Genomic DNA, 71,405 nt, shown 5'->3' with positions numbered 1-71,405 from the left:
ACCTCATGGTTCCTTGTCGGATTTGTTTCCACAGAGCCATCACGTGAATTCCAATCTATACATTTTTAATTTAAAGCATCATTTAAAAACTTTTACTTCCAGCCACAATGGAGTCATGGAAACTGGATGTGCTCTTCCACAATTAACAATTAGAAAATTGAACTAAACGTGTGAAACAACTCTTTCCATACATTAGACAAGAGGCATCAAAGAACTGATCCCTGAGAGAAGGGAAACCAAACAAGTGTGTCGTTTGAACCCCTGACTTTCTGCCTGGAAGCACAGGCAGATCTACTGAGGAGAAGAGCATCGGGGTTCAAGAAGACTGAAGCAGCTGGAATTTGCAAGACAAAAAACAAGAGAGGTAGGACATGCACAGAGAAAGAGCCTCAGAAATCTACTTAGCATTCCCTTAAGTCTACCGGTGAACCCCAAGCCATGGCTGAATAGGGTGAAACTTATTCCAGGTAAAGAATGAATAGATATTGGGACCTGGAAGCTGAACAACTTCCAGCGCTCACATAGGGCTAGGAGAAATTTTAACTATGACCAGTCAGAGAAAAATCCAAATAAATGTTGTCTAGGAAACAAACTACTTTAAGGAGTTCCCACCGTGGCTCGGTGGTTAACGGATCTGACTAGGAACCATGAGGTTGCAGGTTCGATCCCTGGCCTCGCTCAGTGGGTTAAGGATCCGGCGTTGCCGTGAGCTGTGTTGTAGGTCACAGATGTGCCTCAGATCTGGTGTTGCTGTGGCTGTGGTGTAGGCCAGCAGCTGTAGCTCCGATTCAGCCCCTAGCTGGGAACTTCCATATGCTGCAGGTGCGGACCTAAAAAAGAAGAAGAAAGAAGAAGAAAGAGAAGAAGGAGAAGAAGGAGGAGAAGGAGGAGAAAAAGGAGGAGGAGGAGGAGGAGAAGGAGGAGGAGGAGGAGGAGAAGGAGGAGGAGGAGGAGGAGAAGGAGGAGGAGGAGGAGGAGAAGGAGAAGAAGAAGAAGAAGAAGAAGAATTGTGGGGTTTTTTTGTTTTTTTTTTTATAATTTTTTTTATTTTCGCACTGTACAGCAAGGGGGTCAGGTTATCCTTACATGTATACATTACAATTACATTTTTTCCCCCAACCTTTCTTCTGTTGCAACATGAGTATCTAGACATAGTTCTCAATGCTATTCAGCAGGATCTCCTTGTAGATCTATTCTAAGATAAGCCCAAGCTCCCGATCCCTCCCACTCCCTCCCCCTCCCATCAGGTAGCCACAAGTCTCTTCTCCAAGTCCATGATTTTCTTTTCTGAGGAGATGTTCATTTGTGCTAGATATTAGATTCCAGTTATAAGTGATATCATATGGTATTTGCCTATGTCTTTCTGGCTCATTTCACTCAGTATGAGATTCTCTAGTTCCATCCATGTTGCTGCAAATGGCATTATGTCATTCTTTTTTATGGCTGAGTAGTATTCCATTGTGTATATATACCACATCTTCCGAATCCAATCATCTGTCGATGGACATTTGGGTTGTTTCCATGTCCTGGCTATTGTGAATAGTTCTGCAATGAACATGTGGGTGCACGTGTCTCTTTTAAGTAGTTTTGTCCGGATAGATGCCCAAGAGTGGGATTGCGGGGTCATATGGAAGTTCTATGTATAGATTTCTAAGGTATCTCCAAACTGTTCTCCATAGTGGCTGTACCAGTTGACATTCCCACCAACAGTGCAGGAGGGTTCCCTTTTCTCCACAGCCCCTCCACACTTGTTATTTGTGGATTTATTAATGATGGCCATTCTGACTGGTGTGAGGTGGTATCTCATGGTAGTTTTGATTTGCATTTCTCTTATAATCAACGATGTTAAGCATTTTTTCATGTGTTTGTTGGCCATCTGTATATCTTCTTTGGAGAAATGTCTATTCAGGTCTTTTACCCATTTTTCCATTGATTGATTGGCTTTTTTGCTGTTGGGTTGTATAAGTTGTTTATATATTCTAGAGATTAAGCCCTTGTCGGTTGCATCATTTGAAACTATTTTCTCGGAGTTCCCAGCGTGGTGCAGTGGTTAACGAATCCGACTAGGAACCATGAGGTTGCGGGTTCGGTCCCTGCCCTTGCTCAGTGGGTTAAGGATCCGGCGTTGCCGTGAGCTGTGGTGTAGGTTGCAGACGCGGCTCGGATCCTGCGTTGCCGTGGCTCTGGCGTAGGCCAGTGGCTACAGCTCCGATTCGACCCCTAGCCTGGGAACCTCCATATGCCGCGGGAGCGGCCCAAAGAAATAGCAAAAAGACAAAAAAAAAAAAAAAAAAAAAAAAAAAAAAAGAAACTATTTTCTCCCATTCTGAAAGTTGTCTTTTTGTTTTCTTTTGGGTTTCCTTTGCTGTGCAAAAGCTTTTCAGTTTGATGAGGTCCCATGGGTTTATTTTTGCTCTAATTTCTATTGCTTTGGGAGACTGCCCTGAGAAAATATTCATGATGTTGATGTCAGAGAGTGTTTTGCCTATGTTTTCTTCTAGGAGTTTGATGTTGTCCTATCATATATTTAAGTCTTTCAGCCATTTGGAGTTTATTTTTGTGCATGGTGTGAGGGTGTGTTCTAATTTCATTGCTTTGCATGCAGCTGTCCAGGTTTCCCAGCAATGCTTGCTGAATAGACTTTCTTTTTCCCATTTTATGTTCTTGCCTCCCTTGTCAAAGATTAATTGACCATAGGTGTCAGGGTTTATTTCCGGATTCTCTATTCTGTTCCATTGGTCTGTCTATCTGTTTTGATACCAGTACCACACTGTTTTGATGACTGTGGCTTTGTAGTATTTCTTGGAGTCTGGGAGAGTTATGCCTCCTGCTTGGTTTTTGTTTCTCAGGATTGCTTTGGTGATTCTGGGTCTTTTGTTGTTCCATATAAATGTTTGGATTGTTTGTTCTAGTTCTGTGAAAAATGTCATGGGTAATTTGATAGGGATTGCATTGAATCTGTAGATTGCTTTGGGTAGTATGGCCATTTTTACAATGTTGATTTTTCCAACCCAGGAACATGGAATATCTTTCCATTTCTTTACATCTTCTTTGATTTCTTTGATTAAATTTTTATAGTTCTCAGCATATAGGTCCTTTACCTCCTTGGTCAGGTGTATTCCGAGGTATTTGATTTTGTGAGGTGCAATCTTAAAAGGTATCATATTTTTGTATTCCTTTTCTAATATTTCATTGCTGGTAAAGAAGAATTGTAAAGGTAAACAAACCATATCAAAATTTGTGGGATGCAGATAAAGCGGTACTTGGAGGGAAACACAGCTTTGAGAGCTTACATTAGAAAATAAAGTCCTGGGGAGTTCCCATCGGGCGCAGTATGGTTAACAAATCCGACTAGGAACCATGAGGTTTCAGGTTTGATCCCTGGCCTTGCTCAGTGGGTTAAGGATCTGGCATTGCTGTGAGCTGTGGTGTAGGTTGCAGATGCAGCTCGGATCCCGCATTACTGTAGCCGCTGGCCTACGTTCTGATTAGACTCCTAGCCTGGGAACCTCCATATGCCATGGGAGTGGCCCTAGAAAAGGCAAAAAAAAAAAAGGAAAGAAAGTCCTGGAGTTTCCTGATGGTGAAGGGGGTTAAGGTTCCAGCATTCTCACTGCTGTGGCACAGTTTCAGTCCCTGGCCCAGGAATTTCCACATGCCACAGATATGGGGGGGAATAAAGGTCTAACATTAATTATAAAAGCTGCCACTCTAAGTTAGATAAAGAATAGAATATTTAACCGAAAACAAGTAGAAAAGGAAAAAATAAAGATTAAAAGAGAAATAAATGAAGTAGAAAACATAGCAATAGATTAAAATTAATGAAACTAGTCTTTTTCTTTGAAAAGATGAAAACTTTGATAAACTGTTAGACTAATCCAAAAAAAAAAAAGAAAAGAAAAGATGTAAGTGACCGATATTAGAAATGAAAGATAAGCCATCACTACAGATCCTACAGACATTAAAAGGATAAAGGATTGTCTTGAATAATGTCATTCCAATGAATTTGTCAACTTAGTTGAACTAGCTCATTCCCTAAAAGACACAAATTACCAAAAATGATTCAAGAAGACATAGAAAATCTGAAGGTCCCATCTTGGTGCAGCAGAAACGAATCCAACTAGGAATCATGAGGCAGTGGTTTTGATCCCTGGCCTTGCTCAGTGGGTTAAGAATCTGGTGTTGGCATGAGCTGTGGCATAAGTCAAAGATGCGGCTCGGATCTGGCATTGCTGTGGCTCTGGCATAGGCTGGCAGCAACAGCTTTGATTAGACCTCTAGCCTGTGAACCTCCGTATGCTACGGGTGTGACCCTAAAATGACAAACAGACAAAAAAAAAAAAAAAGACATAGAAAATCTGAATAACACTATATCTATTTTTAAATCTGAATTTGAATTAAAATCCAAAGAAAATTTTAGCTTCAGATAGCTACTGTAGTGAGTTCTATGGAACATTAATAAAAAATTATGGGTCAATCCTATAGAAATTCTTTCCAAAAATAAAATAGGAAGCTACACTTCCCAAGTCAGTTTATGAGGCCAATATTGCAAGACAATATTACAAGGAAATACACACACACACACAACACATTAAACTAGTATCCTTCCTGAACATAGGTGTAAAAACCCGTAAAAAATGTTAGTAAATCAAATCTAGAAATATATAAAAGTAGGTTTTATCTTAGGAATTATAGATTTGTTTAAATGGAAGAAAATCAGTGGGTCATTATTATAATCAAATAAAAGAGAAATGCCACATAATCACCTCAATGGAAGAAAAAAATTTTTGAAAAATTCAATGCAGGGAGTTCCCTGGTGGTCTAGTGGCTAAGACTTGGTGTTATCACTGCTATGGCCCTGGTTCAATCCCTGGTCTGGGAACTGAGATCAAGCTATTGCGTGCTGCGGCAAAAAAAGAGAAAGGAATGAAGGAAGGAAGAGACGAGAAAAGAAAAATTCGATACATATTTCTAATATAAAAAGAAAACAAACTTAACAAACAGGAATAGAAAGGAACTTCCTTAATATGATAAAAGGATCTTTGAAAAGCCTATGTCTAAAATCATTTTTTAAATGACCGCACTGGAGAGACATATGGAAGTTCCCTGGCCAAAGACTGAATCCAAGACACAGCTGTGACCTATTACAGCTGCAGCAATGCTCAATCTTTCAACCCACTGTGCTAGGCTGGGGATCAAACCTACCTCTGCAGCCACCTAAGCTGCTGCAGCTGGATTCTTAAACCACTGCACCATAGCAGGAACTCCTCTAACATCATCCTAGTGGGAAAAGAATGCATGCTTTCCTCCTAAGATCAGGAAGAAAGTAGAGACGTTCCCTCTCACTGCTCAGATTCCACACTGCACTGGGCATCCAGATAGGGAAAGAAATAAATAGCATACAGATTGGAAAGGAAGACTGAAAAGTACAGAAGACATGATTATTTATCTAGAAAACTCCTAAGAATACGCACACAAAAAATAGAGCCTGTAATTTTATAATCAAATAATTTTATAATCATTTAAATTTAAACATTTTCCCTTTTTTTTTCTTTTTAGAGCTGCATCTGGGCATATGCAAGTTCCCAGGCTAGGGGTTGAATTGGAGCTACATCTGCTGGCCTAGGCCACAGCCACAGCAACTCCAGATGCAAGCCACATCTGTGACTTATGCCACAGCTCATGCAACACTGGATCCTTAACCCACTGAGCAAGGCCAGACATCGAACTCGTTTCTTCATGGATACTGGTTAGGTTTGTAACCCGCTGAGCTACAACTGGAACTCCCTTAAATTTTTAACTTTTTAAATCATTTAGAATGGCATTTAAAAGTGAAATACTTAGGGGTGGATTTAACAAAATATGTTTAAAGTTTGTATGCTTAAATATATAAAATGTTATTGAAAGAAATTTTAAAAGCCCTAAATAGGAGGTCCCATTGTGGTTCATCAGGTTAAGGACCCACGTTGTCTCTGTGAGGATGCGGGTCTGATCCCTGACCTCACTCAGGGGGTTAAGGATCTGGCATAGGTCTCAGATGTGACTGGGATCTAGTGTTGCTGTGGCTGTAGCATAGGCCTGCAGCTACAGCTCCAATTTGACCCCTAGTCTGGAACTTCATATGACACAGGTGCAGCCATAAAAAGAAAAGACCTATGTAAATGGAGAGATACAGCATGTTCATGGACTGGAAGACGTAACACTATTAGGATAGCAGTTCTTTCAAAATTGATCTATAGATTCAATGCAATCCAAATCTACATCTCAACAGGCTTTTGGGGGTTAGTAAATGGCAATCTGATTTTAAAATTTATAAAGAAATGCGAAAGACTTAAAATGGCAAGAGCAATTAAAAATAAAAGAGAAACAAATTTGGAAAATTTTCACTCTTGATTTCAAGACTTATTATAAGGCTATACTGTTCAAGATAGTACGGTATTGGTATATAGATAGATGTATAATGTTAATAGAACAGAGTAGAGTCCAGAAATAAATCCACAAGCCAGTTTTCTTTTGACAAATATACCAAGGTGATTCCATGGGAAAAGAAGAGTCTCTTCAACAAATGATATTAAAACAACAGGAGATCCAGATAGGAAAAACAAAAAAACAAAAAAACAAAAAACAAACAAAAAACAAACCCAAGCCTTGATTCTTATGGTATGTCACACATAATTAAATCAAAATAGTTGGTAGACCTAAAGATAAAAACTACAAAACCATTAGAAGAAAATATAGGAGTTCCTGTTTGTGCCGGCCACTACAGCTCCAATTAGACCCCTAGGCTGGGAACCTCCATATGCTGTGGGTGGGACCCTAAAAAGCAAAGAAAGAAGAAAGAAAAAGAAAAAGAAAAAGAAAAAGAAAAGAAAAGAAAAGAAAAGAAAGAAAGAAAGAAGGAAGGAAGGAAGGAAGGAAGGAAGGAAGGAAGGGAGGAAGGAAGAAAAAAAGAAAAATTCTGTAGTAATGGAAAGTTTCTACATCTTGATTGTCATAGTGGTGACACTGATGAGCCTCTTTTAAAAAAACCTTACTTGAAATGCGTGCATCTTGTTGGAAATTATACCTCAGTACATTTGATTTTAAAACATACAAATATTATTGTAATTTTTTAAGTACATAGACTTGAAAATGAAGAGAGAAAATTGACAACCTAAGAGCCCATTCTTGGGTAAATCAAATCAATTTTCTGCACATGTATAGAGCTCCAAGCAACAGTTAGTTAAAGCGAACTGAAAGTGCACCTTCACGTAAAGAAGGGAGGTCCTTGTAACCATGGCTCTTCTTCGGGACTGGCTACAAAGGAGGCAGAAAGATGGGGCTGAGACTTGAGAGGGATGTGACTTGAGAGGGATGTGGAGTTGAGCTACAAGCTGAGCTCAAAGAGCATTTCAAGGCTTCTGGGCTTAGGTACTGTCCAGAGCCATGGGCGTTTGCAATCCCAACAGGAACCAGGATTGTCATTGGCTTGGTATCAAGAAGGCTCACACGTGTTTGCCAAAGGCTGCCCTAAATAAGCAGCCAAATAAATGTTCCAGACCCACTTCACACTCACTTGCTGACTCCTCTGGGCTTCAGTTTCCCTATTTGTGACATGAAGAGGTTGGATTAAGTCAAGGATTCCTGCAGCTGTGACAATGAACATTTCCAGGGCATGTCTGCCCCTTCACTGGCACATGCCACCACCGCCCACCCCAGACCAAGCCCCTCTGGGATTCTGTGTCCCATTTTTGTAAATGGCCCGCTGTCCCTGTCCTGCAGTACCCGTCCCACCTGGGCTGTTGCAATAATTCCAAATCCTAGAGAAACCTCATAATTAGGTAGGGCATATCATATCACAGCCAAAATGTTCTCCCCACAGACTTGTGGTTGCCAAGGGGGAAAGGGGTAGGAGAGGTAAGGATTGGGAGTTTGGGATCAGCAGAGGCTCTTATATATATATAGGATGAATAAATGACAACGTCCTAGAGTTCCTGCTGTGGCACAACAGGATCCAAGGTGTCTTGGGCCAATTGGGACACAGGTTTGATCCCCGGCCTGGCACAAAGGATTAGGCATCCAGCGTTGCTGCAGCTGAGGCTTAGGTTACATATCTGACCCCTATCCCGGGAACTCCATATGCCTCCATGCAGCCAAAGAAGAAAAAAACCAAAACCAAAAAACCAACCAGCGGAGTTCCCATCGTGGCTCAGTGGTTTAGCGAATCTGACTAGGAACCATGAGGTTTCGGGTTCGATCCCTGGACTTGCTCAGCGGGTTAAGGATCCAGTGTTGCCTTGAGCTGTGGTGTAGTTCACAGATGTGGCTCGGATCCCACGTGGCTGTGGCTCTGGTGTAGGCTGGTGGCTATAGCTCCGATTCGACCCCTAGCCTGGGAACGTCCATATGCCACAGGAGCGGCCCTAGAAATGGCAGAAAGACAAACAAAACAAAACAAAACAAAAACAAAACCAACCAGCTCCTACAATATAGCACAGGGAACTATATCATTATCCTGTGATAAAACACAATGGAAAAGAATATGAACAAGAATGTGTATATATGTATAACGGAATCACTTTACTGTACAATAGAAATTAGCACAACATTGTAAATCATTCTGTTTCAATAAATTTAAAAAAAAATGTTCTCCCCAAACTACATGCATTGTGGAATTTATTGCAGAAGTATTTTTTAAAAGCACTAACCTATAAACAACCAAATGACCATCAACTGAGAATGGAATATACAGCCTATAATAACTACATAATAACACCAGAAAAGTTCATGGTATAACGTAACTTTAAAAATATATGACATTAGGAGCTCCCCTCTGTGGCTCATTGGGTTACGAACCCAACTAGCATCCATGACGGTGAGGATTCTACCCCTGGCCTCTCGTAGTGGGTTAAGGATCCAGGGTTGCTGTGAGCTGTGGTGTAGGACAGCAGCTGCAGCTCTGATTCGACTCCTAGCCTGGGAACTTCCATATGCCGCAGGTGTGGTACCAAAAATAAAAGAAAGCAAAACATATATATACACACACATATATATATATACATACACACATATATAATATTATACGCACCCTATGATTACAACTTAGTGAATATGCTTGGAAAGATAGAATAAAATGCTCCAGGAGTCTTGACTCTTGGCCGTACCTTAAATGGGTTGAAGCGTAAGACAGAATGAAATGACTACTGCTTATGAGAGCTGTAGATCAAGGGGCTCTCATTATGTTACCAGAAGTCCATCTCCTTCTGGACTGTTTTCCCAGTAAGGGCTTTCCCCCCACCAACCCCACCCTTGGGAGAAAAAGATGGCAGGCAGCAGCTCCAGGTGTTTTTTTTGTATTTTGTAGGGCCGCTCCCATGCATATGGAGGTTCCCAGGCTAGGGGTCTAATCAGAGCTGTTGACACCGGCCTACACCAGAGCCACAGCAATGCGGGATCCGACCCACGTCTGCAACCTCCACCACAGCTCACAGCAACGCCGGATTCTTAACCCACTGAGCAAGGCCAGGGATCAAACCCGCAACCTCATGATTCCTAGTCGGACTCGTTAACCACTGAGCCACGACGGGAACTCCGATCCAGGTTTATCTCTTACTGATCTCGCCATCTCAGGAGGAAGTGAGAGCCTCTCTCTGGCCAAAGTCTTGCATCTCATTGGCAAAGCCCGAGTCATGCACCCACCCAGGGCTGGGTTCAGGGGTGCAGCCACACAGGGCCCTGGGCTTGGGTTAAGGCCACAGTCTGAGAATAGGAGGATTGGTTACCGAGTGGAAAATAGGACACTGCTACTGGGAAGGGGGGAGGCTAAATAGAGAAACAGCAGACATCCACCACAGATGCTAACAACAGTTGGGAGAGGGTAGTGCTGATTATTACTATTATTATCGATATTAGTATTTTGCAGTATGGCTCTTTTTCTCATTTAAATGCAAAATAATTTAACATTAAGTGAGGGAAATGCAGTTCTCTCCCTTTGAAGTAAGACCTGTCAGAGCTGTGGACTAGGGTGCAGCACTAACCTCCCACAGGGGGCAGAGCAATATCCAAAATAGGGCAGGTTCCAACTTCATGCCTGAGGCCGGGAGGGGCTCAGATGGAAATAATCTGGAACTGATGGATGATCCCATTTGCCACACACCGAACACACACACACACACATATTCCCTTTTATTATCTTCTATCATAGTCTATCCAAGAGACTGGATATAGTTCCCTGTGCTGTACAGTAGGCCCTCATTTCTTATCCACTCTTTTTTGGGGGGGGTCTTTTTGCCTTTTCTAGGGTTGCTCCTGCGGGATATGGAGGTTCCCAGACTAGGGGTCCAATCAGAGCTGTAGCCACTGGCCTATGCCACAGCCACAGCCACGCAGAATCCGAGCCGCGTCTGCAACCTACACCACAGCTCATGGCAATGCTGGATCCTTAACCCACTGAGCAAGGCCAGGGCTCGAACCTGCAACCTCACGGTTCCTAGTTGGATTCGTTAATCACTGAGCCACGACGGGAACTCCATTGCTTATCCATTCTAAATGTAATAGTTTGCACCTATTAACCCCAACCGCCCAGGCCATCCCAAGCCCTCCCTGCCGAGGTTCCCCCGGGCAACCACAAGTCTGTTCTCTAGGGCTGTGTTGCTCTCAGTTTTATCCATCAGTTTCCACCTTCCTCCCTAGAGGCCAAGAGCTGGGAAATCCTGGTACTCCAGGAATGTCCCTGTCATTATCTTCATTTACCAAAAATCGCTTGTCCAGTTCCCTTATCAGGGAGACCTATAATGCTGCTGGCCTAAGCAGACTGGAGTGCCTTTCCCATGGGCCTCTAGAGGAAGTTTCTCTAGGTCCACATCCAAGAGTGGAATTGCTGTGTCCAAAGATATGAAGGCTGGGACTAGAGGGAGGCAGTGAGCACCCAGAGTGTGCGTGCAAGGAGGCTGTGCAAGTGGAAGGTGGGCCCTGATGCCCAAGGGCCTCAATTCCCTCACCCCAGTCTGCAGGCACATGCATATTTCATTTCGCTGCACCTGTCACACGCCCTCCCATCTATCCATGCCAGCATTTAATGCCACATGACTTGCAGAGTTCCTGTTGGCTCATCAGTTAGCAAACCCGACTAGCATCCATGAGGACGCAGGTTCAATCCCTGGCCTTGCTCAGTGCATTAAGGATCTGGTGTTGCTGTATTGTGGTTTAGGCTGCAGACTGGCTTGGATCCAGCATTGCTGTGGCTGTGGCTGTGGCGTAGGCTGGCAGCTTCAGCTCTGATTAGACCCCTAGCCTGGGAACCTCCATATGCCACAGGTGCAGCCCTAAACAAAAACAAAAACAAACAAAAAAATACCATGGGACTTGCTAAGATGTGTCACTTGGTTGGGATAACGTGGCACCTCTTTCCTTTACCTTGCTTTTACCTGACGGTGAGGATGAGCCTCTTTTGTATATTTTAGCCATTCTGATTTCTCCTGGGAGGGACCTGAACATAATTTTCCCCTTTTTTTAAACAATTAGGCTTCTTTTTTTTTGGACTGATTTTTAGGAGTTCCTTGATTATTTAAGTTGTAGCCTAGAAAAAAATATATATGTTGGTTTAAGACATGAAGAATATCTTCCCCTAGCTTATTACCCATATGTTGATTTTCTATAGTGAAGCAATATTTTCCATTTTGGTGTCATCAAATCCACCATTTTCCTCCTCATGGATTAAGCTTCGGAGGTCATGATAAATCCTTTCCTATCACAGAGATTTTGCCCAAGGTTCTAATTATATTTTTACCTTTAACAATTAGATATTTCATCTATTTAGAGTTTATGTATAAGGCCTGAGGTAGGGATCTGATTTTATTTTTTCCTTCATTATAGAAAAATCTACATTCCCAGTGTTATTTATTAAATTGTATAGATTTTTCTAATTATTTGTAATTTTTTCTCTATCACATACCAAGTTACCATATATAAATGAATTTATTCTGGGCTCTCCAAACTATTCATCTATTTGTTTTTGTACAGTATCACAATATTTTAAGTGCTATGGTCTTGTAATCTGCTTTAATGCCCGTAGAGCAGGACCTTCCCTTTGTTCTTTTTCAAAATTGTTTTAGCATGTCACAGACTTTTATTCCTCCATATGCATTATAGCATCAGTTTCCCAAGTTCCAGTACAATCAGGCTGGAACTTTTATTAGAATTGCGTTTAATACATAGATCATTTGCTGGGGGATTTACATTCTTTCAAAGTTAAGACATTATCCCATTATTTTGTGTATTCAAGTCTTTTTAAAAAATGGACATATTTGAGTTTTAGATTTAGCCCCCTAAAGGAGTTCCCATCGTGGTGCAGTGGTTAACGAATCCGACTAGGAACCATGAGGTTGTGGGTTCGATCCCTGGCCTTGCTCAGTGGTTTAAGGATCTGGCGCTGCCGTGAGCTGTGGTGTGGGTCACAGACGCAGCTCAGGTCCCTTGTTGCTGTGGCTCTGGCGCAGGCCGGTGGCTACAGCTCTGATTAGACCACTAGGCTGGGAATCTCCATATGCTGCGGGAGCGGCCCTGGAAAAGGCAAAAAGACAAAAAAAAAAAAAAAAAAAAAAGATTTAGCCCCCTAAAGATCTTGTGCATTTTTCGTTGGGTGAATTTCTAGATACTTCAGTATTGCACAGGATATTTTTGTTACATTTTCAAGAAATAAATTATTATTGCCAAGGCACCCATTATTGACTTTACATTCTGATCTTATAAAGTTACCTTTTTTCAATTCTCTCATTAGGCTAATTACCCTGCTGATTCTCTTGTTTTCTATGTTGGTGGTTATTTGATAGCATGGATGGACCTTGAGGACATTAGGCTAAGTGAAGTAAGAAAGACAGAGGATGATAAATGCCATGTGATATCCTTATATGTGAAATCTGAATAAAACAAGAAGGAAAAACCAACCTCGAGCCCTGTTTGGTGGCTGGGGGAACGGTGACGTCATTCACTGAGGAGATCTGGGGAGAAACAGATTTAGGGAAAGATGGGTTCCACTTCAGACGTGTTTGCTCAGAGGGGTCCATCGGGTATCTGGATAGAAGGACATGGAGCTGAGGGCAGTGGTCTGGCCTGGGAGACAAAGATTTAGGTGTAACGTGTCCAAGTGGTATTAGCGAATGTTCACCAAAGCACTTAGAGAAGTGCCCAGCACATGCGGGTTAACTACTGGTAGAACTATCAAGATTAACCGCACAGACGTGAGAGTTAAAACCAGGGAGTGGACAAAATCTCCTATGGTCAGCCTAGAAGCCAAGGTTCTGAGGCCAGAGCCCTGGGAAACACCAACACGGGAGGGGCGGGACAGCAGAAAGGGCGGCTGAGGAAGTCAAGAGGACAAAACCAAGGAGGAGGGAGGGGCTCTGCTGAGAGGAATCCGGGACTGAAAGCGAAAAACTGAGCTTTATCGGGTTCTGTCTCTCGCCGTAACAGGGTCTAGCAGACCGCGACACGCACGTGGACCCTCCAGCAGTTCAAGGACAACTCCAAGCAGCAGCAGGGGAAACGATGGTTCCGCCCCCCAGGCCAGGCACGCCCATGGGCCCGACCGGGCAGAGCGCCTGCGCAGGAAGGGCCCACCCACAACCCTACCCCCCGCCCCCTGCCTCCCAGGCCCCGCCCCTTCCGCGGGGCGCCCTCTACAGTGCCCCCCCCGCGCGCCCACGGGCCCGCCTCCAGCCTCTTTGGCCCCGCCCCTTCCGCGGGGCGCATCCTGCAGAGCCCCGGCTCGGGACTGGACCCCGGGTCTCGCTCCTGCAGCGCGGACCCAGCGCAGCGCCCGCGCCCACCCTGTCTGAAGAGTGAGTGGCCTGCTCAGTCTACAGGGGAGGCTTCGGGGCGCCCCCAGGTCGCGCTTTAGGCCCCCAGCTCCGAGCAGCAGCCACCGCCAGCTTTCAGACAGGATCCAGCGGCCAGAGGAGAGGCGGGGCGAGGCGGGGCGGGGCGGGGCGGGAGCGAGGCCCTGTGGACAGTGGGCGGGGCTGCATCACGTGGGTAAACACGCCGCACGTGGAGCGCAGCCTGAGCGCAGAGGGCGGTGTCCGCTGGCTGCTAGCGTAAGGACGCCAGCCGGCTGCGGCGCGCGGCTGGCCTGCTGAGAGTCAGTGGTCAGGCCTGTGTCCGCGTGCGCTCGTCTGAGACTTACTGTCCTTGTTCAGCTAAAGCCCTTGCTAGCAAGGGCAGACACTGAGGTCGGCTCAGCTGTGTCAGACCCTGGCCTAAGGGGCCTAATAAACCTTTGGTAACCCGGTGAGTCGGGCACTATCCCATTTCACAGATGGGGAAAGCGGAGCCCGCTGCCGCTAAGAAACGTTTCCACAGTCATGTGTCCAGAAAGTGTTGCACCTGAGGCCCCACCGCAGCCTGGCTCTGTTGTGCATGGGCCGGGATCCTGCTCCTGGCGTCCTGCTCCCACCCCTTGGGGTTGGGCCTGGCCTGGGACAGTCGGCGAAGCCTAAGATTCCCTGTTTGTACAATGAGGCAGCAGTGGTGCCCGCCTCCTGATGAGGCTCAGAGGCGGCGCTCTGCAAATCGTCATGACGGCTTCCGCCCAGGAGTGCGGGGGATGGAGCTGGCTGGGACCTCTCGGCCTCCTCTCGGGCGCACCCGTCTCTTTCTGGAGCGGGGGTCGTCAGCGCCCCCTGGAGCGGCGCGCAGGGCACTGGGCACTACTTCTCGGAGCCGGCTTATATGCACGCCACTCTCCCTTCCCTCTCCTCCTTCCTCCTCCTCTTCCTCCTCCGCTTCCTCCTCCTGCGTCTGCGCCGCGTGACCTGGAGGCGCTGCACGCGGAGTCAGCGGCCGCCTGGGGCCGGGGTGGCGTGGGAGGGGCGAGCAGAGGGCTCAGGGTTCCCAGAAAAGCATGTCCCGGCGCAGGAGCTTGGCCACTCGGCCCCAAGAGGCTAAGGAGCACGCTTCCCAAGCCCGTGCGGCTGAGGCTGCCCAACGCCCACAGTTCTCAAGGGCAGATAACCTGGGCCCTGATCCTCAGTAAGGCTTGGGGGTTCAAATAAACTGGTTAATGGGATTCACCAGGCCTAGGTTTCTCATGCAGTGCCGCCACGGATCCTGAAACCAGCCCCTACCCGTCACCCCCACTTATGACCTTGGCCAAGTTAGTGAATCTCCCTGTGTCTTCCCTCTCCTGTGAAATGGGGCTGCGCGAGAATTAAATGATCAAACCAACGCCTTGACGACAGTGCCATGCGCACTGCTAGGAGCCCTGAGGCCAGCACCAAGAACTTTGTGGTCCTGTTGTCCGACTCTAAAGCCCAGCCCCTGATGCCAGTTCTTCCCTGAAAATCTCTTTTGTGGAAGTGTCTGTGGGTATGCCAGCAGACCAGGACTTGCCCTGAGATGGGTCAGGACAGTGACCCAAGCCTGTGTGAGGCCCAGGAAGCTGGAACCCTTCTATCTGCCTCCTCCCTGCTCACTTACCTACTGGCCAGCCTCGGCTTGGCACGTCTCTCCCTGATCATGCCACTTCCTTTGCACCACCCCATTCTAGGACCAGGGGCCACACATGTTTGGCCACATCTCTTCGGACAGAGCCTCCCCAAACTGCAGTGTGATGTTGGACTCAGACCCTTATTCTGCCAAAGAAGGCAAGTTTCTGTGGATTGGTCTTCTGGGAGTGGCAGTTAGAGGCTTCGTGTGTGAGAGGCCCCAGCTTAGGGGCTTGGGCTGGTGAGGACCCTCCTTTTCTCCAGGCCAGATGGGGGGGTCTCAGGTGCCAATCTGAGGAAGAGAAAGATGGAAGGAAACCACAGGGAGACCTAGCAGACAGCAGAGAGGCACATCGTGAAGTCTGAGGATAAGGCAGACTTCAGCGGTGGGCTGCTCCTACCCGGAGGCCAGGTGTTGGGGCAGGCTTCCCCGCAGGGGTGTCCAGAACCTTCCCTGCCTCTTGGGCCTGGCACAGAGGCCAGCACTGTGGAGTCAGGGAACAAATGACCATGGCCACACAGCTGCAGTAAGAAGAATCCTATTATTGGGAGCAAGATTTGTGCAGCTGTCTCAGAGCACACTCACATCTTTGTTACCAGCCATTGTTTGGGAGGGTTTTGTTGTTGTTTGTTTCTGTATTTGCTGCTTTGTCCAGGCAAGCATCCCTTCCTCATGTCTGGAACCACGTAGTTCAGACTGATTCCAACTTGGCTGGCTCCTGTCTGGCAAGTCAGACAGGACCTACACTGGACCAATGAGAATCATCCCCAGGACTTTGGCTAGAGATTGAGTGGGTGCTTGCCGGTAGGAATATCAGCTTGAAGATACTGGCACATGCCACGTGGAGGACGAGGTCAACACAGAGCAAAGTTGACCTAAGCAAGAGAGAGAGAGAGAGACAGATTCCTGAGGACAGCGTACAATCACCCAGATCCAGCCATGCCTGAAGCTGGATATGCCCCTGGGCTATCCAGACATCTGTATCCAAGAATTTCTTTTTTGTCCTGGCAGTTTGAATTGTGTTTCACTTGCCATGGAACATCCTCTGTCACATGACCCTCTGGTGGAGCCAACACTGCAGCCACCATTTCTGGGTGAGAAAGAAGCGTGGGTCGAATGGCTCTTCAGTGGTAGACCAGCCTACAGGTGTCTCTCACAGTGCCTCTGGCAAGGTCTCTTGCCTCCTCTGGTCTCCCTCCTGACCTCCTGCTCTGGCCTTTTTGACCAGTGGGTCTGTGGCCACTTAGCCTACAGATGACCTTGACCTCGTGTTCTCTGGGCTCATGCCCTCTAGGTTTGTATTGTCTGTAACTGTATCCCCAGGGCCCAGCATCGAGGCTCTCAGCAAACATTGGTGGAAAGAATTAATGGGTCATCAAAGCTCCTGTGGCCTGCGGGGATTTGGGGGGAGGGGTTCAGAAAATCAGGAGCCCCTAGAACTTCCCCTTCCCTGCCCTGCCACCTGCGCTTGCTCCAAACCCTCGTGGGTGACTATATGGCCAGTCTCAGTTAGTTGGGTGAGGGATGAGTTTTTACTCTAACTCCCCACCTTGGATGCCCCTGCCCCACTCCAAAGGCTCAGACACCCCAAAACACTTCCAAGAACACACCCCAAGGGGCCGTGGCTGCTCCCCACAGCACAGCAAAAGGGGTGAGGGAGAATGTGCAGGAGAAGCGAGCTTGCCACCCATGTGCGGGCTGCGCGCCTCCTGAAATGTGCAGCGGCACATCTGCCCAGAGAAAAAGGGAGGCCCAGAATTGCAAGCTTTGTTATTTTTACTTTTTTGGTGTGAGGGGCCATCTGTGCAGGTTTGAGCTTGTCTGGAGGAAACCAGGATTTGTCGATGAAATTCAAATGTAGGATAACTTTGCAGGCTGTCACGCTGAGACTTTCTCCAGGAGCTGGGGAGGCAGTGCTGGTATTTTTATAGCAGCAGTGTGTGCCAGAGTCCAGCAGCTGCTGGGAGAGTGAGCATGTGGGGCCCTCCAGCAGAATCAGCAACCCCTCAGCAAGGGCCTTCTCGGCCTTGGGCTCCACCAAGGGGGCCAGTAGGGACCTGATCACAAGCCGTGCACGTTGGCCCCCCCACTGCCTGGGAAGGAGGGCCCTGGAGGGTAGAAAGTCAGGTGCGGGGTGGAGGTTGGCCGTGCTGGTGAGTGGGCGCGGGAGAAGCTCTGCCCCCCTCCATTGTCACTATCACTTTCTCCCAAGCTACTCCATTCATTCATTCATTCACTCATTTTTCCTTTTTTGGCCGCCCTGCCAACATATGGACTTCCCAGGCCAAGGATCAGATCCGAGCCACAGCAGCTGTGGCAACGCCGGTTCCCTAACCCACTGTGCGGGGCTGGGAATCGTGCCAGCTGCCTCCCAGTGCTCTGGAGACACCTCTGATCCCATTGCACCACGGCGGGTACTCCCCTCCCAAGCCACTTCAGTAAACCAGCAAGTGCAGACCCATATCCTCACGGCCCGCACCTTCGGCTGCAGGGTACCCTCAAGACCCCTGCGTGGAAATTCTAGAACTGGCCCGTCCGAGGCACAGGTGGAAATGACGGATCACAAACGAGGGCAGCCTGGGGGGCGGGGGGGGCTCAGGCCAGTGTGGGGATGAGGGTGGGAGAATCATCCAAACCCCATTCTGAGAGCCCTTTCTGGAGTGTTCCAGGTGGGGGGCCCTGCGCAGCGCCCTCGCTCTAACTAACAGCTGTCTGCAGCCCGCACCCCACCCCATGCCTCCCGCGCTAATGAAGTTTATGTTCAGACAAAGCCAGAGGTGTCAGAGGTGTCCTTTTGCCTCCTTCCTCTGTAACAGGAAACATTGTTTATCGCCTGCGCACTTTCCCCGGGGCCTCTTTCTTGGGCCAGATGCACCATAGCCCATTACGGGGTGGCACGGGGACAGGAAGGAGAGAAGGACACTGAGGTCTCAACACTTGGCCAGGCCATTGCTGACACCTCGTCCCGGCTTCCGGGGTGAGAAGATGACAACAGACGTGGGAAAATAAATGATTCATGACTCTTTCTGTCACTGCCATGCCCCCAACACACGTGCCCTTTCTAACTTCTGCTAAACACCAAAATTTAGTAATAATAGACTGGGATCGTGGGAGGAAAGCAATCCATAACCTTTTTTTTTTTTTCTCTGTCTTCAAAAAGAACCCTTAGGAGTTCCCATCGTGGCTCAATGGTTAAGGAACCTGACTAGCATCCATGAGGATGCCAGTTCGATCCCTGCTCAGTGGGTTAAGGATCCAGCATTGCCGTGAGCTGTGGTGTAGATCGCAGATGAGGCTCGGATCCCACGTTGCTGTGGCTCTGGTGTAGGCCAGTGGCTACAGTGCCAATTTGACCCCTAGCCTGGGACCCTCCACATGCTGAGGCTGTGGCCCTGAAAAGATAAAAATAAAAAAAACCTTAGATGAGAAAGAGGGTTTGAGGTACACCAAGCAGGCTATGGCTCTGAAATACTGACACACAAACACACTCACACACCCTGCTCTGATTTCCACCCAGAAGACTCATTGTCCATGTCAGAGAGCCCACACGTGGGATTATGGCAAAGCAGAATGGAGGAGGGGGGGGTGCAGGGCCCAGCTGGGGACAGAGTGAATGGCCACTGCCAGGCGGGACTGCTATTGGCATTGCCAGGGGGAGCCAGGGTACACAAGTGACAGGGAGAGAGGCCCAGATGAGGGCTTTCAGGCCCTTGCAGGGCTCCAGGCTCACGCTGGGCCTGACTAGCTGGGCAGATCCTTTTTTTCTTTCTTTTCTTTCTTTTTTTTTTTTACCAGAAACAAAAGGATGAAATCATTAGCGTCAATTGGGCACATTCAGTGTAGATTACTGACATGCCATTGTTGTGAGGATAAAAGAAATATGATTAATAAAACCCACCCAGCCCGCCTTTTGTGCTTCCCATGAATTCTTCATTGGCTTCTGCATCTATCTCATAGATGGGCCATCTCTTTCCGCTGCCCCGGACGTCACTAAAATGAACAGAGCAGAAAATCACTCCTAGGATCTCGAAACTCATCTTTCTCACTTGCAATTTGTCTCTGGATTCCTCAGTTTTCCCCATCACAGAAGCAGATTTAGAGAGCGTTTTCCAGCACTGCAGAGCAAAGAAGAAGAACAAAGCCTGCCCCAAGGCTGAGACTTCTGGGGAGGCCCAAGTCCCTCCCACCCAGGACCATGTTCAGAGCCACCCGGCAGGGCCATTGATCTTTCAGGCACCAGCCTTCGTTTTTTGTTTTCTGTTTTGTTTTTGTTTGTTTTTTTTTTAATTTTTTTTCCATTGGTGTTCCCTCCGTGGCTCAGTGGTTAACGAACCCCCATTAGGATCCATGAGGTTTCGGGTTCCATCCCTGGCCTGGCTCAGTGGCCCAGTGGGTGAAGGATCCGGCATTGCCGTGAGCTGTGGTGTAGGTCGCAGACACGGCTCGGATCCCACATTGCTGTGGTTGTGGTGTAGGCCAGCCGCTGTAGCTCCAATTCAACCCCTAGCTTGAGAACGTCCATATGCCACAGGTGTGGCCCTAAAAAGCAAAAACAGAAAAAATAATAAACGAATTTTGTTATAGTTGATTTATGATGTTCTGTCAATTTCTGCTGTACAGCAAAGTGACCCGATCATACATATATACACACTCTTCTGATGTCATTCAGGCACCAACCTTGGAATCACACCTATCCTACTGTTGGCCTTGACATGTCCGAGCCAGGCTGTGAGTCCAAGGTCACCTTGAGGGTCACCAGGAGGCCCAGAGGCCCAGGGGGAGGTGAGACAGCTCTCAGCCCCCGGGAGGCCTCCAGCCACCTGCTTGCCAGCCCGACTTCTGCCCTATGCATTGTCACCCTTCCAGCAGCTAGAGAAATGAAACTCCTTTGCATGGCAGGAAGTGGGGGGGGGTTCCCTAAAGTGTGTTTGAAACCTGAAAACACCCCAACCCCGTCTTTTATCACCACCTGGAAGGCTAGAGTTTGAAGAGAAACAGAAAGCAATTCAACCCCTGAGAGGCACGTGCTGTGGCTGCACCACCCCATCGGGTGGCTGAGGACCGGGAGGCCCAGGGCAGGCTGGTGAGGAGCTGAGAGCCCCACAGGCCTTGGGGTGAGGGCTGAGACTCTCCCCCAAATCCAGGAGTCTGAAACTCAAGCACCTGGGGGGCCAGACCGGTAACGAACTTACCTTTGGACACCAAGACCCTTTGTCTTGAATGTGAAACACATGCAGATACTCTATGCTTCTAGGGAGAAATATGATATCCGCCACTTTTTTTTTTTTTTTTTTTTTTGGTCCACACCCATGGCACGCAGAAATTCCTGGGCCAATCCACCCACACCACAGCAGTAACCAGAGCTACAACAGTGAATGACAATGCTGGGTCCTTCACCCCCGAGCCACCAGGGAACTCCCTGCCCCACCCCCTCCCTGGCCACCTTTTGGGAAACATTCCACTTTCTTGATCTATATATATATTTTCTTTTTTTGGTATTTTTGCCATTTCTCAGGCCGCTTCTGCGGCATATGGAGGTTCCCAGGCTAGGGGTCCAATTGGAGCTGTAGCCGCCGGCCTACGCCACAGCCACAGCAACACAGGATTCGAGCTGAGTCTGCAACCTACACCGCTCACGGCAACGCTGGATCCCCAACCCACTGAGCAAGGCCAGGGATCGAACCTGCAACCCCATGGTTCCTAGTTGGATTCGTTAACCACTGAGCCACGATGGGAACTCCTTGATCTATAGTATTTTATTACTTTTGATAGAGTCACAGGCTGCCTGCCTGAAGATCAACAGCACTGGGCCCTGGGGGTGGCAGGGAGTGGCGTGTCTCCGGTCTCTGTAGATGGCAGGCCCTTTTAAATGACTTGGAGATGATTTAGTTGAATGAAAGAACCCTGTAGTAAAAGAGCAAATCTTTTCATTTATTTATATGTTAGTATATGAACAGAAAAAATTCTGAAGCAACATACACTTTTTTTTTTTTTTTGCTTTTTAGGGCCACACCCGCAGCATTTGGAAGTTCCCAGGCTAGGGATCATAACGGAGGTGCAGCTGTCATCCTACACCACAGCCACAGCAACTTGGGATCCAAGCCACGTCTGCGACCTACACCACAGCTCACGACAATGCCAGATCCTTAACCCACTGAGCAAGGCCAGGGATCGAACCCACAACCTCATGCATCCTAGTTGGATTTGTTAACCGCTGAGTCACGAAGGGAACTCCCAACATACACTATTTTAACACCACAACAGAGTGGCATCTCTGGGGGTTGTGCACTTTCTACATGCACTTGTTTGTGGTATTCTAACTGATTATAACATACATGCTCCACTTTTGTAATTTTAGAAAACCCGATAAAGTTAAATAATAGCAATTTTATTGGGAAGCAAAGATTACTGCAAGCAATGCGTTTGGTTAGTTGCACTGCCAGCGCATTACCAAGTGCTGAAGCAGCTGTGCGAAGGCAGGAACTCTCCTCCTCCCCGCCTGGGAGCAGAAATTGGCATAATTTGGGGAGATGGCTGACCACAGCCAGCGAAGTTGCAAAAGCACACGCCCTTTGACATGGCAATTCCACATCTGGGAATGTGCCCTAAAGAATCAACACATAGGGCACACGTGTGCACAAGATGTTGACTGCAGCGGTATTGTGACGGTAAAAAAAAAACTGGAAACCTACATGGGGACCAGCATGGGAGGGAATATGTTCTGATATGTTTGCTTAAGGGAAACCTCAATCACAAAAATGAATAAATGCAACCCTACTTGTTTCAACACGGGTAAAGCTTGAAAAGAAGGTTGAAAGAAAATAGCAAATGGGATGATGGTGTGTGAGGTTTGAGTCCATTTATATGATTTTAAAAACATCGTAGTGCTTTCTATACATCTCTTGGTTATAGATTCAAACAGAAATGATAAAATTCTAAAAATGTGTGTGGAGCTATCTGTATTGACTTCAGGATAGCGCTTTCTGCTGAAGAGAAAAGAAAAACTACGGGGGTTTTGGGAAGAACTATAAGGGTTATGGGAAGAATTCAACTGTGTTTGTACTATTGTAGTCCTTAAAAAAAAATTGCGTGAAGCCAGTTGGGCTCATCTGGGTAATGGGTTCACAGATAGTTATTGTATTATTTTTTGCACTTAAAATTTTTTTTCTTTTTTTAGGGCCGCACCCACAGCTTATGCAGGTGCCCAGGCTAGGGGTCTAATCGGAGCTACTGGCCTGCACTACAGCCACAGCCATGCCAGATCGGAGCCCACACCACAGCTCATGAAAACGCCAGATCCTTAACCCACTGAGCGAGGCCAGGGATTGAACCTGAAACCTCATGGCTCCTAGTCGGATTCGTTTCCACTGTGCCATGATGGGAACACTGCACTTCAAAATTTTTGCACTGATCTCTTAGTTTCATTTTGCATTTTCTTGATGACTTGTGTGAATCGAGTGGTTTTCCTATGTTAATTGTATATTGATAGTGCCCATTTTATATGAGAATATTAACAGTGGAAGGTGAAATGAGGTATTCCTTTAGAACACAGTGATGTGCATGTGGCCCTGAAAAGATGCCCAGGTAGTTCCCTTCGTGGCTCAGCGGTTAGCGAACCCGACTAGGATCCATAAGGATCGGGTTTGATGGGGTCAGCAATGCTAAGTGTGGCAGAGATGCCCCGTCAGAGGAAGGCTAAAGGCTACCACATGGCCATTAGCTTGGCCACACGGCTATCTTTGGTGGCCTTGGCAAGGGCCATGTGTGATGCATGGGGCCAGAAGCCCACTGGAGGAGCCTAAAAGGAGACGGGATGGCAGGTGTATCTGATACCTTCAAGGAAGCTGCCCAGAAAGTGTGGGAAATGGGGCTGAAGCCTGGGGAGGGCAACAGGGCAGCCCCGGGATGGAGGAGCAAGGGGAGGCTAAGGGCAAGTGCCATGTGTTCCTGGAATCCCCACTGCAGGGCTACACCCCACAAGGGTCTCAGTCCGACAGCCTACCTTCGTATTTCCAGCAGCAGCTGCAGCAATAGCAGTCTGAGCAACAGCAATCATTTTATTGTTTGTTTTTAATGCACTAGGCATTACATTAAGTGGTTTTTAATGCATTAATCCATTTACTCTCCCACTTAACTTTATGGGGCAAATACTGTTATTATCATCCCCATTTCACAGCTGACAATGACGAGGCTTGGAGAAGTTAAGCATGGTGTCCAAAACCACATCAGGACGTGGCAGGGCCAGGTCCCAGCTCTAGGTAACTGCCTCAGGAGCCCAAAGAAGAAAATGGCATCAGTGTGGGTGGGATCCATCTCCTGCAGGAGGTGAGTCTCCCAGCTGGCTGAGAAGGTGCAGGGGCCAAAATCACCGGGGCCTGAACAGCAATGTGGGTGGTGGTCCCTCAGGCAGGGTGGTTTGGAAGTTACTTTTTTTTTTTTTTGTCTTTTGTCTTTTGTCTTTTTAGGACCGCACCTACGGCATATGGAGGTTCCCAGGCTAGGGGTTGAATCAGAACTACAGCTGCCAGCCACAGCCACAGCAACGCAGGATCCGAGCCATGTCTGCAAACTACACCCCAGCTCGCTGCAACGCCGGATCCTTAACTCACTGAGCGAGGCCAGGGATCGAACCCGCAACCTCACGGTTCCTAGTCGGATTCTATTCCGTTGCGCCATAACAGGAACTCCAGAAGTTACTTTCGTTGACACCCCCACCGCCTTCCTTCACTCCCCGCACAGTCACCTTCCTGGGACACAGAAGCACAAGTCGGATTGCTTCCTCAGCCTGTGTCCACACGTTGCTCTGACCCTCACCCTCCTCCTCATGCACCAGCCTGCTGCCAGCATTATCAGTCTTGTGCTTGACGTACAGAAGCCCTTTGTGACATGGCCTGTCACCTCTTCTGCCTCATTGCCATCCTTCCATGCCACTTTGCGAGGCCTGCTGGGGCGGACTCAACAGCTTCCCTCTCAAGCACCAGCATGGCTCCCACTCCGTCCTCGCTGTTCCTACCGCTGCCCCTGGGTTCAGGTGTTCATGTCTCCCAGGCTCACCTGAGCTCCTGAACTGCACCCTGAGTGCTTTTGTCTCCAGGGCTGGTTGCATCCAGGGGCTCCCAAGAGAGGCCAGCTCACACATCACCCCAGGGAAGCCAACCAGACATGAACCTCACCACAGTCAGATGCTACACAATTTTTGGAATTGACATTGATCGGGAAAATGATTTAAATGGGAAGGGGGGTGAAGGGAATATTTATTGAATAAAGGATAGCATTGCCCTCCTGTCTGAGGCTCCTGGGAAATAGTACCTAGAAGCTTGTGAAACTGAACACATTAGAGTCTTCTGGAGTTAAACTTGGAATCTGGATGAGGTTGGAAAAATCTATGCTCATTGAATACGAAATGCAATTGTCTGTCAATGCAGGAATTGAAGTATCTGCCGCAAATTATATTTAAGACTCTATTGTCACAGGCAGATTAGCTAATGCTTGATTTTAAGTATAGGCTTCTAATGCTATTACTCCTGGTTAGCTCTGCCTGGCAGGTAACCTTGTGGAACAAATGACTGCATTGCTTGAATAACATATTTGATCAAACAGGACAATTCTTTCAAAAATTGAGTTCTCTGTGGCAATTTGAGACCTGTAATCAGCAAATTAGATGATTACAGCAGGGATAAAAATAGTCTTCTAACAATGTCCAAGGTATAAATGTGATTTGAATTTCAAAATGTTGAACATGTGGTAGGAAAATGCACGGTTGGGTAAATATGACTAGACATTATCAGATTTGATTTCTCCTTCCATCTCTGCTCTGAGGTAGAGTCTAATTTTGCCCAAATAAACTCCAATCTCTTTTGTGTCTGAGTTGCAGGATAGATGTGTATCCTCTAAGCTCCAGATCTTTTTTTTTTTTTTTTTTGTCTTTTTTTTGCTGTTTTTGGGCCGCACCCATATGGAAGTTCCCAGGCCAGGGGGTCTAATTGGAGCTGTAGCCACCGGCCGATGCCAGACCCACAGCAACGCTAGATCCGAGCCGTGTCTGCAGGGCTTGATCTGTAATCCACTGGGCAAGGCCAGGGATCAAACCGACATCCTCATGGATCCTAATCGGGTTCCTTAATCTCTAAGCCATGAAGGGAATTCCTAAACTCCAAATCTTTTTTTTTCTTCTTTTGTCTTTTTAGGGCCACACCCATGGCATATGGAGGTTCCCAGGCTAGGGGTCTAATCGGAGCTGTAGCAGAGCTGTAGCCACCAGCCTACACCAGACCCACAGCAACACCAGATCTGAGCCATGTCTGTGATCTACTACACCAGCTCACGGCAACACCAGATCCTTAACTCACTGAGCGAGGTCAGGGATAGAACCTGCGACCTCATGGTTCCTAGTTGGATTCGTTTCCACTGTGCCACAACGGGAACTCCCTGAGCTCCAGAACCTTAAAGGGCCCTACAGCCTTGCCTACCTGCCTCAGGCACTTTAAGTCAACATGAATTTTGGCGTCATTTATCCATCCACTGGTGAGAAACAACCTCCCTGAAACGAGCTGTCCAAATTCCACACAGGGAAGATGGCTTTGGAAAACCTTCGACATTCTTCACCCAAAGTCCGGTGTTTTCTTTCTTGGGCACAGGGGACAGAGACAGGACAGCAGCTCCGATGAGGGCCAGTGTGCGAACTCTGTGAGCCAGGGTGTGACGAGAGGATGTGGTATATGCTCTACCACTATCCAATCAGGCTTCAGGGTGGGTTGATAAATGACTGTTTCTCCAGCTCTAACAAGTTAGACGGAGGGCCCACACCCACTCCCTCCTCTGGGCCCTTCCTGCTGACACATCTCTGCCTCAGAGTATTTGTTCACCGGGGGTGACCAGAGCTGCCATTTTCACCCCTCTAGCAGGTACCACCTTGCCTCAGCTGGTTTTAGCCGAGGCGCAGAGCAAATGTGATCTGGCAGATGGGTAGAGCCAACAGTGAGGGACCAGTGTATTGACTGGTAGCAAATGGAAGAAGCTCCTTTAAGAGGGGAAACCAGAATTTTTTTTTTCTTTTAAGGGCTGCACCCATGGCATATGGATGTTCCCAGGCTAGGGGTCGAATCGGAGCTGTAGCCACCAGCCTACACCACAGCCACAGCAATGCCAGATCCGAGCCGCATCTGTGAACTACACCACAGCTCACAGCAACTCCGGATCCTTAACCGTCTTTTTTTCTTTTAGGGAGAAATCTGATTTGACCTACCAGTGGCTCTTAGGGTTTCTGGCAGTCACAGAAAATACTGGCCACTATGGATTTCATTTTCCCACCTGAGATTTAGCCTTTATTGGCACAGATTATTAAGAGCTGCCTATGGCAACACTGCCATTTAGAAAAATAGCAGATGCCCAGCAATGCAGCACTCTTGACAGTTTACAAGTCAGGCACCCTCAGCTCTGCACATTCAGGGCTGCTCTGCAATATGATGGCTTGCCAAACGATCCATGAAGGGCTTACCTCAAACACGCTTTCAAACCAGTATTTCCTCACATTTGCCAAGCTCTCAAACTTACATAAAACTTTGAAAGTAGAAATGTCTTCAATGCCATATTTTTGCACAGAAAGCATTAAATGTAAATTAACCATTTTCAGAATTGTTCCAAGTCACAAATGACCACCATTAAAAATCCACTCTCTGTTTTTTTGGTGGCTGTACCCACAGCATGTGGAAGTTCCTGGGCCAGGGATTAAATCCACGCCACAACAGTGACCTAAGCTACCGCAGTGACAGCACAAGATCCTAAACCTGCTGAGGCACAAGAGAACTCCAAAGATTTACTTTCGTTTTGAGGCAAGAGCATCTTTGAGATGAAGAAATAATTAGTTAGGAATATCATTTGACCATTGCATGTAGATTTATAATGCATTTATTGGGAAAACTTTATTAAAACTGTCAAAACTACGTCATCACAAGGTGAAAAAGTAGGGTCTCTCATATAAATATGGTAGATTATCTACTTCAGATAGATTTTGCAAAATGATAAAATACCAAGTTGAAAATAAATGATATTTATTTGCTCATTCACCCTCCCTCAACGAACCCATACATACACCAAAGCATTGTGAGGAAATGAAACACAAGACTCAACAAGGCCACCCCTTTGAGAATGTCCCACAAAATGGGATGTGAACTATACACACTGGGCTGTAAGGCGGATAGTGAGCTCCTCTGTCAGCAAGGCACTTGGTGATTCCAACAACGGTCAGGGGACAGTCTTACGAACGTCATGGCCTTGAGCTACATATGATTTTACTTTGCATTTTCTTCTTCAAAGTACAGTATTAGGCTACATTATGTTAACAAGCTCTCCAAACAAAAATTCTTAAAGGTAAGGACAAAATGACTATTAAATAACACTAATTACAGATATTTCCTGACCTTTGTCTTGTGCTAGGGAAGGAATCACACTGAATCCTCTTGGATACAGATGTGCCTTCACTACTATGGCCCCCGCCAGCCGGGAGCCCAGCTGGTGCCACCGCTGCCCAGGGCATTGGTGGAGAAAGCCAATCGGAGCCTCGTTTCCAGCATAGGGGCCCTCGGGAGGCCTGTGAGGCTGCCCCTGAAGCTCACTTCAAAAGTTTTCTTTTATTGTATTTGCTTGAAACGCTTGAGCTTCAAGGAGCCTGAAGTTAAAAATGAGAACTTGATATGGCCACGTTCAAAGCTGACTCCTGACTTAAATTACCAGACAGAGCTCATAAAACCAGCTGTCTCAAAGACAGTGTCATCTTTATTAAAAAACGGAGAGACATAGCAGCACTTACAAAACAATAGTTCATAAAAGGCATTGTACACTGTCAACTGATATATGGAACGGGCAGGCCCCCGGCACAGCTGGTTGTGGGCTGCACATCACAACGCTCACAACCACCTGCTCCGCTTAATACGACACAACCCAGAACACCCAGGGGGAGGCCAACAGCAACGTGGCCCTCCTCAACTTCAAGCCTTTGTTATGTGTGTGAATAGTCAATCAAGCCAAGTATCACCCTCCTTAGCAGCATCTGGAGCACTCGGTGGTGTTCTGGAGGTGGCTGGTGTACTTGACCCACTTATTAGAAACTCTAAGCATTCAATAAAAAACACTTCTCCCTGTCCAATGCTATCCGCAGAAAACCTCCTATGGTGGAAGAGCCGTGCTCCTCCATTTAAATATCTGTAAAAGCTAATGCAGGCCTCTGCTGCAGCCGACAGGAGAGAACCTGGAGCAGGCACTTCCGCACAGCTGTCTTTGGTGGAGGATGCCGGTGTGGTCATGCTGTTCCCTGCCCACTGCTCTGCTTCTTACTGCTCGGTGGCGGGGTGAGGACTCCAGTGGGGAGAGGAGAAATCCTATTTTCTTCAGACAATATGGCTTTCTTTGCTTGGGCTTTGTCCTATGGATAAGAATAAAAAGTAAGAAAGGTTAAAATGGGAGAACGTATCCTTTGGGGTTTGCTTGCTTTGTGCTTTTTTTCTACGGAGATGATGAGTGAAGGGAAAATAATAGCAAAGAACAATCTACACGTCTCTGGTCTACGTGACACTTAGACACAGCATCTGTTGGCCACAATCTTTCTTCTCAAGGAATTAAAAGAACTGGAGTCATTTTAAGATACCTGGAGCCTGTGTGAAGGAAAGTAAACAGGCTGCCCAGGCAGTTTTAAGAATTTGTCTGGGAAGAGTTCCCCGGGTGGCGCAGCGGAAACGAATCTGACTAGGAACCATGAGGTTGTGGGTTCAACACCTGGCCTTGTTCAGTGGGTTAAGGATCCGGCGTTGCCCTGAGCTGTGGTGTAGGTTGCAGACGCGGCTCGGATCCTGTGTTGCTGTGGCTGTGGTGTAGGCCGGCAGCTGCAGCTCCAATTAGACCCCTAGCCTGGGACTCTCCATGTGCCTCGGGTGTGGCCCTAAAATGACAAAAGACAAAACAAACAAACAAACAAACAAATCTTGTCTGGGAAACCAGGAACAGTACTGACCAGCAAATCCAAGCTGTTTATATGGGTCTGGATGTTATGGGCATCTTCAGCAGGAACCCCTCTGAAGTGCTTAAGTTTTGAGCTTCCTGTCTCCCTTATAACCATGGCAAATGGAACCATCCACTTGACACACTTCTCTATATCACACCACTGATACCCTGCGATGAAAATACAGGTTAGGCTCAAGCTGAGGCCAACAACTGGTTTGTAGGTTTAATACACCTTGTGAATGGACTGGAAAGCCAACGTACCTGAAACCTTCTGCATCAACTCGGATGAAGAGAAATGATACAAGGCAGAAGCAGCAAGTACACCATAGGGAAATTCTAAGCAGCCAACATCCAGGACACAGAGATCTAGGAGCTATGGGGAAGAGAAGAACACTGCAGGAGACAGCCAACACACACCTCTTCCAGAGTTACTCGACCTAGCGGCGGGGTAGGTAGCCCCACAGAGGGAATCGAGCCACTTACCTCTGCGATCTGTATGAAGATTTGCTGGGGATACTGTGGCAGGAGCACTTCATAAAAATCATTTAGATATGCAACCTGCATGTATACATTCAGCCAGGACACAATGGTCAGGGGACTGAGATGCCACTTAAGGGCCTGCAGGAAAACAGAGAGAAAAGAGATCAATGGCTGAAAAAAGAAAGACATTTTTCGACTCCCCCAGGTCCTCTAAAGGAATTCAAAATGCAGCCATTTCCCAAGCCACAATGTGTCCAGTTAGAGAACACCTAGCCAGATGCACTCAATGCTGAATGCAGAAAAAGATATTATGTATGTATTTTTTAAAAGGACTGAAAAATTAACTTGTAACCTACCTTCATAATGATTAATTCCATGGTAAGAATTTCATCTCCTGAACAAGCCCCATCTGTAACATAAGCAAACTGGTGCAACTTTGGAGGGTAGATTTCCTAAAAGGAAATAAAAGAAAGACACTACTAGCAAAAGGCCAGCCTCTAATAGTTTTAACTTATAATATATATCCCAAATAATTCTTTTTAGTATACTGACCCAGAAAGAGAGTGGATAAATACAAGAGCCACTCGAGTGGTTCAAAATGCATTAATTGTGAAAGAAATGAAACATTCACCTTCATCAATGAATGAATGAATCAATCAACCTTTTAGTCACTATGCAGCTTTCAAATTTTCACCTTTTCAACATTTTTAGCAAAAATGTGAAAGTTGGGGCCATCTACCCTTCTAATCACATCAAAATCTTAATCCTCTTAGATCAAAGTTCAAAATTTTTTTTTGGCCACAGCCTGTGGCATGTGGAAGTTTCTGGGCTAGGGATGGAACTCAAGTCCACAACCCACAGAACCTCAAGAGAACTCCAAAGTCCAATTTTTTGATGAAAGGAATTACAATGAAACCAAGCATTTTATATACTTATATTCTTTTCTTCTTGGTTAATTTCTAGACTTTTTGTAATGTGCGGCTTAACTTTAGAAGACCTCAAATCAGAAAAATTTGAAAAGCATGGGCTACGTAAAAAATATTTGAAAATTACTTACCTCAAGTTTGGCAGCAATAAATAAAGATGAAATCCCAATAAGCTGTAAAAGCGTTTTTACAACATTTTGTTGTGTTGCCATATACCGATCAAAGAAATCCTGTGCCAAGTAAAATGTCTCTCTATGAAGTTTATAGACTTCACACACCTGAAGAAATATTTAGTGAGTTTTAGAACAGTTATTTCAGGAAAAAAGAAAGACAAAAAACTTGCCAAGAGTTTCAGTGCAGGATAATACAACTAAATTAAGATAGAACTTGGGGAATTCCCTTCGTGGCTCAGCAGTTAATGAACTTGACTAGGATCCATGAGGATGGGGGTTCAATCCCTAGCCTTGCTCAGTGGGTTAAGGATCCAGAGTTGCTGTGAGTTGTGCTGTAGGTCACAGATGCGGCTCAGATCCTGCATTGCTGTGGCTGTGGCATAAGCCGGCAGCTGCAGCTCCGATTCAATCCCTAGCCTGGGAATTTCCATATGTCACAAGTGCGGCCCTAAAAAGCAAAAAAAGTAAATAAATAAAAGATAGAACTTGGTTTTTTGAAAGAATGGTTACCTTGTTTGTCCCTAAGCACTTGCACAATGAAAAAAAAAAAAACAAAACTAGAACTCAGATGTAAGTCTGAAGTTTTGTGTCGTCTTTTGCATATGGAAGTTCCCAGGCTAGAGGTCGAATCCGAGCCACAGCAACACAGGATCCAAGCTGCATCTGCAACTTGCAACACAGTTCACTGGCAAGGCCGGATCCCCAACCCACCAAGCAAGGTCAAGAATCAAACCCTCACCCTCACGGATACTAGTTGGGTTCATTTCCACTGAGCCCCAACAGGAATTTCCATTTTCTGTGATCTATACTACATGAGCAAATGCTCCCAGGCTGCAGAGGGAAAGTATACTCACAGCCTGGTAAAAGCAGCATTTCAGGGAAAAACTGAATTTTCTCAAAGAAAGGCATCCCCTTTTAATAAGTTTCATTATGACATTAGGTAAGAACTACCACATTTTTCACAATGAGCGCTATCGGTATGAAAGTACATTTATTTAAAGACTACAACATTAAACACTAAAACACTGCTAATCTGTTAATCACAAGAGGCAAAAACTTTTTTAAAAGCATTAAACAAAAGACTCAGAGACAGGAGTTCCTGCTGGCTCAGCGGCAACAAACCCAGACTAGTATCCATGAGGATGTGGGTTCTACTCCTGACCTTGCTCAGTGGGTTAAGTATCAGGCGTTGCCATGAGCTGTGGTGTAGGTCACAGTTGCGGCTCAGATCTGGCGTAGCTGGGGCTGGGGCTGTGGCTGCCAGCTACAGCTCCAATTTGACCCCTAGCCTGGAAACTTCCATATGTCGTGGGTGCGGCCCTAAAAAGAAAAAAAAAAAAGACTCTTGAGACTTAGGTTCTAGTGTAGGCTCCCCCCTCAGACAAACCCATCTATCTCAGATTATCTCAGACTATAAAATGAGGGTAACACTTGCCTCGCCTACCTTGCAGGACTGCTGTGAGCTATGGTGCAATAGTGCACACGATGGGATTGAATGGGATTGAAAAGGAGCAAGGAAATATTAGACCTCAACTCATCATCAAATATCTGATTACGCATTTAAAACTGCTGTTCCTACATAAACAGTACATCCCATGTAAGAACACTTTATGGTTGATAAGTCGAAAAGGCACCAGAGGAAACAACAAACAGAACATTAACAGAGAACTCCATCAATCACCAAAGAGTTTTTCTCAAGTCCACCTGGAACCATACCTGTGGACTTGAGAGTCAGTTTTTACAAAGTAACACAATTACAATCTGATGAGAAGAAAAAGCAGAGCTTCTGTTTTCTAAGGAACAAACTTCAGACCTCCTTATCCAGCTCACAGCTGGGCACCTGGCACTGCCTTTCTTCAGGACAGACTTCTTGGCTGGGCTAAGGGATGGGGATGGGGCATCACTGCAGACAAACCAGCCTGTGAACTGCGGACTCCAGTTTTGTCCCACTGAAGACATAAAGGTTACCATTCTTTTCTAGCCTCCTTTCAATGGTATTACATGACCTTTTTGATGGACTTTCAGAGAAAATCATTCCTGCCAGGTATCGATTACATCAACTGCATCTATGGTGTTATATAAAATAGAACCTCTCAGTCACAACATCGTATGAGGGGAAGCCTGAGATTGTAAAGCATACTACCTCCAGGGCTCTGAGGAATTATAAATTGTTTTAAAGGGCCCAGGAGGCCTATGTGCTATGGTAGGTCTACAGTGGACAACCGCAAGGCCTATAGGTTTAACCAGGCCTGCCAAAGCATTTGCAGATTTGTATATTTTCTATGTTGACATTTTCAGGGACCAATAAAGGAAAGGAAATTAAGAATGATAAAAACAGCTATCTTTTCCTGCCTGCTATGTAAGCTGTACTTTATATACAGTTTGTAACGACACAAACTCTGCAAGGAAAACACTGCTCAAAAACATTACAGAGGAGAAAATCAAGATTCAGAGTTAAGTGACTTGCCTGGCTAAGGGCACAGACATTAAGTGGCGGCAGGGGATTTGATTCAAGGACGAACACAACAGGGGTACACAAACCCCTGGCAATACCAACTTTCTAAAGGGTACACGGCACAGTTTGTTTTCAGGTAACATTTAGACATACATGTACTCTTCCATAAAACAGATCTGCCTAAGATGCGCTTCCACCTCCCGGAAGAAAGCCCACTTCTCACCCAGCCAAGGCTTACCAAGGTGCCCAGGAAGTGTCACTTAATCAAGCTACTGCTGCTATTGTATCACCCACACTTCCTCCCAGAAAGAGGTGCCCTGCCTATATATTACTTTTTATCTTTAACAATTACTTATCGCAACTTATAATACTTGTTATTTAGATCAATTATTGTAGAGAGGTATGATGGTGTGACGGAGAAAAGATTTGAACAATATTTTTGTTAGTATAAAGTTCTATGGGGAAAGAGAAATCGATCCCAAGGAGTTAAGAAACCATATAAAATTTCTGACTATTAAAGATAAGTCTGTTCATATATTTTTAATTTTTCCATTTATTTAATTTTTTTTTCTTTTTAGGGCCACACCTACAGAATGTGGAAGTTCCCAGGCTAAGGGCTGAATCAGAGCGGCAGCTGCCGGCCTATGCCACCACCTTAGCAATGACAGATCTGAGCTGCATCTGCAACCTACACTGCAGCTTGTGGCAATGCCAGATCCTTAACCCACTGAGCAAGATGAGGGATTGAACTCATGATGGACACCATGTTGGGTTCTTAACCTGCTGAACCACAATGGGAACTCCTGTTCGTATATTTTTTAAATATACAGTAGTGGCTAGCAAATAGCTGTTATCCACATCCCACTGTACACACTTAAAAGCAATTTAATTAACAAAGATTAAATATCAATATTCGTAGTTAACTGAACAGTACGATCTTTGCAAAGATTTAAACTTGAGGGGAAAAATTAGATGCCCACTTAAAAGTACCTAAGGGGTAAAGAGACTTCAGAAATTCTTCTAAGGAAGTACCTAAGCAAAAAAGATAGACCACTGTGGTATAATCACCACAGTCCAGGGACACAGACTGGGTCAGCTGAATCCCACACAAGGAGACTGGAACAGCACAGAAGAATCTGGAAAGGGTCAATGCTTCTAGTTAACAGGAAGGCTCGAGCTCACCTCCATTAACCAATCCAGAAGAATCGCTCGCATTTTAGGCTGCAGAAGAGGGTGCCGCTGCATAAGGTGCTTATCCCTCAAGTACGTCTTTTCCTTGTTTAACATGATTTTCCATACCTCCTCTCTATTTGCCCAGCTGCAAAAAACACAACCAAGCAAAGGCAGGTGTCAGGACGCATCCACACATACGTCCACATGAACAAGGTGGGATGCACACAGGGAGTAAGAGGTCGGGAAGGTGCTTGACAGTCAGCTTACTTCAGTATAGGCAGTGGCGAGGCTCTGGATGGTGTGCAACTCTGAGGCTTATACACAGAATTTGGGTACACAAGCTCATCCTCTTCTTTGTCAGGTGTGGGAATGAAGGAACAGGGGTTTTCACAGGCTGCATTATTGTCCCAAGGCTGCAAAAGAAAGACATGTTTTTATTTTTATTTTTTTGTCTTGTTCCCTTTTCTAGGGCTGCTCCCATGGCATATGGAGGTTCCCAGGCTAGGGGTCCAATCAGAGCTGTAGCCGAGGGCCTATGCCAGAACCAGAGCAACTCGGGATCTGACCCGCATCTGCAACCTACACCATAGCTCACAGCAACGGTGGATCCTTAACCCACTGAGCAAGGCCAGATCGAACCTGCAACCTCATGGTTCCTAGTTGGATTCATTAACCACTGAGCCATGATGGGAACGCCAAGAAAGGCACGTTTTTAAATGGTTGATGTAAACCAGCTGTTTTTACATGCCTTGATTTGTACAACAGCCAGTAAAACAGAAAATGTCTTCACACTGGACAGTAATTTCCAGGCCTAAATCAATATCGTGGTCTAAATCAAGATGGAGATAGCAGGAATACGGAGATGACAGAGTGACAACTCCAAGCTTTCACTTCAGTTTTGTCATGAGCTTAGGAGTCTATGAGGTAAATACCTAGGGAAATTGCCATTGGTAGTATATTATCCTCATGAGGTGCCTGAGCAGCAAAATGGACACAAGAGGGATAAGACGGAAAGCAAACAGCTCTTACACCACCAAAAAAATCACAAAAAATGCCTTAAAAGTGAAAGAGAATTTCCAAGAAAAGTATTTACATAAGCACTCCACATTCACGGGTATAAAAACCAACACGTAAACTGATTGCCATCTATGTCTAAAATCTCCCCATTTTTAAAACAAACCCATCAAATGTGCTACCTTTCTTTGGTTGTGTATCAAGGTAAATATACTCCATTAAAAAAGACCTTTTGTTTTCTTTAATTCAAAATGAAACAAAAGGAGTATCTGCCTCGTTAAAATCAAATAAGGCCGATAGTCACAGAACATACTAAGAAGTCCATAGAGATAAAGCCTAGATAATCCTGAAGACTTTTGAAACCCACTCCCAAACCTTATTGATAACTGCTAATTGAATAAACCACCATTTAAAAACAAAACAATGGAGTTCCCGTCGTGGCACAGTGGAAATGAATCTGACTAGGAACCATGAGGTTTCGGGTTCGATCCCTGGCCTTGCTCAGTGGGTTAAGGATCTGGCGCTGCCGTGAGCTGTGGTGTAGGTTGCAGACACGGCTCAGATCTGGCGTTGCTGTGGCTCTGGCGTAGGTTGCAGCTGTAGCTCTGATTAGACCCCTTGCCTGGGAACCTCCATATGCCACCAGTGCAGCCCTAAAAAAGGCAAAAACAAAAAACTACCTCTCTCTTTTTTTTTTTTTAAAGATTCCAGGTACTTAATTTTTAATATTTGGAAAATAATGTCATTTTGCCATTTAAAAGTTTCTCCTTTGATTCATTTTATTTATTTTTGGCCATACCTGTGGCATGCAGAAGTTCCCAGGCCAGGATCCAACCTGTGCCACAGCAGTAGCCAAAGCCACTACAGTGACAACACCGACCCCCGAACCACCAGGGAACTCTGAACATTTTTCCTTTTAAAGCTGTTTATTGTCCTAATCTAAAAAACCCTGATTTTTTAAAAATTATAAAATAGTGAATTTTGTTGAAGATATGGCATATTAACAGTCCTGTCAGCATGAAAAGTCTGAGACTCGGAGTTCCCATCATGGTTCAGTGGAAACGAATCTGACTAGTAACCATGAAGACGCAGGTTCAATCCCTGGCCTCGCTCAGTGGGTTAAGGATCCGGCATTGCCATGAGCTGGGTAGCAGATGCAGCTGGGATCTGGCACTGCTGTGGCTGTGGTGTAGGCCGGCAGTTAAAGCTCTGATTCGACTCCTAGCCTGGGAACCTCCATATGCCACAGGTGTGGCCCTAAAAAGACAAAAAAAAAACAAAACAGAAAAGATAAAAAAAGAAAAGTCTGAGACTCATGGCATTTTCTTTTAAGCAGAGAGATCTTTAATGTTGACTGGAAAAGAGACAACTGAGAAGACTACAGATGAACATGGCAACAGGAACCCTAAGTGGCGCCTGGAAGATAGGGGACAGGGTGGCTATCGCAGCACACCGGCCACTTTCAGAGGCCAGAGTACTTTCAGTGTACAGAGAAGAGCAAAGCGGGACAAAGCTCTTCTCCATTCAATGTGCAGAGAATTGGGCATGCAAATTAACCATGACAGTTCTTGCCAACAGCTGTTGGAGAAGGGCAACCTCCTCTTCCAGTTCTAGTATCATGTGCTGGTAGCATTTCCTTGACTCAGAAAGGGTCACATTACAACTGCTTTAAGCTGCTCTTCATTCAAGAATGAATTCTAGTTTTGAAAGCAGAAGCTGGGTGTCACCCTCTAGAGCCAGATGGTTGAAATAGCTGAGAGCAGGCCTTTGGAGATAAAATGGTAACAGTTCTCAATCTGCAGTTCATAGACAAATCGGGTGAACCACAAGTAGACAAATGGTCCCCAAAGTCGGCCTAAAGGAACCAGTGTATGAAGCAGAATGATGACGTCTTTACCCTTTAACTTGAGTGTACACCATGTCTCAAAAAAAAGCAGGATCTGTCTGACTTTAGGAAGGAATGAGACAATAGTAAGAGGCAAATCTTGATTATTCCTGACCACCTCTGACTCTTCGAGCCACTTTTAACTTTCTAATTTATGCAAAACTATAAGTAACGAACAGAAAGTCCAGGATTCCATGTCGAGAAAAAAACTCGAACAACAAGACAGATATATTAAGTGGACTTTAAATAAAAGAGTATTATTTTCATGAAGAAAAACCTAAAGTAAGAATCAAAGCTTCTATGTGGTCTCGATGAAGCAGTTACACGGAGTTGCCCATGACGGCGACAAGTAGCTCAGGGCTGCTCAACAGGGCTAAACTGTGACTCCAGAGGAAAATTCTGTGTAATTAACAGGCAAAAAGGTTGTGACCCCAAAAGCTTGGCTTCATGAATCTATAGCAAGAAATAACAAAAGACATTGATTGCTCCATAACTGATGGGTGGTCATTTTCCAGCTATCTGCTCGACAAAATGTGCAGAAACCTGTTGTCATTAATCTCTGAACAACCATGAAAATGCCTTCTAGTGGGAAATGATATGGCTCTTCATGTACCACCTCTATCAGCTCTCTGCAGTCCAGGGATAGGGCCAAAGCCCTGTCTTAGGCACTCGAGGCACCACTCAGCTTATCTCTGAGAACAGAAACTATTCTCAAACTCCAAGAAGTCAAGAGGGACAGCTTTGCTTCAACCTCAGTTAAAAATTTCAATTCGAAACACAGCTGGGAAGGTAATCTTGAATTTCACAAAGAAGACATCCATAAACATCAACTTGCTTGGTCTGCAGTCTCTCTCTCTTTTTGCTTTTTAGGGCTGCACTCGTGGCATATGGAAGTTCCCAGGCTAGGGGTCGAATTGGAGCTACAGCCGCCGGCCTACACCACAGCCACAGCCACATCAGATCCGACCTGCATCTTCGACCTGCACCACAGCTCACGGCAATGCTGGATCCTTAACCCACTGAGCGAGGCCAGGGATCGAACCTGCATCCTCATGGATACTAGCTAGTCAGATTTATTTCCACTGCACCATGATGGGAACTCCCTGGTCTGAAGTCTTTCAGGAGAGAAAGAAGAAAAAAGAACTTGGAAGGCACTACCTTATTCCCTTTCCTAAAGTGAAGTACTTCTTCTAACACAGCAGGGAAATCAAGAATCCCTTGTTCAACACTCAGTAGAACCTCCCCAGAAATACTAATTACTAGGGTCCTGTGTGCAGTAACAACTGTTTTGCAAACAATGCAGCCCACGGCCTTGAAGCTCCTTACTCTTCCAGACCCAGCACTATGGCTGTTGTTCACTGCCCTACAAAGTGGAGTGCTGTCACTGCTAATGTCATGGGGACCACTATCCTTGGCTCAACCCTAATATTCCTGCTCAGTTTTTATCTGTTATTGCATTAGAAAGCCTGATCAGCTAGTCTGGAGATAGGCTGCTTCCCCTACTGGAGCCATAACTACATTCTCCAGCCATTTCTGGAGGTAGAGAGATAATACAAGCCTTTTCTGCTAGGAACTTCTGATATTATGACGATACCATGAGCATGCAAGAAATATGGCGGGAAGTCCACAAAGGAAGGGCAAGAGAAAAGGACCAGCCAATTTAAAAAGTGTGCTTGAGAGGTGCATTATCCTTACAGGGAATGTCCCACCAATGCTCTGGTGGAGGCCAGGTCAGGTACCAGACAGCAGGGATCACTACAGGTAATTGCTGGATGAGCTGGAAGAACGTTCAGAAAGGGGAAAAAAAGTCTGAAACATGACCCAACGGGGGTGGGAACAGGGAAGGGCAATTCCTAAGCACCATGACGAGAAAACACAAGTGTGGATGAGGGAGAAGGTGCTTCGGAGCACACGCAAACCACCATCATCACAGTGACCCAGAGTTCTGTGTCAGGAGCCTTCCCTGCAGTTCACCAGCCTGCAGACTAGGCTGAAGCACAGACTCCGCCCCTGGCTTGCACAGGACTCTGGGTTACTTTCTTCCTCTAACCGAGTCTCAGTTTCCTCAAGGGCAAAAGGAGAGGACTGAGTTATGTGATGTCCATTCTGGTTCTTCCAGACATGGGCGCATATTTGTCATCTCAGGGATGTCAGACAGGAACATACACCTTCCTGGAATCCCAAGGCTGGCAGCGGTCAGTGCCCACTGACGGGCACCGTCATATGGCCATAGTCAGAGAACAAGCCTTCAGCAGGAGCCAGCCAAGGGAATAAGAGACTACATTTGACCCCCCAAAAGGAAAGCCTCCATTTAGGCCCAATCAGTAAGTGTACCTACCTGATTGCCACACTGGCTTCTCACAGTTCTGTCAATTTTGGCCACATCTTCATCTGGATCTTGCAAAAACTGACGTAAAACAACCCCCACAACCCAAGGAAACACACCACACAGTCCAAAGACAAAAACACACACATAGAGAAGAAAAAGACAGTAGGTTAGGTTATGTGAGCACCATTTCTGCCAAACGCATTCCCCCGTGACCCCCTATCAATAAATAGGTGGGCAGAACCCAGGTATGATGAGAAGGGGGGAATCCTCCCCCACCTGTCTCCTTTGTACTCACAACGGCCACATTTGCCTTCCTTTTCCTGGAGCGAACAGAGACATCAGTGCCACTTTCCTCTTTCATAGTGTCAGGTTCCTTCGCATCCCTGCAAAGCCAGGGGGGGCACAGAGGTGAGGGTGAGTTCTCCCCAAATCTCGGCCCACCCCTCCCCCACCACTGCACACCTTTCCCTCTACCGCAGCGGCCAGGCCACTCACCTTTCCTTCTTCTCCCTCGGCATGGCGCTGGGCACAAGTTCAGACCTCAGGCCTGGGGGCACGAAAAGGCAGTGGGCTGAGGACCGGCGGCGGAGGGGGCCAGGGCCCCGCCGGCCCGTCCCTGGTACCCCTCCCCCTCCCGCGCGGGCGGCGGCGGCGGCGGGAGCCTCCCGGGCCGGTCGGGAAAATGGCCGATGGGCCCGGGGTGGCCTGTCACCCGCGGCGGCGCCAGCGACCGGCGATGCCGGGTCGGAACCCGGGGTGGGGGGGCCCTCGACGCCCCCCGAAACCCTCGCCGGCCCATCGCCTCCCTCGGGGCCCAGGCTGCCTCAGTCTTCCCCTCAACACCTCCCTGTAGCCTGTCTCTGAGCCGCCCTACCGGGGCACCCCGCGCTGACGCCTCTGGGGACCCGGCGACCCGATCTCGCCCCACCCCCACCCCCACCCCGGCCCGGCCCGGCCCGGCCCGGCCCGACCCGGGCGCTCCGGGAGTCCTTGCCCGCCGCGCCGTCCGGCAGCCCGCGGCGGGGTCCTTACCCGAAGCCGTCTCCGCGGCAGGCAGGCAGGCGGCACGAGCCGAGGCCGGACGCAGGAGGCAGGGGCGAGCGGGAAGCCGGGAGGCGGGAGGCGGCGGCGGGCCGAGCGCGCGGCGGTGGCGGGATCCGCGCCTGCCCCCTACACCGCGCTGGCGGCCGAGCCGGCTGCTCCTGCGCCCGGCTAAGAGCGGGACATTTAAAAATCCCAGCGCGCGGAACCGGCCCCCGGCCCGCCCTCGCGCCCTCCCGCCACCCTCCGCCCCGCCCCGGCCGGCTCGGAGCCCCTCAGCAGCCGCCCGAGGGCCCGGGCCCGCCCCGCCACCGCCCTCAGGACCGCCCCGCGCGGCGCAGGCCCGCCCAGGCGCTCGGCACCTCCGGGGGCGGGGCCAGCGAAGGGCGGGGCTAAGTGACAGGGCCTGCGCGCCGGAGGGGCGGGGCCCGGGGGCCGTGGCGGGGCCTGCGCGGCCTGAGCTGCGGAGCCCGCGCGGGGCGGGACGCGGGGGCCGGCCGGCGCGCGCGAGGGGGCGGGGACGCGCCGGCCGGCCGGCCGCGAGGGAGGTCTGGCGCGAGCGCGCGGAGGGGCGGGTCGCGGGGCTCCGGGGGCGGAGCCGAGCGGCGCCGGAGCGGCAAAAAGCCGCGTGGCCCGCGCGGGTGGAATGTAAACACCGCGGGCGACGAGGGTTCGGGCCCCGGCGGGGGTCGGGCCAGAAGACTCCGCATCCATCGGCCTGCCGCGCGCGCGCGCGCGCACTGTCGCTCCTTGCACGTCCTCCCCGCCCCCGAGAGACGCAGGGTTCCGGGCCCTGAGTTGGGGCGGGGATGTGCCCAAGGTCACAGCGCCTGGTCACAGGGCCTAGAACCAGGGCCTTAGGCCGCTAGGTCTGGGTACCCCTGTAGAACAGCTGTTACTCCTAGTCGCGTGTCAGCCCAACTGGCCATTCATGCGTGATTCTTTGCATGCATTCATTCAGCTAATATTCGAGCACCCTCCACGTGTGCCTCTTCCCCACAGATTCATCCCTGGCAGAAGCCCTTTCTGATGCTGGAATTCCACGCAGTTCTCTCCAGCGATAAAGTGTTTTGGCCCTTAAAGTCAAATCCACGCTCCCTGCCTTCCAGGGCTCCGCATGGAGTGGCCTTCGCCCCCCTCAGCCCTCCCCTTCAACCCCCTTCCCTGACGGCTCCCCTGATCACCCTCTGTCCTTTCTCATCTCAGGGCCTTGGAGTTTGTTGTTCCCAGCTCTGGCCCCTTGGGGCCGCTTGTCCTTCCGGAGAACGTCAATGACCACTGATTTAATCTAGAGCACCCCTCTCCCCAGGAGTTCCTGTCTACCCCATTGCCCTGCTGTGGTTCCTTCACAGCACTTGCCACCATTAAGTCTCTTGCTCCTTTCTGTGTTTGGTGCTCCTTTCCCTACTTTGCCTGTCCAGGTCTTGGCATAGTGCCTGGAGGAAGGGAGGCCCTTAAATCTTATTTGTGAAGGAATGCTTGAAAAACACAATCACCAAGCCCTTGTGGAGTTTATAGGCTATGGAGAGAGGTAGTACTGAACAATCGTGACTTGAAAGCACTACTGTATTAAGCCTCTAGAATAAGCATGTGGCAGAGAGCTCCTAAACACTCCTAAGGCCCTTCCTGATGTAGTCTCAGTCTTGGGCCCCCTCCTTCCGTGACTATCTTAAAATTAGAGCCTGGGTCTTACTGGTGGGCATGACTGTGTCATCCTCAGAGTTGCCAATTAGCAGATCGTTGAACTTCCTGGGGCTCTGAGGTCAAGGCCGCTGAGATGACTTGCTCAGGTTGGCTTAGGTAGACCTGGAATGCAGGTTCTTGAATTTCCAGCCCCGTGCCCTTAACAGTAACAGGTATCACAAACATTTCCAAAATAGCTTTGCACTAAATCTTTGGAGGTATTAACTAAATTTCGCAATAATCCTGTGATGTTGATACCATGATTGTCTTTTGTTGTTGTTGTTGTTGTTGTTGTTGTTGTTGTTGTTTTGTCTTTTGTCTTTTGTTGTTGTTGCTATTTCTTGGGCCGCTCCTGCGGCATATGGAGGTTCCCAGGCTAGGGGTTGAATCGGAGCTGTAGCCCCCGGCCTATGCCAGAGCCACAGCAACTCGGGATCCGAGCCGCATCTGCAACCTACACCACAGCTCACGGCAACGCCGGATCGTTAACCCACTGAGCAAGGGCAGGGACCGAACCCGCAACCTCATGGTTCCTAGTCGGATTCGTTAACCACTGCGCCACGACGGGAACTCCTCTTTTTTTTTAATAACAGCTTTATTGAGTTATAATTCACATGCTATGAAATTCATCCTTTTTTTTTTGGCTTTTTAGGGTCACACCAGCAGCATATGGAAGTTCCCAGACTAGGGGTCAAATCGGAGCTGTAGCTGTCAGCCTACACCGCAGCCACAGCAACGCTGGATCCGAGCCGCGTCTGCCACCTACACCACAGCTCACGGCAATGCCAGATCCTTAACCCACTGAGCGAGGCCAGGGATTGAACTGCAACCTCATGGTTCCTGGTCAGATTCATTTCTGCTGTGCCACGGCAGGAAATCCGATACCATGATTGTCTGATTTCACACATGGCAGCTCTCTATCTCTTACGGTCATTGAGAGGGTTAAGTGAAATAATGCAGCTGAATGGCTGAGTACAGTGCCTGGCACATAGTAAATGCTCAATAAATGACAGTTGTTATAATAATGGTAGTCTTCCTTAGTGACCCAAGCAGTTTATACTCCCGCCAGCAAAGAATGATAGTTCCTGATGTCCTATATCCTAGTTAATTTGTTCCTCAGTGGTAAAATGGATATGTGAATTTCGCTATATTCATTCAATGAAATACTATACAGCAATAAAGACAAACCCCTGACACCTACAGCAACATGAAGGGATGAATGGCACAGACATAATGGTAAGCACAAGAAGCCAGACACAAATCACTATTCCTGTGTGATGCCATTTATTTGAAGTTTAAGAAGAGACAAAAACTATGGTGACAGCAGTCAGACTCTTTGAGATAGGGGTTGTCAGTAGTACTGCATACGTTTTATACCTTGATCTGAGTGGTGGTTGCATGGCTGTGTAGACATAATTCATTGAGCTACACACTTAAGATCTGTGCACGCTACTGAGCATATGTTATACTTTATTTAAAAAAATATTTTTTTCTGGGAGTTCCCATCATGGTTCAGCGGTTAATAAATCTGCCTAGCATCCATGAGGACGCACGTTCAAGCCCTGGCTTTGCTCAGTGGGTTAAGGATTTGGCATTGCTGTGAGCTGTGGTGTAGGGCGCAGAGGCGCCTCGGATCCTGTGTTGCTGTGGCTGTGGTCTAGGCTGGTGGCTACAGCTCCGATTTGACCCCTAGGTTGGGAACCTCCATATGCTGCTGGGGGGGGGGGCTAAAATCCCCCCCCAATTTTTTTTCAAAAAATAATTTAAAACAAAGTAAAGCAAGACTTTCATAATCCCTGCCCACTCGGGAGCTTCCAGTCTGGAAGGGAGGCAGTCAGGCAGATTGGCAGTTGCAGTAGAGAGTGATAGGGTTAAGATGGGAAAATTCTGCAGGTTGTGACCTCACTTGGAGTGGGAAGTAAGGGCATCCAAGCTACTCTTGAGTGCTAAGAAGGTTCTCAGAGGAAGCAGCATCTAGGCCCCAAGATGAATGAGTCTGGCAGAGGCAAAGGAAAAGATGTCAAAGGCAGCCTACACAAAGGCTTGGAGTCTTCAGAACTCACCAATGGCCACTTGTCTGGAGCAGATCACCTTTGACTCTTTGAGTTCATTTCATTCTGTATCCAACCAAGCTCTGACTCAGCCTTGAGGAGACTGTGGATTATAGAAGAGGTGGTACAACAGCTGCTGGGTAGGGAGAGCAGCACCGTCCCTCTGCCATGAGACCTAGGGACTCTTCCTTAACCTCTTGGTTCCTCATCTGTAAAATGGGTGTGATGTGAATTATTCCTATCTGCAGGCTTGCTACAAGGAATAAATGTATTAAGACCTATAATGCATTTGCGGTAGCTTCTAGCTCAGAGTAAGTGTTCAATAGGTATCCACAATTATTCTTATTATTCAAAAAGAAAGTCAGCGGCATTGGCTTAGGTTCATAGGTGGTTCAGGCCCTGATGATGGTGGAGGATAAGGACATGAACCAGGAGACGAGCATGAAAGAGAAATAAGGCCACGGGGATTGCAAGGGGAAAGTTCTTTCCCAGGTACAATTCCTTAAACAGGGCACCCAGACAGCTTTCAGTGTCTCAGGAAACCACCTGCTGACAGTGCCCGCCCATCATGTGCACGTCCCTTGAAGGAAACTTGTGCCAGTTCCTTCAAGGCACCTCGCAAAAGTTAAGGAGCTCTGGAGGGGGTTGATTGGCAGAGGTGCGGGCTGTGACGAAGAGTGGAGCTGGCCTGGGCTTTGCTATCCGGCAGAGCTGGACAACCGTGGCTGCCTGGCTGAGCTGAAGGAGGGGGGTCGTGGGAGGCTCTGCACAGGAAAACCAGAGGAAGAGGGGTCAGACTGGCTGCACCGGTGTAGGCTGTGGGGTGGGGGGCCAAGCACGATGAGCAGGACCCAGCGCCAGGGAACTGAGGGTGGGAAGGCCTCGGAGGCTTGGCTCCGGTCCCCCATCAGCCCTGGAGATCTGTCTGCACAGGCCTGCCAGGTCAGCCAGAATCCATGGCCCAGCCACACTCCCCAAGACTTGGTTACTGTTCAGATCTAGCTCACACTGCTGTGAATTCTGCGGGCGGAGATTGGCACACCAATGGGTGGCCCAGCCCTGGCCTGCCCCTCCCTTACACTGGAAAACAAGTCCAGTCAACACTTTAGACAGAAGGCTGTGGACAATTTTTAAAAATCCAGTGAAAATTAGGATTTACCTGTAAATCTAGTATATGATAGAACAGTGATGGCAGCCGACACTTATGGATTCCACCCTAAGCTCAGAGTCGCCAGGAACAGACACCCTGAAGACACTTTAAGGAGGGCGTGTGTGACCATGTTTTTGGGGGGAGGGGCAGTTGTGTAGCAAAAAGCGACCCCTTGGGCCTGGTCTAAGATACAGGGGTGCTTTGTTCTGTGTCTGACCACCCTATCTCCAGCTTTCAGCTCAATCGCCTCATCTTGGGTTTTCTGAAGGCCCAGGTACAGATGCAAGACACAGAGCAGGGCCTTGGAGAGAGGAAGCCCTGGAATCTCTCTTCTGGTCAGGGACTCACATTTTCCTTGAGGTAGCACACTCTTGAACTTGGTGGGGGGAGGGGCACTTGGCCAATCAGAGCCCTGCATTCCTGACCACGTGATTGGTTCAGGGGTAAGGCACGTGACCCAAGCTGGGCCAATGAAAATCCTCTGGAGTTGCTAAGCGGATGGGAGAGGTCTGGAAGGAGGAGGCCATCTTGCCACTCAGGGCGACCTTCCTTAGAGGGAGGTCTTTGGGGGAGGAGGCAGGGAAGTAGAGCGAGAGGCGAGGGGCGGGCGGCAGCCTTCTGATTTGTTGAGCTCCTGGATCCAATCAAGCCCAAGACCAGATTACTAGGAACTGTCCGGATGCTGGAGCCAATTATTTTCATGTGTTTATTTAGACAGTAGGGGTTGGGTTTCTCATAACTTGAAACCAAGAGAGTCGTGGGTGTCATGGGTGAGTGAAAGGGTGATGAACTGTCAAACACTGTTCATTTGTGCCCATCGGAGAGCCTCTGGTGGTCCCGCAGGCCCTTCTCTATAAGGGCTGTAAATCCCCACTGGCATGGCTGGCTGGCACATGGTTCTGGCAGTGCCAAGCCTGGGTCATGGTTTTAATTCCCCAGGAATCCTCACTTCCATGACAACCTCCCTCCATCACTTGCTGACATCAGTCACATAGAAATCCACTTATTAATCAGCCTGGCAGCCTCGGGAGCCCCAAGTGCAGGTGGGCGTGGGGTGGACTGGCTTGACCCTGCCCTCCGGGAGCTCCCAAGAACACCTCACTCCTTCTGGGGGCAAGTGGACACTAACTGAACGGGACTCACTCCTAACATGGCCAGGTTGAAGTCACAAACCGATGCTGGTGGCCCACAGAATATTAGCAAAAAGTTGAATTCCTGTTCACATGAGGGTTTCTGACTTGAGCAATGGGACGATTTGGCAAAGCTGGGCGCACATCTGTGCGGGGCAAGGGCAGGCTGCTGACCTCTTTGGGTGGGGGAGCGCACCCTGTGTCTTTACTCTGGATGTATCACCCTGGCCATGTAGGTGTCTGATCTTGAGACCCTGCTAGGAATTCAGAGCTGACCCAGAGCCTGCATGGCAGGGGCTTGATGAGGGAGGGTCAGGGTTATATAAACAAGAAGCAGAGAAGGAAGAAGGCGTTGAGGAGGGAGGAGAATGGGAGGAACCCAGGCCTAGAGCATTCCCAGGAGCCCAGCATGGAGTCTGGACAGCCAGGTTTGCTGAATAAATAAGTGGATGGATGAATGGATAGAGGGCAAAGGTGAGAGGAACAGAAAGCCTTTTCCAGATGGTGATGGGAAGCTGAGGAGGCTGGGTGCACAGAATGGTGGCGGGGGTGGGGGGGGCACATTCTTTGGCTGCAGCCCACGTGGGGCTGGTATCAGGGTCACAGAGGGCTCAGCATGAGTAGCTTCCACCATCAAGTCTGGGCCTTCCTCCCCCCTCCCATCCTCCCACCCTCTCTTCTCTGTCTGAGAGCCTCGCCACCTTCAATCTTTTACCCCCGATTGCTTTCCCCACTTAAATCTGTTTGAAAAGGGAAACCAAACCTAAATGGAAAACCAGCATCACCAGCCACAAAGAAAAGGGCAGCGTCAAAGTGTTGATAACCACATACAGGACGATGTGAGGCAGGCTAGGAGCCCGAGGCCTGATCTCTTTCTGTTTCAAACAGCAGGTGATGCTGTGCTTCCAAGTCTATCAGGTACCAGGGTAGTCAAATTCATAGAGCCTGTAGGAGGGCAGTTGCCAGGGCTGGGGAGAGAGCAATGGGAGATATTATTTAATGAGTACAGCGTTTCAGTTTTGTAAGATGAAAAATTCTCAGGATGATGGTAGTGGTGGTTGTCCAATATTTTGAGTGAAACAAATGCCACTGGATCAGATGTTTTAACATGGTTAAGACCGGAGTTCTGGTGGTGTTGCAGCAGGTTAAGGATCCAGCATTGCCACAGCTGTGGTGTAGGTCATAGCTGCAGCACAGATTCCAACCGTGGCCCAAGAACTTCCATATGCCATGGGTGCGGTGAAAAATAATGATTTAAAAAATAAAATCAGGAGACAATGGAATACTACTCAGCCATAAAAAAGAACAAAATAATGCCATTTGCGGCAACATGGATGGAACTAGAGACTCTCATACTGAGTGAAATAAATCAGAAAGAGAAAGACAAATACCATATGATATCACTTATATCTGGAATCTAATATATGGCACAAATGAACCTTTCCACAGAAAAGAAAATCATGGACACGGAGAACAGACTTGCGGTTGCCAAGAGGGAGGGGGAGGGAGTGGGAGGGACTGGGAATTTGGGGTTCATAGATGCAAACTATTGCCTTTGGAATGGATAAGCCGTGGGATCCTGCTGTATAGCACTGGGAACTCTATCTGGTCACTCGTGATGGAGCATGATAATGTGAGAAAAAAGAATGTATACATGTATATGTGTCTGGGTCCCCTTCTGTATAGTAGAAAATTGACAGAACACTGTAAGTCAGCTACAATGGAAAAAATAAAAATCATTATAAAAAATAAAATTAAAATGGTTAAGGTGACAAATTTTATGTGTATGTTACCACAATTTTTTAAAAAAAGATGAGCAAACATTAGGTTCAAAGCCATCTCCTTCAAACAGAAACTTTCTCCTTGATTAAGCAGAACATGTGAAGGAGAATTGAAAAGGGACTGACTCATTCACCGTGTGACCTGATAATATTTCAAATTAATATGTAAAACTGTGGTCAGAAGAAAAGGAGGGATGAGAAATGGGCCAGGCCTGTGAGAAGGCCCGCAGAGGGGCAGCCCCTCTGCAGTGAGAGCCTTCATGTGTCCTGCGGGAGGAGGCTGCAGGCTGAGGTCCCAGCTGCGGGGTTCCTAGCTTAGCAGGATCTTGGAGAAGGCACTTGAGCTCCTGCTGTCTCAGCTTCCTCCTCTGGCCAAGAGGAGGTAAGAGGGTGGATGGACGTGGGGTTGCAGTGAGTCACTGTGTGGGAGAGAACTTTGACACACACGGTAGGGGTAGCGGCTGGCTGTCTCTTCGAGTTCTGTCTCTTGGATTCCTCAAGGATCCCCCTTCCATTTGCTCGGATGAGTTCTGGTGGGGAGATTGATGAGTTCAGTTCCAGTGTCTGGGACAGTGAATTGATCAGATTCCCTGTTTTCATGTCTTTCACGATGCTGGGCAACGGAGGAGTTGGTGGTTGTGCCATTGTGCTGGGCCAGTGAGGTGCCTTGTCCACAGTTGGTGCTCATTAAATGTCCATGGATTCCGGGGGTGAATGCTGCTCTAGAGACATGCAAGTTGGACAAGCAGCCTGCCTTCAGGATGCTCAGCCCCCATGGAGGAGAAAAGCAGCCCACCTGCCATCCCAGCACAGCAAGAGAAACCCAGGGAAGCACTTGGTGGCAGGGATCTTGCTCCAGCTCAGGGAGAGGAGAGGGGCAGGATGTGGAGCCACTGAAACGGTCTTTGTCCAGGTCACCAATGCCCTCCACCGTGCCAACGCCAAAGGACACCTTCCAGGCTTTGTTGTGTGGCCCTCTCTGGAGCGCTGGGCACGGCGGCCCACTCCCCTCTTCCTGAGAGCACTGCTGCCCTCTCCTGGTGTCCCTCCTCCTTCCCTGGCACCCCTCTCGGCCTTTGCTCCTCCCTCTCTGCTCAGGCAATGGAGTTATTCTTTCCTCCCTGGATGGTCTTACTGTCTTCAGCTCTGCCCAGCCCACTGGACCTCTCCACTTGCCAGCCTTCCAGCCTCTCAGTGGCAGGTGCTCAGAGGTGAACTCTAGTTATCCTCACCCACCTGCTCCTCCTCCATTCACTCAGTGGCTTGAGCCCCCAAAACCCTGGTGTTCATCCTTGATTTCCCCCTTTTTCTCAGCCTTTCCACCACGTGCATCAGCAGGCCCCAATAGCTCTCTGCTCCCGAATATTTCCAATTTGTCTACTTTTCCCCTTCTGTACCCCAGCCCAGAGGGAGCCACAGTCTGCTGTCTAGACAGCTGCATTGTCCCCTGAACTGCTTCACCACCATCCCTGCCTCTTGCATGGAACAGCTACTCATCTCAAATTCCCTTCCGTAAACCCGCTCAAACATGCCTCTTCCGAAAACCATTTGCCAGGAGTTCCCATCACATCTCAGCAGTAACGAATCCCACTAGCATCCGTGAGGACACGGGTTTGATCCCTGGCCTTGCTCCGTGGGTTAAGGATCTAGCATTGCCTTGGGCTGTGGTGTATGTCGAAGACACTGCTCAGATACCACGTTGCTGTGGCTGGGGTGTAGACCAGGAGCTGCAGCTCTGATTTCACCCCTAGCTGGAAACTTTCATATGCCACGAGTGCAGCCCTAAAAAAAAAAAAAAAAGAAAAAAAAGAAAAGAAAACCATTCGCCAGCTTCCCACTGATGATTACAGCAGCACATGCCCCTGCCTGACTAAGCTCCCTACACCGCCTCTCATCCTGGGCTCTAGGGCCCTCTTCCCACCTCTGCCTCTGCTCCAGCCTGGCAGGGTCATGTCCCCCTTCTCAGCCCCACCAAGCACGCGAATTCTTTTTTTTTTTTTTTTTTGCCTTTTTGCCTTTTTGCCTTTTTGCCTTTTCTAGGGCCGCTCACGTGGCATATGGAGATTCCCAGGCTAGGGGTCGAATTGGAGCTATAGCCGCTGGCCTACACCACAGCCACAGCAATGCAGGATCCGAGCCGCGTCTGCAGCCTACACCACAGCTCACAGCAACGCCGGATCCTTAACCCACTGAGCAAGGCCAGGGATCGAACCAGCAACCTCATGGTTCCTAGTTGGATTCATTAACCACTGCGCCATGACGGGAACTCCAGCACACGAATTCTTTAGTGCGTTTGCACCTGTTCTCCTCACTCCCCCTTGGTGACAGGCTCTTTCTCCTCCAGTATCCCCTCCTCAAGGAGGCTTTGCCCCGAGGCACCAGCAGGAGTAGGCTGTCTCCATCTCAGGACAGGTATTTTCTTTCTCACCTCTCACCAATTTTTTTCTCAGCATCCTGTTTTATTTTTGTTTAATCATAAAAATTTGAAATATCCAAGGAGAGAGATAATTGTATAAGGAATCTCCATGTACTTAGTCTGCAGGGTTAATGATTAAAATTTTGTCATATTCGCTTCATCGAGTCTGTGGTTTTTTTTTTTTTTTCTGCTGAAATCTTTTAAGACAAATTCCCCAAATTATATAATTTCACCTTTACATGCTTGAGTAGGCATCTTTTAAAAATACGAATGTTTTACATAACCAAAATGCCAGCAACACATGTAGCAAAGTGGACAATTTTCGGTGTCACTCAATACTCAGTCTAGGAGTCTCCTTGTGGCTCAGCAGCTTAAGGATCTGACATTGTCACTGTGGTGTCTCTGGGGTTCAATCCCCGGCCTGGGAACTTCCGCATGCCACAGGGTTGGGGGGTGAGCCAAAACATAAAAAAGGAAATTTCAAGAATACTCGGTCTAAAATCCAGTTTCCCAGTTGTCTCAAATATGAACCATTGGTATGAATCACAACCTAAATCGTCCCTGTGCCTTTTGCGCTCTTGAGCAGCTCCCTCCTCTTGGGTAATTGCTGCAGAAGCCAGATCAGCCTCCTGCAGGATCATTTCATGATCCTGCTCTGATTTTGTCTCTGATTTTGTCTCTGCTTCTCCGCATGCCTTCCTCTCTTCCCTGTACTCCCTGCGGATGGAAATTCACACCTGGAGGTGATGCCATGTGCTTCGTGCAGCCTCACCTCTGGAGGTCACAGTGCCTGGCAGTGCCCGCTCCTGGTGCTGAGATTGACCAGTGGGGTCAGGGGTGACAGTCCTCCTTCTGTTGTACAACTTCCTGTTAGCCCTTTGCCTCTTAGTTTCATCCATCCGTGAGTGTGTCTTGAATCCAGTATTTGCTTAGAGCCTGCAAAATGGTGATTTCTCTATTTCTTTCATTTCTTCCAAATTGGAAGCATACACAGAGGGGGTGGTGTGTGGGAGCCACCCACCCCGAAGCAGGCAATTGGAGGGTGGTGGTGTCTGTAAAGGACTTTAAAAAATAATGAAACAAGAGGCATTCCCATCGTGGCGCAGGGGAAACGAATCCGGCTAGGAACCATGAGGTCGTGGGTTTGATCCCTGGCCTCGCTCAGCGGGTGAAGGATCCGGCGTTGCCGCGAGCTGCCGTGAGCTGTGGTGTAGGTCGCAGATGTGGCTCGGATCCTGCGTTGCTGTGGCTGTGGTGTAGGCCAGCGGCTATAGCTCTGATTCGACCCCTAGGCTGGGAACCTCCATATGCCGCGGGTGTGGCCCTAAAACGACAAAAATAAATAAATAATGAAAACAGACTAACCATCCTCTGCTGTTATCATCACCATGGACTTGCCCTCCTGAATGATGTCAGTGATGGACCACTGCTCCCGGTGTGTGGAGGGGTGCACCTGCCCCACCCCGGACATGGCACACCCCTGTTCCAAATTTGCTCACCGGAGGGCGTCTGTGTAAAGACGTTTTCCATATCAATTAGGGCTATTTGGTTGCCCTGAAATACAGCTCCGATGGTGGAATACATGCCGGATTTTCTCCTTTTAATTAAGCCTCACATTTTCATTCTTGGTAGCACTTGAGACACTTCATAATTGTGCGTTTGTTGACTTGTCTGGGGCCCTTCTTCCTACAGGAGGAAGCTGCACAGAGGCTTTCGGGAGGCACCCAATATTCGCACATTTGAATGAAAGATTCATGCATGGAGGCTGAGAGGGGCAGGCAGGCAGTGTGAAGAGGTGAGGGTGGCAGAGGAGACCCAGAGGCCAGAGACAGCAGGACACAATCTCGGAGACACACCGCTGTTAGGTGTGTCTGGGGTCAAGGGTGATGTGGGACATGGGGAGCATGGAGGTCGAGGGGGCCCCCGGGGGCCGGAGCCCAGAGGAGCTCCCTCTATGCCATGCTTGGTGAGGCATCAGACTCTATCCAGGGGGACAAGGGACTCTCGGATCTCTGTGGCCACCCCACCCCCCCGACACCTGCCCCATGGCTGCCTGGATGGAGGCCCCCCCCAAAAGCACGCTCAGTATGGAGATATTTCTGCGCACTATGATCGCTCGCGCTCGCCTTGCTCCTCTCCCTAATTGCTCTGTTTTCCTTCCACTTCACAAGTGGGTTGGCTAGTCGCGCTGAAGTCTGTTTTATATACATATAGATAACAAACACAAATGTGTGGTAAGCTGTGTTCCATCTTTATGGTATTAACACACAAAAGCAAGAAAGCTCCAAGTTAGAGCATCTGCAACTCAGCCAAGTATGCAGTGAGCCATATGGTGAAAACATGAAACGGAAGACAGCAGAAGTGTGTCACCCGGCCTTCGTCTGAAGAGCTCTCTCTGCAAACGCCCTGCCTGTCCTGGCTGAGGCTGGCCAGCCTCCATCCCTCCATCCGTCCCTCCATCCATCCATCCGTCCCTCCATCTATCCATCTGTCCCTCCATCTGTCCCTCCATCCCTCCATCCGTCCCTCCATCCATCCATCCGTCCATCTATCCATCTGTCCCTCTATCTGTCCCTCCATCCCTCCATCCGTCCCTCCATCCATCCATCCATCCCTCCATCCGCCCTTCCATCCCTCCATCCGTCCCCCCATCCCTCCATCCACGCATCAAAGTTTCGCTGACCTGTCCTGTGCCAAGCACCGTTTCTTCACTAGCAATGGAAGAACGAGGACAGATCTCGGGTTGGGGGGCGGGATGGGCACGGGGATAGGCGCAGGGGAAGAAGACCAGGACTGAAGTAAGTAAACCAACATGTGAAAAAGATAAGATGATTCCCACGGATTGTAAGAACCACTGAAGTAGTGACTGGGTGAGGTGACAGAAAGTGATCATGGCAGAGTCATATTACCTCGGGTAGGTGGCTTCAGGAAGGCCTTTCTCAAGAGGACCTCTTTGAGCTAAGGCCTGAAGCCTAAGAAAAATGCAGCAAGTTGGGCTGTGGGGGCAGTGTCCCGGGCAGAGGGAATGGTATGGGCAAATGTCTGGAAGCAGGAACAAATTCAGTGTTTTAGTGGAACAGTAAGAAGCCTGGAGAATAGTGAGGGGGCTTGGGGGAGTGGAGGGAGAGAGCAAGGCAGGCTGCGTGGAGGAGGGGGTTTGGGTTTCATTCTAGTGCTATTAGAAGCCTTGACAGGTTTTAAGTAGGAGAGTAGTTTCATCTGGTTTATATGTTTAAAGAGCCCTCTGCTGCTAAGAGGAGCGTGGACCTGGGCAACAGGTGGATCCCTGGAGGCCCAGGGACCAGGGGTCCAAGCCAGGCAAGATGGCAGCCTGGCCAGAGTCGGGGCGAGGCAAAGTGAGCACAGAGGTCAGGTATGTTTGCAGAACGAGGGCAGGCTGCCCATCTTCTGCTGAGAATGCAGAGCCATGGCTCAGGGGCCCATGGCGGGGGTGGGGGGGGTGACAAGAGCCAGGCAGGCATAGCCGGGCAGAGGGTGCTATGAAAACACAGGTCTCTGCAGACAAGGTAGGTGTCCCATCAGGGCCACTCTTGGTGGAAGGCCTAGTTTTCTTTCCTGTCCCTTCACCTCTGTGGTCATAGGCACAGCGATAAGCCACTGTCATTCTTCTGGCAGGTGGAGATCTAGAGAGGGGAAGTCATCGCTTAAGACCACACAGAAGGACCCTTCTCCAGAGACTACAACAAGCCCTGGCGTGCCAGCCTTTCCAGGTCCTGCCTGGCCACACTGGGCTCCAGCTGGTGAAGGAAGACTGGCTCTGTCTACACCTGCAAGGCCTCACAGTCATGCACAGCCAGGAGCTGCAGGCCTTTCCGTCTTCATTGTATGAATGTGCCTTTGCCTTTTTTTTTGCTTTTTGCTTTTTAGGGACCTACCCGCGGCATATGGAGGTTCCCAGGCTAGGGGTCAAATCAGAGCTACAGCTGCCGCCGTACGCCAGAGCCACAGCAACGCCTGATCAAGCCACGTCTGTGATCTACACCATTGCTCTCCATACTTCCGGATCCCTGACCCAGTGAGCGAGGCCAGGGATCGAACCTGCATCCTCAATGATACTATTCCGATTCGCTTCCACTGTGCCACAACAGGAACTCCTCCCTTTGCCTTCTATTGCAGTTTGGGTTCCATGGACGCAGAGTTTAGTGTTTAGAGAAGTGTTAGGGAGTGCTGTGGGGACAGCACCAGGGGACAGGAGGGTGCCAAAGCAGGGGCAGGCAGCAGGCTCTAAGCTCTGGAGCTGGCGCTGGGCCAGAGCAGCGGGGCCTTGCCATCTCTGTGTCCCTCGCTGACTGCCTAGCAGCACAGGGCTGCGGCAATCCCAGCAGGCAGACATCCAGCCCAATGCAACCATCTTCAGAAGGGTCCTGGCAGCTCTGTGTCCATCACGCTTCACCAACTCAGACGTGACCATTTGTAAACCAGCAGTTGGGGTCGTGCTGAGGTGTCCTCTTCTTTCTCCTGAAGCAGGACTGGCCAAAAGTCCAAGGCCCAGGAGCAGCAGTCTCAGTGGGAGCCACTATTTACCTGCCAGCAGCTAAAGGGACAAAGACTTTTACTTAGCAGAAAGTAAACTGGTGGTTGCTCAGGGCTGGAGAGATGGGCTTAGGAGGGTAATAGCTACTGGGTTTCTTTTTTTTTTTTTTTTTTTTTTTCTTTTTTCTTTTTTTAAGGCCACTCCTGTGGCATATGGAAGTTCCCAGGCTAAGGGTCATATTATAGCTGCAGCTGCTGGCCGACACCACACGGGCAACACAGGATCCTTAACCCACTGAGCGAGGCCAGGAATTGAACCTTTGTCCCCTTCATTGAGCCAGACTCTATTAAACGTCTAATGCACGCCTTCAGAAGCAGGAACCATGCGTCTCCCCAGTGTGCTCGGGGTTGTCCATGGACCCATGGGGCAGGGAGGCATCCGTCAAATGACCATGCTGAGGCCCGCGTTGTGCATACTGGTCACAGCAAAGTTTCCTGTTTTAAGGGCATTCGCTGTACATCTCAACAAGGACAAGGTATGATGCCAACCTCAACAACCTGATGCTGGCATTAGTGTTCACCTCCCTTCAGATCAGGGCACAGAGAGGTCATGGCAGCCCTCGAGGTCACCAGCTAGGACACAGTAGAGCAGGGAGATACGTGCTCTGAGAGCAGGAACAGGGTTATCTGGAAACTGATCCGGACAGATAGGCAGGAGGAAGGGAGGAGGTCAAGTTGGGAGTTGATGCTTGAGCACATAAGAGCTGAGTAGGAATTGACGGAGGAAGGAGGTGCTCCAGGTGGAAGGAAGGGCATGGAAAAGACTCTCGGGATTTTGGTGAGACCAAGGTCAGGAATTGGGCTGGGGAGGCGCGGCTGGGATGCTCAGGCTGGGGTGCAGGCCACGGTGCAGCTTCCCTTCTTCACACTGAGAGCCTTGGGGGCAATCCGAGGTGCATCCTGGGAAGATGCTTTGAGCTGCCAGGTGGAGACGGAGCTTCTGGGGGGAGCCGGGTGCCTGAGGCTACCCTGATTGTCAGGGAGGTGATGGCAGCTGGGGCCGGGGGATGGCAGGACTGGTCAGGAAGAGGCTGGATTAGGGCTGTTTGCAGTAAGATCGACTTGGCTTGGGTGGATTTGCAGTGGGGAACAAGGGTCCAGGCAGGGGCCAGAGATCCAGAGTCTCTGGCCTGCAGAGCTGGCCTCTCGTGACACCCTTTACTGCGGTGGAAAATCCGGGACATTCAGGGTCTTGGGAAGTAACCCAAAGACAAAAATGACATTTTATTCTCTGGCTTTTATATATCAGAACATCAAAGGGACAGTGTAATGAACCCCTCATTTCCACTTGGAAACACCAGTTGTTCATATTTGGCTGTATTTGCTTCTCATTTTTACGCACATGCACACACACACACACACAACACTCACACTTCTTTTTTTTTTTTTTGCTGGACGATTGCAGACATCATGACACTTAACCCCTAGATACTTCTGTTTATATCCCCTAAAAAGAAGGACATTCTCCTCGATAAATACAACAGCATTTTTTAAAATCTAAGAACATTACCTTATCCCATAACACCATTTGATAACTAATCCATGTCAAAAAGCCCCTTTTGTTGGGAGTTCCCTGGTGGTCCAGTGGTTAGGATTCAGCACTTTCACCGATGTGAAAATTCCTTGTTGGGGGTTCCACGTCTAGCCACATGCAGGGGCCAAAAAAAAAAAAGGGCTTTACTTGTCCCCAGATTTTGTTTTTAACCAAGATCCAGTCAAAGTCCCCAAATTGCTTTTGGTTGTTGGACCTGCTCTTTTCAATACTGAGCAGCGCCTACCTTACGCCCACTCTTTTTCTTCCCATGACTTTGGCTCTTTGACAAGTAGAGACCAGATGTCTCGTAGAATGGTGTTCACTCTGGATTTATCTGATGGCTGTATTCTTGTGTCTGTTCTTTTTAAAAGAGCTTATTGAGATATACGTCACATAGCATGTGATTCACCCATTTAAAGCGGACAGTTCAATGGCTCGGTGTATTCACTGATGTGTGCAACCATCACCACCATAGAACATTTTTAGCACCTCAAAAAGAAACCCATTGGGGGAGTTCCCGTGGTGGCTGGGCGGAAACGAATCTGACTAGTATCCATGGAGACGGAGGTTCGAGCCATGGCCTCGCTCGGTGGGTTAAGGATCTGGCGTTGCCGTCAGCTGTGGTGCAGGTCGTAGATGCGGCTCGGATCTGGCATTACTGTGGCTGTGGTGTAGGTCGGCAGCTGTAGCTCTGATTCGACCCTTAGCCTGAGATCCTTCATATGCCACGGGTGTGGCCCTAAAAAGCCAAAAAAAAAAAAAAAAAAAGCAAAATGAAAAGAAACCCATTGGGGAGTTCCCCTTGTGGTTCAGTGGGTCAAGAAACCTGATGTAGTGTCCATGAGGTTGCAGGTTCAATTCCTGGCCTCGCTCAGTGGATTAAGGATCCTGTGTGTTGCCTGTGTGGAGTCGGCCAGCAGCTGCAGCTCTAATACGACCCTTAGCCTGGGAACTTCCATGTGCCACAGGTGTGGCCTTAAAAAAAGAAAAAAAAAAGAAAAAAAAAGAAAAGAAACCCAGTAGCTATTACCACCTAAGCCCATCTCTCCAGCCCTGAGCAATCACTAATTTACTTTCTGTCTCTAGATTTTCCTAATCTGGCTTTTCATAGACTGGGATCTCATGGTATGTGGCATTGGTGCCTGCTTTCTTTCACTTAGCATAATTTTCTCAATGATCCTTCATGCTGTAGCATCTCTTTTTATTGTTTTTATTTTATTTCTCCTTTTTGGGATAGTTTATTATTTGTTTATTTTCTTTTTAGAGCCGCGCCTGTGGCATGTGGAGGTTCCCAGGTTAGGAGTCAAATCCAAGCTGAAGCTGCTAGCCTGCATCACAGCCACAGCAACCTCAGAGCTGAGCCACGTCTGCCACGTCCACCCCAGCTCACAACAACGCCGGATCCTAAACCCACTGAGCAAGGCTGGGGATCGAACCCGCATCCTCAGAGATACGAGTCAGATTCGTTTCCCCTGAGCCACAATGGGAACTCCAGCCTTCCTTTTTATGACCGGATCATCCTCCACGTGTGGCTATACCACATTTCGTTTTGGGTTGTTTCCACCTCCGGGCTAGTATGAATAATCCTGCTGTAAATTTTTGAGTACAAGGTTTTGTGGGGACATATGTTTTCGTTTCTCTTGAGTATAAACCTGGGAGTGGAGTTGCTGGTCATATAGTAACGATGCTTAATCACTTGTCAGTTGCATCATTTTCTGCTCCTATCAGCAGTGTATGAGGGTTCTGACTTCTCTATGTCCTGACCAACACTTGTTATCATCTGACTTTTGGGTACAGTTATTTTCCGTGTCCCCCAGTGGGAATATGGAAGCTTTTCCCTAGGTCCCCCTGGCCCTCCCCTCCTGCAGCATCACCTCACCAGTCTAGGCCTTTTCAGCCCCAGACCATGGAGGATGCATATGACACATTGGATCCATCACACTGCTTTCCAGATCCCACCCTTTCCCACCAGTCTCACTCCATGACTCCAAAGATCCCCAGAAAACACCAGGGCAGACGTTTTTCGTTTTCTTTCTTTCCCTTTTTTTTTTAAGGGCCACACCTGCAGCATATGGAAGTTCCCAGGCTAGGGGTCGAACTGGAGCTGCAGCTGCTGGCCTACACCACAGCCACAGCCATGTGGGATCTGAGCCCTGTCTGTGACCTACACCACAGCTCAGGGCAACACTTAACCCACGGAGCGAGGCCAGGGATTGAACCTGCGTCCTCATGGATCCGAGTCAAGTTCATTACTGCTGTGCCAAAACGGGAACTCCAGGACAGAAGGTCTTAATTTGGGAAAGCTGAGGCCTCAGAGCAGTGCAGGTTGCTCAAGTGCACTGGTGCTGGAAACTAGGCCAGAGCTGAGGCTGTTGACCTGCCAGTTATAAGGGGTGGTACCAGAGAAGACGGCAGGAAGGAGGAGTTTCCTGAGAGCAGGTGACCCGCAGAAATGAACCTACCTTCCCAAGGGCATCTTAGAGCTCCTTCCCGCCAAGTGTTTACTGATGCTCTCCCCCCATCTCCCCCCGCTGCTGTTTACCAAAGAGGTGCTGTGGGGGACCTGGCATCTCTGGAAGTGGCCAGGCGGATGAGACAGCTCATGAGCCCAGGCTTGAAGGCCGTGGGCTTGGCTGGCTTGAGGAGGCAGGACCCAGCATATGGCTCAGAGCCCCGCAACTTGTCCAGACTGCAGTCCAGCCCCTCCCCTCAGGAGGGTGCCACATCAGACTAGGCTGCCCATGTGGCTGTGGTGTAGTCTGGCAGCTGCAGCTCCAATTTGACCCCTAGCCTGGGAACTTCCACAAGCCACAGTGCGGCCCTAAAAAGACAAAAAAAAAAAAAAAAAAACTAGGCTGCCTTCCTGGGATGGCTCTTCCTCTCAGGGTGCAGGGTTTGGGTGTTTTCTCCTGGCCCCCCCGCCCCCGAACCCTCCCCTCCCCCGCCACCAACCAGGAGATGCTAGAGCAGGCCGGTGTTTACTCCGGCAGGGTCAGCCCGCATCTCCCAGCCCATCCCTGCACCAACCCTGCTCCTTGGGAGCCAGATGCCTCAGGGATTCTAACCTCCTCTTCTTTTCTCCTGCTGTTTTCTTTCCTGACCTGTGCATCTGTCCATCTTCAACTGGCAACCTCAGATTCAAGGCCGGATCAAATGCCACCTCCTCCAGGGAGCCATCCTTCTTCCGCCCGCCTCTGAAAGTCCCACGTGGCAGTACATCTACAGTTCCTTTGTATATATATATTTTTTATTTATTTGTTTTTATTTTATTTATTTGTTTATTTATTTTGTCTTTTTGCCATTTCTTGGGCCACTCTCGTGGCATATGGAGGTTCCCAGGCTAGGGGTCCAATCGGAGCTACAGCTGCTGGCCTACACCACACCCACAGCAATGCAGGATCCAAGCCGTGTCTGCAACCTACACCACAGCTCATGGCAACTCCAGATCCTTAACCCACTGAACAAGGCCAGGGATTGAATCCGCCACCTCATCATTCCAAGTCAGATTCGTTAACCACTAAGCCATGACGGGAACTCCTATCCATTTATTTTTTAGGGCCATGGGGCCTATGGAGGTTCCCAGCCAGGGATGGAGTTAGAGCTCCAGCTGCTGGCCTGCGTCACAGCCACAGCAACACCAGGTCCGTGCTGTGTCTGTTATCTACACAGCTCATGGCAATGCTGGATCTTTAATCAACTGAGTGAGGCCAGGAATCAAACCCGAGTCCTCATGGATACTAGCTGGATTCGTTTCTGCTGCACCACAGCAGGAACTCCCTACACCTCCTTTAGATAGCTAGTGTCCTACTGCTCTGTGCTCTAGGTGGCCAGGCCTGTGACTTCCAGTCCAAATAGATACCAAGTTTCTCCTTGAGGACAGAACCTCAGTCCCACTCACCTCTGCATCTTTGTTGATTTGGTCAGAATTACTTCGATTGCCAATAACAGAATTTTTTTCTTTTTTCTTTTTTTGGTTGCACCCATGGCATATGAAAGTTCCCGGGCCAGGGATCAAATCAGAGCTGTAGCTGGAACCTGTGCCAGAGCTGCAGCAATGCCGGATCCTTAACCTCTGAGCCGTATCTGGAACATTGCCCGTAATAGAGTCTTAACTCAAATTGGCCTAAGGGGAAAGGATTTACTGGTGCATGTTCCTGAAAATATGGAGGCTTCAGGTATAGCTGGTTCCAGGACTCCATTCTTCAGGGTTGTGTCCATTTCTCAGTCCTCGTATCTGGCAGACTCTCCCTGTGTGGGGGAAAACATGGCCAGCTCAGCTATCCCAGCAGAACCCCTAGACCAGTGTCCATTGCCCTGGCTCGCATCATGGGCTCAGCTTAGGAGTGGGTGTGTTGCTGTGGGTCAAGGGACATCACAGCCTCCCAGCAGGCAAAACAACCCTGGAGGTGATCTTCCCTGAGTCCTTCCTCCCTCTCCATGCCCCAGTCAGGCATCTGCAGGTCTCATTTACTTCCCTTCTGAGTATTTCTCATACTAGTTCCTTGTTCCCACCAGGAACCTACCCCCTGTCCCATCCCTTCACCTGGCCCCCCACTGTCCCTTCTCCCCACAGTGGCCAAGAATGGTCTTCCTAAAACAGCAGCAGATCACATCCTGCTTAAAACCCTTGATGGCTCCTCACTGTCCCGTGGATAAATTTCATTCTTCTTAAGAAAGGATATTCAGCTCTTGTGCCCCTCCAACCCCATCTCTTCTCCTTCCTTCCTCTGGAACGTATGCAAAAGACTCTTCAAACCACCACAAGCTGCCCTGGGCTTTTGCCTGGGATGCCCTATCCTAGCTTTTCTAACTGACAAACTCTTCCTCTTCGATACCCAGCTCAGGAGTCACATCACCCCCTTTCTTGACTTTCCTGAGTAGTTAAGAGCGCCCTCTGCTGGGTGCACAGAGCCATTCACTCCTCTAAGCTAGGCTGACCCTGGGAATCACACTCTCCAGCTCTTGTGTGCCCTGATGGGTGATTCTTCCTATCCATCTTGCCAGTGCCTAGCCTGGTGCCAGGCCCAGTGATGGCACCTGGGCAGTGTGTTGACAGATCTGAGAACTCAAGGAAGTGAGGGACCTAGGTGGGCCTTGCCTGCCCTGGGGAAAACAGAGCTGCAAGATTCCTGCTTAGGTCCCCTCAGCCCTCAGCTTAGATGCCACCTCCTCCACATGCACCACTGCCCCCGGCCCCCCACCTCCCTCTGACCTGTTGCCCTTCAGTTTCTTTATCATAGTGATAAAGTGGTTTTGGGGAGTTCCCGTCATGGCCCAGTGGTTAATGAATCCAACTAGGAACCATGAGGTTGTGTGGGTTCAATCCCTGGCCTCGCTCAGTGGGTTAAGGATCTGACGTTGCCATGAGCTATGGTGTAGGTTGCAGATGTGGCTCGGATCGTGCTTTGATGTGGCTGTGGCGTAGGCCGGTGGCTACAGCTCCCATTGGACCCCTAGCCTGGGAACCTCCATATGCTGCGGGAGCGGCCCTAGAAAAGGCAAAAAGACCAAAAAAAGAAAAAAAAATAGATAAAGTGGTTTTATTTGGGTGGCAGCAGCTAGTCCAGAGAGACCAGAAATGGCTGGTTTCAGGTGGGGCATCTCAAGACCTAATTCTCAGCAAAACCAATAACCTGCAGGTGGTAGTGGGAAGGGCTGAGCTTTCTGGGGCCCTGTCCTCCCTTTAGCCAACCTTGTGGGATGCTCACAGGCTGCCCCATCCTCACCATCCTGTCTATGCAGCCTCGGGCCCTGCCTTCTCTTTCTCCTTCCCTTTCCCTGCTCTGCTCCCTCTGTGTCCCCTTTCTCTTGTGCCTCCCCACCCACCATGCACAACTGGCACGCGGTATTGCAGCAGCTCTCTGCTGGCTAGTTCCATCGACAACATTTTCCTCTTCTTGGGAAAGAGAAGGAAATGCACCCCCACCATCTTGCCTCATCCCCCAGGTTCCTGATGGAGAGTAGTTTGACACCCAGGTGTCAGGCAGCCTCTTCACTTTCATTTGGTTCATATGTTCATTCACCCAGCCACCCATCTGTCCATCCATCCATCCAGTCCAGGGCGTGGACTGGCCTGGCCTTAGATTAATGTGACACATGGGGCAGGGTGGTAAGTGGCGGAATGAGACAGATGCACACTGAGATGTACTGTGAAAGGGGACTGCAAACTCAGGCGCCAGCAGGAAGTGAAGAGCGCCAGGTGTAGACAGCCAGGCCTGGTGCCTGCGCAGGTATGGAGACTCAACCACCAGGCTGACATCTCAGAGTGCCCTCCAAGCTTGCTTATTGCCTGCCGGCTGCCAGTCTATGACCCTGACCTGGAGCTACTGGCAGGGAGGTCCCCCAAAGGGGAGATGCCATGTGGTTGGGGCAGCAGTGGGGACACTCTGCAGGGCTTTCAATAAGAGGGGGTGTTGGAACTGGGCCTGAAGGCTGAGTAGGGCCCACAAGCCCAGGCCAGGGGCTTTGCAAGGAAGAGGGAGCGGTTGCTTGTCATCACATTTCCTGGACCTTGTGTGATTTTCATACGCTCAGGGGCAGCCATTATACTGTCCCCCCGCCTCCACTCAGGGCAAAGGATGACAACTGTGTTGTCCCCACCCCCACCCCATGGGACCATGGAGGAGACTCGTGTGTGTGTGCGCACGTGTGTGTGCATGCGCACACACACACACACACACACGTGAAGTCCTGGAGCAGGGACCTTGTCTGTTTTGCTCACTGCTGCAGCCTAGAACCCGGAGTCAGTGCCCAATTAATACCTGTTTGATGGCGTCAATGACAGGAGAGTGCTATTTACTGAATGAGTGAATGACTAAATGAATGAATGGGATACGTACTCAGGGCTTCATAATGGTCTGGGTTTGAGTGGACCATCCCATCTCAGACAATTCTTTGAAAATTATTAATAATTTTTTAACGGCTACCCCCACGGCATATGGAAGTTCCTGGGGTTGAATCTGAGCTGCACCTGCGACCTATGCCACAATGCTGCTGCAACGCTGGATCCTTTAACCCACTGTGTGTCAGGCTGGGGATTGAACCAATGCCTCTGCAGAGTTGCCGCAGTCAGATCCTTAACCCACTGTGCCACAGCAGGAATTCCTCAAATCGATTTTAACTTTTAATCACAGAAACAGGCATGAATACATCCTCATGGTAAGAAAAACACAAACACTGCAGATGAGGACATCGTATCCCTTTCTCACCAGTTTCAAAAACCCCTCACCTCAGAGGTTGATGGTTGATGGCACGGAGTGTTCCTTTGCACAGCTTTCTGCACATTTGATATATTTGTGTGTGTGCACACTCATGCATGCACACACACACACACACACACACCCCTGATCACACTATATAGCATCTTTTTTTGTTGTTGTCTTGGATTTTTTTTTTTTTTGGTCTTTTTAGGGCTGCACCCATGACATATGGAGTTTCCCAGGCTAAGGGTCCAATTGGAGCTGTAGCCACTGGCCTATGCCACAGCCACAGCAACGCCCAATCCAAGCCGCATCTACAACCTACACCACAGCTCATGGCAATGCCAGATCCTTAACCCACTGAGCGAGGCCAGGGATCGAACCCGAAACCTCACGGTTCCTTGTTGGATTCATTTCCACTGTGCCACGATGGGAACTCCATGGCATTGTTTTTTAAGATTAAGTGGAATCACATTGTGTGCAGTTTGCCCCTTACTTTATCTTAAACATACATTCTTTTTCAGGAATAGGATTTCTGGAAACTTCCTCAGTGGGAGAGCATTTCTCTTGCAGTCTCTCCTGCTGCTGTTGTAGCGGTACTTCCGCAGCTTAACTCGGCATCCCCTTCCTGCTGCCAGTTTAGGAGGTTCCTACATATTTGTTCTTACAGAGAGAGCGTCAGGGAACCCCTCATGTCCCCATGTATTGCTGGGTCATATGTTGGCGTGACTCACTTTCCTTTTTTTTTTTTTTTTTTGTCTTTTTGTCTTTTTGCCATTTCTAGGGCCGCTCCCGTGGCATATGGAGGTTCCCAGGCTAGGGGTCCAATCGGAGCTGTGGCCACCAGCCTATACCAGAGCCACAGCAAAGCAGGACCCGAGCCGTGTCTGCAAACTACACCACAGCTCATGGCAACACCAGATCCTTAACCCACTGAGCAATGGCAGGGATCGAACCCGCAACCTCATGGTTCCTAGTCGGATTCGTTAACCACTGCGCCACAACAGGAACTCCGTGACTCACTTTCCTGATGACCCCAGCAGGAAGGCCCCTCCCCACTGTCTCTGCCACACCTGCCTGTCCTCTGAGCCTCAGTGTCTGTAAGCCCCTTGAACAGGCTTTGGAGCTGCAGGAGCCCTAGGGTCGAGCATCAGTGTGAAGGGCTCATTTCCTAGACAAGGGATCTTCTGACGGGGGCTTGGCTCAGATTGGAGCCTATTACCCACCACATGCCAGGCCCAGGCAAGGTGCTGAGGGGTGTTGGCAGCCTCATTCTACCCTTGGGACTCCCAGGCCACTATGCACTTGTGTCAGCCCTGGGCTGGAGGCCACGTCAAGGACCCAGGGGACCTGGAATGAGGGATTTCTCTGGGATCACAGAGGCTGGGCACGTGAGGGGTTGGTGGTCTCCTGGCCCCCTCCTGCCCAGCATCTTCGTAGCCTGATGCCCAGCTCTCACACCCATGCCCCTGAATGGCCCCTGGACATCCCAGCCTGAGCCCTCCAACTCTCCCCTGTCCTCGGCCCTCCTTTCATGTCGTGTTGGAAAGCATCTCTAATTCCAAATCCGGTGGGCACCACAGTCTGCAGCTCCTCGGGCAAGCGCGGCACAGGTGCCAACTGTTATTTCACTCTCCCAGCTTCCATTTCCACAGCTCGGCACCTGCAAAGCCCCCCATTAGAGTCATGCCAGCGAGAGGGGGCTGCGGCTGGCTGTGTGCGTGCCGGCCTGCGAACCCACGTGCCGGGCTGCCGGTGCCTGCAGGAAGCCACGAGGGAAATTTCCAGCACAAAGACCGTATGCCTGAGAGAGGGGGGAATTGCTCAGCAAACTTCAGAAGCGATCAAAATGTCCTTTCCATAAAGTCCCGGCTTAAAAAATGTTAGCAGGTGCGTATACAATAGCGAGTCAGTTGGGATGGATTACTATAGCACACCATTTCCGCTCATTCCAGATTATGAATTCAGAGCATAATTTTCTGTAAATTGTCATTCTTGTCTGGTAAGGAAAGCTAATTTTTTTCTCATAAAAAAAAAAAAAAACCCTACTATCCTGGGCCACTGCTCCTTGGAACAAGGCCTGCTGGAGCCCCCACTTCCCTCTGGGACTACCCGGTTGGCCTGAGCCTGGGTCCCCGGAGCAGCCTAGCAGCCATGGCCAGCACATCACAGGATGCATTTATTCCCAGGGTCATTAGGTCTTGGTGAGAGGGCTTCGGGGAGAGAAGAAAGACCCCCTCATCATGGATGCTGGGCCTTCAAGGGAAGATGGGTGGAAAATGAGGGTGGGTTGTTCTGATGTGGTTCAGGGAGGGGGTTGAGCAGGAGACACGGGGGTCTTGGGTGAGGCATTGGAAAAGGTAAGCATCCTTCCCCCTCCTTTTCCCTCCCCCCTCCTCCCCATCCTCCCTTCCCTCTTCCCTCCCCCCTTCCCCTCTCTCTCCCCTCCCCACTTCCCCTCCTCCCTCCCTCCTCCCCCTCCCCTCCCTCTCCCCTCCTCTCTCTCCCCTCCCCACTTCCCCTCCTCCCCCTCCTTCCCCTCCTCCCTCTCCCCTCCTCCCTTCCCTCTCCCCCCTCTTCCGTCTCCCCTCCCCTCTCTCCCCTCCCCTCTCTCCCCTCCCCTCTCTCCCCTCCCCTCTCTCCCCTCCCCCTCCCTCTCCCTTCCCCTCCCCCACCCCTTTCCCTCCCCTCTCTTTCCTTCCCCTTCTTCCCTCTCTTTTTCCCTCCCCTTCCCTCTCTTCTTCCTCCTTCCCCCCTTCCACTCCCCCATCCTCCCCCTCCCCTCCCCTCCCCCCTTATCTCCTTCCTTTTCTCCCTCCCTCCCCACTTCCACATGTGTTTATCGAAGGCCCAATGTGTAGGGTCCTCCTCTAGGCCCTGAGGTCGCGGTGACACCAAGGTCCTCTGTCCTGGGGACGAAGCAGGCAGGTCACAAGCGGCTGTGGGAAGAAGCCGTGGTTGCTGCAGAGGAGGGAAATCACAGAGTGTCCGGAAGGGGCCCTTCAGGGACGGCCCCCGGGGAGGCGACGGTCCTGTGAGCGGCTTTCCCACTGCGGAGCAGGCCTGTTCTGGATGAGGGAACAGGCCGGAGGGGCTGGAGCCCTGGGAGCGGAGGAGCGTGGAGAGACCGGGCTGGGGTCACGGCACCGGGCTGGGTACAAGCCGAGTGCATGAGAACTGGATGGTTTTGAGCAAAGGAAACACGACTGGTTTCTTTTAGATGCTTCCCCAGGCGGCCAGGTGGAAAACTGACAGCAGAGGGCGCTGTGGTGGGAGAGGGTCCCCCCCAGCCTTCTGCCTGCCTGCTCTGGCTCCCTCGGGTCATGGTCCCTCATCAGAACTCTGGTTCTGAACCTTGGCCCTCAAGGCACCTTGGGGACGTGTGAGTGGCTTCATGCCAGCTGCCACCTCTTCCTCTTGATGGAACTTGAGGAAGGACAGTCCCTCTAGGACTCCTCTGTCTATGGTTGTGGCAAGAAAGTCTTCAAGGCAGAGGAAAACTTAGTTTATTCTAGTTTGGACTCACATTTGTCAAGATTCACTCAGATAAAAGTGACAGAACCTAGGTGTTGCCTGGTGGTCTAGTAGTTAGGACTTGGCACTTTCACCACTGTGGCCTGGGTTCAATCCCTGGTCTGGGAACTGAGATCCCACACCAAGCCAAAAAAAACAGAAAGCTTGCAGCCTGAGTCATCAAGCTCAAGTGAAAACTAAAATAACATCAATAAATTATTGGCTCTTGTTATCCAAAAGTCTAAGGAGTTCAGGCATGGCTGGATCCAGGGGCTTAACTACTATCAACAGGACTCCTTTTTCTTTGCTTTCCTCTGTGTTGGCTTCATTCTCAGGCAGATGGTCCCCAAGTGGTGGCAGAGATGCTATCAGCAGCTCCAGGCTTAACCTCCTGTCAGCTGAGGTGGGGCCTTTTGTACAATGATATCCTTTTGGGGTAACCCCAGTAACCATGAGGTTGCAGGTTTGATCCCTGGCCTTGCTCAGTGGGTTAAGGATCCGACATTGCCATGAGCTGTGGTGTAGGTCACAGACGCGGCTCGGATCCTGCGTTGCTGTGGCTGTGGTGTAGGCTGATGTCTACAGCTCTGATTCGACCCCTAGCCTGGGAACCTCCATATGCTGCGGGAGTGGCCCTAGAAAAGGCAAAAAGACAAAAAAATAAAAAAATGATATCCTTTTTGGCAGCCCAGGAGGTGAACGAGAATAAGGGGTGCTGCTTTGGCTACAGCCGGAGGTGCCCATTCTGCTGACTATCCTCTGCTGACTCGGGCTCCAGAGACCACACCTGCAGCCCCTGCCTCCCCCAGCCTCCTGCCTATCTGCTCTGACTCCCTCCAGTCATGACCTTAAAGGTCCACACCCACCACCCCACCCCACCCCACCTCCCCCCAAGCCAGGTGTCCTGGCTCCATCCTTCCCCACCGCTGAGCTATAGGCTCCAGGGCACTTGGTAAGGGGCGCTGCCTAAGGAGTGAGGCAGCAGAAGCCTGCCCCAAGGAAGAGAATAACTCCTACCTTTGTCCTGAAACATAAGACTGGGGGAGATGGCGCATAAGCTGCCCCCATCAGGGCACCACCAACTTTCCAAAAAGCGGGGGCGGGTGACACACCTTGCTTATTGGCCACTGTGATACCCTGGGGATCCCACACTGTGTGCTCTGAGTGGAATTAGAAAAGGCACCAGGGCAGCCGAGGAGTTATTGCTATTATTATTGACCATAAAATATTCGACAAATGATTGCAGATCTGCAGGAGAGGAGGAATCTTCCTTCCTGGGGAGACATTTGAGGGCGGGTTTAGGAGTCTTTTGGAGCCACAAACCCCAGCAGAGGGAGCAGGCGCCATGGAAGCCTTCAGGAGCAGAGCTGTTCGGGGGCTGGGAAGTCTTTGATTACTTACATCTGTTTTTATGGAAACTTCTGGGAGCCGTGGAGGGGAAACGGAAGTATAAACAGTGCAGACAGCAGTGGCCTCCTCACCAGATTGTTGATGGGGAATTGCCCTCTCGGCTTCCCTGCACCCCTGCAGATTTGGCCCTGGGTCTGCGGCAGGAGTTATTAAATGCTATGAGCACATGGAGAGCGAGATCGAGCCGCAGAAGAGGAATCAGGCTTTTATGCCCCTCCATTCTGCGCAGTAAAAGAAAATATCCCTGTTAAGTGCGAATTAATTGGCTCCCGTAATTGGCATGTGGCACTGCCTCTGGCCTCTTGGAGGGCTGGGAGGGAATCAGAGGCCTGTCCACTGGGCACCAGAAGCCCTAAGGCCCCTGAACAGGGTGGGAGTCCCCCCCCCCGCCCCAAGGCCCACATGGTTGATGAATTGCTTCCTGTGATTCTCTTCTGGGCCTGCTTCCCTGCCTCGAGGAGTCAGCGGCAGGTGCACAGATCTGCCTGCAGGGCTCTTGGCTTCTCATCCATCAGCTGGGGCGGGGGGGAAGGGGGCTGCCACCCTTGTTCCCGTTTTCATGTTGGTCGATGCTGGAGGCTGGGTCCTGGTCAGGCGCTATGGGACACACGACTCCCAAGAGGAGGCCTCCAAGCCAGCTGACGGGGTCTGCCCAGTCCTGACATCCTGGTCAGGGCTGCCACAAATAGCAGTGCATATTGTACAGGGCACCATCTGGCCAGAATCCATTCTGTGCTCGCTCCCCATGCCGGCCGCCCCTGGACTATACCAGCCCAGGAGGGCACCTTTTCCCAAGGGCGCCGAGCCAGCTAGCAGAGACCTGGTTCTGGTGTCTGGCCTGCTGACGATGTCCCCACACTGCAGCCACACGTGATGACCACCCCCAACACCCCACGGCCCCAGACACACCACAGGGCCTGTGTCCATGCCATTCCTTCCTGCGGGGGAGCTCCTCTCCTCTCCCCGTGCATCCGAGTGGCTCCCACCCTTCAAAGCCCATGCATGTGCCACCTTCTCCTCTAAGCTTTGCCTGTTGCCCCCCCACCCTCTTCTTCTTCCTTTTTTTTTTTTTTTTTTTTTTTTGTCTTTTTAGGGCCGCACACTTGGCACACAGAGTTTCCCAGGCTAGGGGTCGAATCGGAGCTGTAGCCGCTGGCCTACACCACAGCCACAGCAATGCCTATCTGAGCCGCATCTGCGGCCTACACCACAGCTCATGGCAATGCCGGATCCTTAACCCATGGATCAAGGCCAGGGATCGAATCTTCGTCCTCACGGATGCTAGTCAGTTTCATTTCCGCTGCAGAGCCACAACGGGAAATACCGCTCTCCTCTTTTAGAAATTACACACACACACACACCCCACACAGACACGTGCTCTTTTGAGGTAATTGTTCCTTCCTCCCTCCAACCCCAGGGGTCTGGCAGAGGCCACAGTCATCTTGCCCACTGTCTGTCACCCCACCTCTGCAGCAGCTGGTCCCCAGGTGGGCACACCACCCAAGGCTGGCCACTCGGAGCCATTCCCTGGGCTATTCTGAAACTGAAGCTGGGTGTTCCAGTCGTGGCTCAGCAGTAACGAACCTGACTAGTATCCATGAGGATGCGGGTTCGATCCCTGGAGTCGCTCAGTGGGTTAAGGATCTGGCGTTGCTGGGAGCTGTGGTGTAGGTCACAGGTGCGGCTCAGATCTAGCTTTGCTGTGGCTGTGGTGTAGGCGGGCAGCTATAGCTCTGATTCTTCCCCTAGCCTGGGAACCTCCATATGCCGTGGGTGCAGCGAAGAGGCAGAGGGGGAGGGGGTAGGAGGAGGAGGAGAAGAGAGACGATTCGGTCCTTTCGTGAGAGGTGATGATATGAGAGCCTCCAAGGGCTTTACTTCCTTCCCTTGCCAAGGAGGCTGTCCTTGGAGACACACAGAACTGGAACGATGAGGCAGCCTGGTCCCTCCGGCTGGGCCCTTGCCCAGAAATTGCTCCTCGACTGAGGTCCTATGGTTGGAGACAAAAGGGGCTAAGCATTGCCCTCTCGTGGTTCAGGGAGTCACACTTA

At 49.3% G+C, this 71,405-nt stretch overlaps 1 protein-coding gene across 1 annotated transcript; it reads right to left on the bottom strand.

Moving 5' to 3' along the window:
• Positions 1 to 27,353: 27,353 nt before the first annotated feature.
• CCNE1 (cyclin E1) lies at positions 27,354 to 41,094 on the bottom strand. The gene is made up of 12 exons (XM_005653265.3): positions 40,925 to 41,094; positions 40,388 to 40,439; positions 40,188 to 40,275; positions 39,902 to 39,970; positions 34,932 to 35,077; positions 34,674 to 34,809; positions 30,995 to 31,141; positions 30,294 to 30,389; positions 29,941 to 30,075; positions 29,719 to 29,830; positions 29,468 to 29,625; positions 27,354 to 28,882 (listed from the first exon to the last, which is right to left on the bottom strand). Exons 2-12 carry the CDS (start codon positions 40,408 to 40,410, stop codon positions 28,760 to 28,762), a joined length of 1,233 nt encoding a protein of 410 aa, XP_005653322.2. The 5' UTR covers positions 40,411 to 40,439; positions 40,925 to 41,094; the 3' UTR covers positions 27,354 to 28,759.
• Positions 41,095 to 71,405: the final 30,311 nt, after the last annotated feature.

The sequence above is a fragment of the Sus scrofa genome, chromosome 6 (genome assembly GCF_054392235.1).
Source record: "Sus scrofa isolate SSC_HxYL_T2T_F1_AM1 chromosome 6, Sscrofa_HxYL_maternal_Yorkshire_Landrace_v2.0, whole genome shotgun sequence".
NCBI lineage: Eukaryota > Metazoa > Chordata > Mammalia > Artiodactyla > Suidae > Sus > Sus scrofa.
Note: the sequence above shows the minus strand (reverse complement) of the source record. Positions and strands in the feature narration are given on the sequence as shown.

Bases quoted from the DNA above. Each gene is read 5' to 3' on its own strand.
- CCNE1 (XM_005653265.3), bottom strand. From the start codon at position 40,410: ATGCCGAGGGAGAAGAAGGAAAG. The intron at 31,142-34,673 runs GTGAGCTCGAGC...ATATTTCTTCAG, and splicing joins TTCTGGATTGGTTAATGGAG to GTGTGTGAAGTCTATAAACT. The intron at 30,390-30,994 runs GTAAGTAATTTT...ATTTCCTTTTAG, and splicing joins TTATTGCTGCCAAACTTGAG to GAAATCTACCCTCCAAAGTT.